Here is a 72,089-nt window from a genome sequence, read left to right on the forward strand (position 1 = left end):
TAATTACACTGAGCTGGTTATCCAGTGATGTTTTGTTCAGCTTGAAAAAAATCAATCAATTGTATTTATTGAGCGCTTACTTTGTGCAGAGCACTGCGCTAAGCGCTTTAGGAAATCTTTTGAATTTTTTTTATTTTTCTGAGCTTTTTTGATTTCCTGCATCTCTAGTGCATAACGATGTACTTTGGAAGTGAAATGACCCTATAGAATGAAAGAAAAAAAATGATTAGAAAGACCAGAATTCTTGCTTTTGTCAATTAGAAATTCTATGGAAGTTATCCTCAAGGTAACAAAGTAAATTAGTGACTTTGGTCAGGATTTATTCTGGGGTTAATGAATGAATATTTATTACTCTATTTATTTATTTTATTTTACTTGTACATATCTATTCTATTTTATTTTGTTAGTATGTTTGGTTTTGTTCTCTGTCTCCCCCTTTTAGACTGTGAGCCCACTGTTGGGTAGGGACTGTCTCTATATGTTGCCAACTTGTACTTCCCAAGCGCTTAGTACAGTGCTCTGCATACAGTAAGCGCTCAATAAATACGTTGATGATGATGATGATGAATTATCTTTGGATATATAGGAAATTCAGGGAGGTGTATTAAGTGAAACTAAATGTCCAAAGTTTAGTCATCAACAAATACCAGTCATCAACCTTTCTAAAAAGTAAAAATAAACCTGTTGTCAGGTTAGAGTTAGAGTCAGGATCAGGTTTAGTGTTAGGTCATGATATTAGGGTTAAAATAAGTTAAAATAAGTGTTAATGTTTGTTTTGTTCATAATTGTATTGTCTACATGTGATCATTAAGTGATTGATTTAGAGGCAAAATGCCTTTGGGAATTTAGTTATCAACAATCTGTTACATGGTCCTGACTGTGAATTTTATATCTGCATTTAAGTTTTAACAAGACCACTAGTAGAAGCATAAATGGCAACTGCACAGTAAATCTATTTGCCTAGAAAATAGCTGGTTGTGTCAGAATTGTGGGTGTCCAGTGTGATCTGTTCTCCGTCACTAATGGGGTGAAAGCAGAGCTATCGAATAGGCCCATCTTGCCAAAAAATGCAGCAAGGGACCCAGTTGCTTTCAGTAGGATACACTTTTGATGCTCCAGGAGGCTCTTCCAACTTGAAGGTGAGGAGCATAATCAAACTTAAGAATTGCCTACTCTATGCAGCTAATATATCCTTAAAGGTGGATACACCCGGCATGCACCCAGTAAGACATGCCCATAATTGCCAACTAGTTTGCAGTCATCCAGACACTATGGAGGGACAAGTCCAAAGATAACCCAGACATTGTGACCATCATCATCATCATCAATCGTATTTATTGAGCGCTTACTGTGTGCAGAGCACTGTACTAAGCGCTTGGGAAGTACAAGTTGGCAACATATAGAGACAGTCCCTACCCAACAGTGGGCTCACAGTCTAGAAGGGGGAGACAGAGAACAAAACCAAACATACTAATAAAATAAAATAGATAGAATAGATATGTACAAGTAAAATAAATAAATAAATAAATAGAGTAATAGATATGACCAATTTGCACCAGGGAAACCTTTCAGCCAACTCTCCTCCCCTTCCATCCAACACCATGGGGATGGAGTCCCCCTCCTGCAAAAGTCAAGGGTGGGTCCAAAATGAGACCCATATAACCTTGAGTCCCAATGAACCTGATAGCACCCAATCATCATCATCATCATCAATCGTATTTATTGAGCGCTTACTATGTGCAGAGCACTGTACTAAGCGCTTGGGAAGTACAAATTGGCAACATATAGAGACAGTCCCTACCCAACAGTGGGCTCACAGTCTAAAAGGGGGGACAGAGAACAAAACCAAACATACTAACAAATGTGGACTAGGCTACTGTTCCCTTGCTCTCTACTCCCCAAACCTGAACAGTCCTCCCGAACCTCAAGAACTCTGGGAAGACTGTGGCCATTCCTAATGTAATAATAATAATGTAATAATGGCATTTGTTAAGCGCTTACTATGTGCAAAGCACTGCTCTAAGCGCCGGGGGGGATACAAGGTGATCAGGTGGTCCCACGTGGGGCTCACAGTCTTAATCCCCATTTTTTACAGATGAGGGAACTGAGGCTCAGAGAAGTTAACTGACTTGCCCAAGGTCACACAGCAGACATGTGGCAGAGCTGGGATTCGAACCCATGACCTCTGACTCCCAAGCCCGGGCTCTTTCCACTGACCCACGCTGCTTCTCTAATTGGAGACTGTTTCCTAGAGTACTGAGTAGCCTCAAGGACATCCAACTCCGATTCCACCCACACCTGGGCAGCCTCACCAGACCTGCAGGACACCACAGGCTGGAATTCTGCCTTTTCGACCTCTTGACCACTGGGGAGGCCTCTGTGCTTTTTTCCCTTTTTAATGGCATTTTTGTTAAGTGCTTACTATGTGCAAAGCACTGTTCTAAGCGCTGGGGAGGTTACAAGGTGATCAGGTTGTCCCACGGGGGGCTCACAGTCTTAACCCCCATTTTACAGATGAGGTAACTGAGGCACAGAGAAGTTAAGTGACTTGCCCAAAGTCTCACAGCTGACAATTGGCGGAGCCGGGATTTGAACCCATGACCACTGACTCCAAAGCCGGGCTCTTTCCACTGAGCCAAGCTGCTTCTCTATAGCCTGTTTACTTGGAGCAGTGGGAAGCCTAAGAACTTCCCTTTACAAGAACTTGTCTTGCCATTTGTTTTCTTGGTTTGTTGACTCAGTTGCTTGTTGTGTACAATCCTTAGTTATTACTGTGTTTATCTCTCTATTTCCACCTAGACTGTGAGCCCTGTGCAGAACAGATGCTGTCTAATCTGTTATATTTGTATTGATCCCAGCACTGAGCACTGTGCTAAACGCACAGTAAGCAAACAATACGTGCCATAACTAAATACCTTTTTAGTGACTTATTTTCATGGTCTTTAGATGGCTTAATCTACTATCGTTGTGATCAATTATTAACATGCCTCAGAAAGTTGGAAGCATGACTTGTGGAAGCAGTTTAGCCTAGTGGAAAGAGCAAGGGCCTAGGAATCAGAGGACCTGGGTTGTAAGTCTACCTCTGCTCCTTACCTGCTGTGTGACCTTGAGCAAGTCATTTAACTTCCCTGTGCCTCAGTTTCTTCAACTATAAAATGGATTTGATTCTTAGACTGTGAGTCTCATGTGGGACAGGGACTATGTCCAACCTGATTACCTGTATTTCTCCAGTGCTTATAATAACAATAATAGCAATAACTGTTATATTTGTTAAGCACTTACTATGTAAGCTCACCTCCTCCAGGAGGCCTTCCCAGACTGAGCCCCCTCCTTCCTCTTCCCCTCCCCATCCCCCCCGCCCTACCTCCTTCCCCTTCCCACAGCACCTGTATATATGTTTGTACAGATTTATTACTCTATTTTACTTATACATATTTACTATTCTATTTATTTTATTTTGTTAATGATGTGCATCTAGCTTTACTTCTCTTTATTCTGATGACTTGACACCTGTTCACATGTTTTGTTTTGTTGTCTGTCTCCCCCTTCTAGACTGTGAGCCAGTTGTTGGGTGGGGACCATCTCTATATGTTGCCAACTTGTACTTCCCAAGCGCTTAGTACAGTGATCTGCACACAATAAACACTCAATGAATATGATTGAATGAATGAATGAATGAATGTGCCAGGCATTGTACTAAACACAGGGGCAGATACAAGATAATCTGGTCAGACACAGTCCCTGTCCCACTTATGGCTTGCAGTCTTAATCCCCATTTTACAGATGAGGTAGCTGAGGCACAGAGAAGTGAAGTGACTTGTTCAAGGTCACACAGCAGACAAGTAACAGAGGTGGGTTTAGAACTCAGGTCATGTGAGGGTCAAGCCTGTGCTTTCTCCACTAGGCCATGCTGCTTCTGCTGCTTACTTAGATCAGTGATTGGCACATAGTAAGCACTTAAGCACCATTAAAAAATGTTGGGTATTACCTGGGGAAATAGGATTTCAAGAGGGCTTTGAACATGGGGAGGGATGTCACATAAATAATTCGAAAAGAGAGGGAGTTCCTGGAAGGATATAGTGTAAGAGTTGCAAGGTGGAAGAGTAGAGAATGAGGTACAGCTAGAAAATGAGCTTGGGAAAAGCAAAGAGTATTAACTGGGAGGTAGTGAGTGAAGAGAGATTATATGTAATATGTAATTTATTACTAGGTAATTTATCGTTCATGATTTATTCTTATTGTTCTATATACCTCTATTCCCCCATTTAGATTATGAGCTCCTTGTAGGACTGGGATGGTGTCTTGCTTATATTATCATGATGCTTTTTTATGTTTTATGGTTCTTAGGTATAATAATGAAATGTATTAATATTAGTTATTTTTGTGATTATGGAAAGTTAAATGCTGCCATAGAATTCTACTACCGAGGCTGCATTGCAGCACACTGTCTTATGATGCAGTGCTAGACAAGGAAGTAGAAAATAGAATCAAGTATGATAGGCTATCCTTTTGGAGAATGTCAGGCAAAGTGTATTAGACCTCAGGCCAAACTGAAGGCCTACAGAACTCCTATTCAGTTCTGTGACATTCTCGCAGTTGCGAGAGCTGAACTCCCAAAGATGTGACACACGACTCTGCAAATTTCCATCAGTGTCGCTTATAAACCATCTGCGACGTAAATTGGAAGGAAAAGATCCTGAAAAACAAAATCTTGGAACAAAGTCAGTCCCCCAGCATTGGAACTGTGCTCATCTTGACCCAGCTTCACTCTATAGAATATATGAGGAGAACAGATGAGAAGAGTAACCACAAAGCTGCTACTTGGTGAGTTGGAAAGGGACAATCAAAAACTGATAATGATCATCAATCATCAATCGTATTTATTGAGTGCTTACTATGTGCAGAGCACTGTACTAAGCGCTTGGGAAGTACAAATTGGCAACATATAGAGACAGTCCCTACCCAACAGTGGGCTCACAGTCTAAAAGGGGGAGACAGAGAACAAAACCAAACATACTAACAAAATAAAATAAATAGAATAGATATGTACAAGTAAAATAAATAAATAAATAAATAGAGTAATAAATATGTACAAACATATATACATGTATATACAGGTGCTATGGGGAAGGGAAGGAGGTAAGATGGGGGGATGGAGAGGGGGACGAGGGGGAGAGGAAGGAAGGGGCTCATTGATGATAAGAGCAAACAAGAGTAATGATAAGAGTAATGATAAGAGTAAGATAAGATAATGATAAGATAATGATAATGATAAGTAATAATAAGATAAGAGTAATGATAAGAGCAAAGCTTCAGGTAATACGGCACTATGGCTGGAAACTGGGAGACAGCTGTGGCAAACAAATATTCCATAGCTCTTTAATACCATCATGAGTCATTTTAGTGTCCTGTTTGTGGGTACAGACAGGATGAGTAGAACTATCTGCAAATAACTTATTAGTAATTGCTTGAAATTTAATGAACTGGGATTATATTTTTTCAGTAGGTTGTACATTGTCTTGAGGGGATAACAGATATTTGATAGGGAACTTGAAGGGAATTTAATTTCCATTTTATGAGGAGTCCATTAGAAACCATGAATGGTGTTAGTAAGAGGAGCCAGCTTCACTCTGTTGAAGAGGGGAAGATCAGGCTCCATTAATCAATCATATTTATTGAGCACTTACTGTGTACAGAGCACTTTCCTAAATTCCTGGAAGCGTACAATATAACAGAGTTGAATGTAATGAAACACATTGGCAGGGTTCTGTGACACTGTATCAGTGGGCAGAATATATAAACTGAGAGCAGTGTGGTCTAGTGGAAAAAGCATGGGCCTTGGAATCAGAAGGACCTGGGGTCGCTTAACTTTTCTGTGCCTCAGTTGCCTCAACTGTAAATTGAGAATTAAATAGCTATTCCCCCTCTTACGTAGTCTGTGAGCCCTGTGTGGGACAGGAACTGTGTTCAATTTAATTAACTTGCACCTACTGCAGTGCTTAGAACAGTGCTTGATGCATAGAAATTTCTTAACAAATACAACGAAAAAACTGTGGGATTTGTTCAGCACTCATTATGTGCCAAACAATGTACTAAGCACTGGGTAGATATAAGAAAATTAGGTGAGACACAGTCCCAATTCCACAGGCTTAGGGTCAAGTAAGTGAGAAGCAGCGTGGCTCAGTGGAAAGAGCACGGGCTTTGGAGTCAGTGGTCATGGGTTCAAATCCTGGCTCCGCCACCTGTCAGCTGTGTGACTTTGGGCAAGTCACTTAACTTCTCTGGGCCTCAGTTACCTCATCTGCAAAATGGGGATTAAGATTGTGAGCCACACGTGGGACAACCTGATCACCTTGTATCCCTCCAGCGCTTAGAACAGTGCTTTTCACATAATAAGCGCTTTAATAAATGTCATTAAAAAAAGTAGGAAGGAGAACAGATATTTCATCCCCATTTTAACTATGAGGAAACTGAGGCAGAGAGAAGTTAAGTGACTTGCCCAAGGTCACACAGCAGGAAAGAGCACATTGCACTAGGCCATGCTGCTTCTCTTAGGGGTGCATGGTGTTGCCTTGTGTTCATTGTAATAATTATAGGTGGCCAAACTATTGGGCCATCTGATGGACAGAGGTCAAGCACTCCCTGGGGTCTGCCAGGGAATCAGTAGCTACTGCTTCCTCTCTCTAAAATCAATCAATGGTATTTATTGAGCTCTTAATTTGTTCAGAGCACTGTATTAAGTGCTTAGGAGAGTACAGTACAGTAGAGTCGGTGGACATATTCCCTGCCCACAAGGAACTTTTACAGTCTGGAAGGGGAGACAGACATTAAAATACACTGCAGATCGAGGAAATGGGAGTTGATAAGGATATGTACATAAACGTCGAGGGTCTGAGGGAGGGGTGAATATCAACTGCTTAAGGGTACATATACAAGTACTTAGGTGAGGCCAAAGTGGGTAGGTTGGATTGTTGTAGGAAATCAGAGAGGTGAGGTAGGAAGGAGGGAGCTGATTGAGTGCCTTAAGGTCCATGGTAAGGAATGCACTGTACAAAACATATTAACAAAATGAAATAAATAGAAGAAATATGTACAAATAAAATAAATAAATAGAATAATAAATGCGTACAAACATATATACATATATACAGTTTTGATGTGGAGGTGGATGGGCAACCATCTGAGGATTTTGAGGAATGAGGAGATACTGACTGAACAGTATCTCAGAAAATATCTCAGTTTTTCAGAAAAGTAATCCAGTCAGGTGAATGGACTGGAGAGGAGACTAACAGGAGGAGGGAGATCAGTAGTCAAGGTGCTTGACTCAGTGTTGTGGTTCATTCATTCATTCATTCATTCATTCATTCATTCAATCGTATTTACTGAGCACTTACTGTGTGCAGAGCACTGTACTAAGCGCTTGGGAAGTACAAGTTGGCAACATATGGAGACGGTTCCTACCCAACAGTGGGCTCACAGTCTAGAAGGGGGAGTCAGAGAACAAAACAAAACATATTAACAAAATAAAATAAATAGAATAAATATGTACAAATAAAATAAATAAATAGAGTAATAAATACGTACAAACATATGTACATATATACAGGTGCTGTGGGGAGGGGAAGGAGGTAAGGGGGAGATGGAGAGGAGGAGGAGGGGGAGAAGAAGGAGGGGGCTCAGTCAGGGAAGGCCTTCTGGAGGAGGTGAGCTGTTTGGATGGAGCGGGAGGAGTAGATTCTAAAGATGTAAAAATAGAACCCGCAGTCACTGAGAGAGAAGGATAAACAAGAATTTTGTTGTGGATGCCCAAAGAAATGCTCTTTCACCAGGTGGAAAGTATGTATTTGCCATTGTTATGGTGGTGGTTGGTCTCTGTGTTGCTAATTTATTGGGTGAATCTAGAGGAGATCAAATGCAGCTTAGTTAGCAGAAGATGGTCCTTTAGATTTTCTTAATGCCTTGGAAACCTGAAGTTAATGTTAAACAAGTTGAGGAACAGGAGTCATAAGAATGAGAATGATTTTCAGAAGTACATTTTCCCTAATTTCTGATAAATGTCAAAGCTGGTCTTTTCTACTTCTGGATTAACCAAGGGCTTTGATTCTAGGTGTCCCAAGTCATGCCAGAAGTAATCATTTCCTTCATAAGTAATTTCCTCTTGGTTTTCCAATTTTGGGAATTCACCAGGGATGGATGGAAACTCCTCTCCCTTCTGTTCCTATACCCCGATCCCAGCCCTGGGATAGCTGGGATCTAGCCCCAGTTCCCAGAAGTTAGCTTTCCCGACCCCTCCCCACATCCTAAATTTGTTTTCCTCTCTCCCCAGCCCTCACCCCAACTATTCCATATTACTATTCATGTCTGCTTTGTTTTAACAGCTCCATGTTTCTGAGTTCTGCTAAAATGTGATCTCATTGTGGGTGGGGAATGTGTCTGCTTATTGCTGTATCATACTCTCCCAGGCACTTAGTACAGTGCTCTGCACACAGTAAGTGCTCAATAAATTTGATTGAATGAATGAATGAATTCCCACAAGGACCTTGCTGATCCTCTGTCACCCTGGTCACTTATACGACTGGCATTGCCCACTTTCTGGGGTGGCAAGATGGGACTAGACCAGAGTTCAATGTGGAGAGTGCAGGAGGCAAAGGAAATGGAGGCAGAGGAGGAGAAGAGGTAGAGAAGTTGTTCAGAGCAGCCCCCATTTCTTTCCCCCATACCCTTTTCTGCTACTGTCCTTTGCTCTTCTCCCATCTCACTCTAGTTCATCCCTAACTTCCCAGCTCTGCAGATGCAGAAGGTGGGGTGTCACCAGGGATATAGGTGGGGAGAAAAATGGCAGGGGTAGCAAGGTCCCCAGTGAATTCCAGTGGTATTGAAGCTATTGTAAAAATTGTTAGAAAAATAAAAATAGAATGGAGAGGAGTGGGGAAGCAGCAAGACACGGAGTGAGTTTGGAGGGCAAGAAAGTAGTAGGAATGGGGAAAGGCGGGTTTGGATATGTTGCAGGGAGAGGAGCTAGCTTTATGCATCTTGGCAGGAAAGAATTTGTACGGGTAATTGAAGCTCTTCATCCACATAGAGAGCAACTGCAGCCTGAAGGAAGACAGAACTCATGCTGAAGTTGGCAATTTTACCTTAAAACAGAAAGTGCTTGTCCTCAAAATGATTTTTATTATTGCTGGACTAATTTCTCTCGAACCCTGGAATGGTAGACTTGCGATAATTTGCTTTGCTGGATTTGAATGTAAATGTGTACTGATTTTCAACTAATTACTTTCAAACTTGACAAAAAACATTTATAGTTATATATGTTGAGGAATTTATATAGTTTGTTTTTCTTCTTCCATTATGTCGTGCTCCTGAGATATTAGAAAACATCCCAGAGTTGCACCTGCAGAAAGTGATGCTAATGTGTTTCATGTGAAAAATGGAAACCAGTAGGAAGGATTTATTGAGGAGTTTGTTAGGAGTACAGCTGCTTTCCCAAGGGCTTTTTGGGAATGAATGTTCTTTGGAAGGGACTGGAATTACTGTTTGCCATTATTGGGAAATATGTCACCGCTCTATTCAGCTCAAAAATCCTTGGGTTGGAGACTGGAAGAGAAGGTTCCTGGACAATGTGGCCAAACAACCCAGTTGTCCTGTAACACAAGCATTGCATTCTGCAAAAGCTTACATAAGGAAAGTTCACATTTATAGGACTCCCCCTGAATGGGCTCAGCCAATTCTTCCAAAGTGACATAGCACAGTACCTAGACAGACATTAATTGCTGGGGGAACATACTCTAATTATCCAAAACATACAGTTAAAACATATGTTCTAGCAGGACTGAGTGCATTTTTATAATACCAGTGAGACCATTGAAGTTTCACAAGCATAAAAGTCTCCCCTGAAATCCACAGGACTCTATCTTTGGGTGGAGGAGAAAATAAAATATCATAATAATTGTGGTATTTGGTAAGGACTTACTATGTGCCAAGCACTGTACTAAGAACTGGGGTGGACATGAGATCATCAGGTCCCACATGGGGCTCACTGCCTAAGTAGGAGGGAGAGCAGGTACTGAATCCCCATTTTCCAGATGAGGGAACAGTAGCCCAGAGAAGCTAAGTGACTCAACCAAGATCATGCAGCAAGTATATGGCAGAGCTAGGATTAGAACCCAGGTCCTCTGCCTCCGAGGCCTGTGCTTTTTGCACTAGGCCACAGTGCTTCTAGGTATTGTGCTTCTTGCTCTCAGGGATAATAATAATAATAATAATAATAATAATAATAATAATAATAATGGCATTTATTAAGTGCTTACTATGTGCAAAGCACTGTTCTAAGTGCTGGGGGGATACAAGGTGATCAGATTGTCCCACGTGGGGCTCACAGTCTTAATCGCCATTTTACAGATGAGGTAACTGAGGCTCAGAGAAGTGAAGTGATTTACCCAAAGTCACACAGCTGACAACTGGCAGAGCTGGGATTTGAACCCATGACCTCTGACTCCAAAGCCCGTGCTCTTTCCCCTGAGCATCTCTTGAAAATAAAACTATATTTTTATATTTATACATTCACATATATATATATATATTACATATTTATATATTATATGAAAATAAAAACATATGTATATATTTTTACCAGGGGCAAATTAAGGCAAACTCCCTCCCTCTTCCTCCTCACACTGGTTAGATTATTTTCTAATCCCTTCTTGCCTACGAAAGACTATTCCCTTCTTCAGTCTTTGAAATAAGAAACAAAGGCTGCTTAGCCAGACCTGGAGGTGTGCACTCATCTTGGTGCCCTTAAACAACTTTGTCTAACAGTGTGCCTGCCCCAAACAGTACATGTCAACACACGAGTTACCTTCAGGCATATAGTTCAAGGTCTCAGACTAGGTGGGGGTGGCCCTCAATAATAAAAAAAATGGGAGGTGGGCTGCAGCTGCTGGCAATGAAAACAAGGTGGAAAACCAGTACGGTCTAAGGGATAGTGCACGGGCCTGGAAATCAGAAGGACCTCCTCATGCTTTGTTTTGTTGTCTGTCTCCCCCTTCTAGACTGTGAGCCTGTTGTTGAGTAGGGACCGTCTCTATATGTTGCCAACTTGTACTTCCCAAGCGCTTATACAGTGCTCTGCACACAGTAAGTGCTCAATAAATATGATTGAATGAATGAATGAATGAATGACCTGGGTCCTAATCCTGACTCCGTCATTTGTCTGCTGTGTGACCTTGGGCAAGTCACTTAACTTCTCTGTGCCTGCTCCCCCATCTGTAAAAATGAGGATTAAGACTTTGAGTCCCACGTCCAACCCGATTAGCTAGTATCTATCCCAACACTTAATGCAGTGTCTGTCACTTAACAAATATCACAAAACAAATGACCCGGGTAATGATCTGGGGATAGGGACAGGAACTGCAGCTTCTCCCCAGCCAGAACTCATCAATCAGTCGTTGTCATTTATTGAGCACTTATTGTGTTTAGAGCACCATACTGGGAAGAGTAATACAGTAAAATTGGTAGAGGAGCAACGTAGCTCAGTGGAGAGAGCTTGGGCTTGGGAGTCAGAGGTTGAGAGTTCTAATCCCGGCTCTGCCACTTGTCTGCTGCGTGACCTTGGGCAATTCACTTCACTTCTCTGGGCCTCCGTTCCCTCATCTGTAAAATGGGGATTAAGACTTGTGAGCCTCACGTGAGACAACCTGATTATCTTGTGTCTACCCTAGTGCTTGGCACATAGTAAGTGCTTAACAAATACCAACATTATTATTATTATTATTAGACACAATCCCTGCCCACAAGGAGCACAGCAACTAGAGGGAGGATCTTAGGCTACAACACTGGCATATGCCGCTGGAGCAGTAAGCATAGACCCCACCCAAACTCCAGAACATCCCGCTCAATCTCCTCACTACAGCCAGAGACAAGCCACTTCTCTGCAGGAGCAGATGGTGTTGTAGATGACTAGCCGGCTGTTGGTCAAACTGCAGGTGGGCCTTGTGCTGTAGCCTTAGATGAAGCCATTGCCACAACAGGAACGGTCTTCACCACCTTCAAAAACTAGCTATTTTTCAGGATCAGTGGAAATAGCTCGGGCTTGGGAGTCAGTGGTCATGGGTTCAAATCCCTGCTCCACCAATTGTCAGCTGTGTGACTGTGGGTAAGTCACTTCACTTCTCTGTGCCTCAGTTACCTCATCGGTAAAATGGGGATTAAGACTGTGAGCCCCATGTGGGACAACCTGATCACCTTGTAACCTCCCCAGCGCTTAATGTTTTGCACATAGTAAGTGCTTAATATATGCCACTATTATTATTATTATTATTATTATTATTATATATCTTACACTGCTATTTGTAATGCTATTTCACATTCTTTCTCCCCTATGATGGGCATCTGCCCATCTCATGGCTCTTCATTCAGAAATCTTCACTACCGACGGCATAGCTGCTGCAGCAGTCCTTCCCCTTCTTAGAGCTCTGGAACTCCTGATTCACAGAACTGTGCTTTATTTAGAGAAGCAGCGTGGCTCAGTGGAAAGAACTCGGGCTTGGGAGTCAGAGGTCATGGGTTCAAATCCCGGCTCCACCAATTGTCAGCTGTGTGACTTTGGGCAAGTCACTTCACTTCTCTGGGCCTCAGTTACCTCATCTGTAAAATGGGGATTAAGACTGTAAGCCACCCCATGGGACAACTTGATCACCTTGTAACCTCCCCAGTGCTTAGTACAGTGCTTTGCACATAGTAAATGCTTAATAAATGCCATTATTATTATTAATTATTATTATTATTATTATTATTATTATTATCTCCTGGGCTAGCAGGGGGGCTGTGAAGGACAGTGAAAGTGAATGACACATGCAGACACACACACTCACACACACATATGTATATATACATATATACACACACAAATATATGTATTTATATATATATTATATTCATTCACTCATTCATATATTTATATATACATAGAGAAGCAGTGTGGCTCAGTGAAAAGAGCCCGGGCTTTGGAGTCAGAGGTCATGGGTTCAAATTCCGGCTCTGCCAATTGTCAGCTGTGTGACTTTGGGTAAATCACTTCACTTCTCTGTGCCTCAGTTACCTCATCTGTAAAATGGGGATTAAGACTGTGAGCCCCATGTGGGACAACCTGATCACCTTGTAACCTCCCCAGCGCTTAATGTTTTGCACATAGTAAGTGCTTAATAAATGCCATTATTATTATTATTATTATTATTATTATCATATATCTTACACTGCTATTTGTAATGCTATTTCACATTCTTTCTCCCCTATGAGGTAAGCTCCTTGTTGGCGGGGGATGTGTCTGTTATATTGTTCACTTCCAAGCACTTTGTACAGTGCTCTGCACACAGTAAGAGCTCAATAAATATCACTGACTGACTAATGGGAACAAGATTGGCAGGAAAGAGAGGATGAAAGTGGCTTTGTGCAAACCACTAAGCACCATAATCAATTTTTTTCAGGCAGGGAGACTTCACCATCACCATCCCAAAGAGATGTAATTTGTTTAACTGTTTATTTTATATTCGGTATATTCAGTGACCCTTTTTCCAGTATTGGGATTATACCAATGAAATTTGAAACAGGCTCTTCCTTCCATTGCCATAAAAATGAAATTAACTAAGTTGTAGAAAAGATTTACAGCAACGAGTGCCCTTCGGATTAGTTCAGTGCCCAGGGACACATCCTCTGATGGTTCTTTTGAATTGATCATTCTTTTCTCTTTCAAAGATGTTCATGCATCAAAACCTTGCGTCAATGATGCCTACAGAATAAAACGGGATTTCCCAGGAGGAAAATGTGATGAATTATTTGATAAATTCTGATTTCTTACCCAAATTCCACTTGAAACGGGAACATTTCATCTATCTTCTAAACACTGCAGCTGTTGCTCTTATTCACACTATCAAAACATGTATAAGTGATTAGAATTAATGGCTAAGATCTAAAGCAACCTAATTTTCATAACAAACAAGAAATTCAGGGATGGATGCACTATCTTCAACGTTGAGAGCTCTCATTGTCTTGTTTGACATTTGTATTCTTCTAAGGCACATCTATATTGGTTTCCTCATTAGAGCCTGACCGATTTAATGTAATCAGCTTTCACTATTATCACTCAGCCCGATTTCAGCAGAAACGTGAAATGGTTGTAAGTCAAATCAAAGCCAACAGGGAGACAATTAAAAGGCAAAAGGCTCTGTGGTTGGGAATGGGACAGTTTCCATCCATCAAAGGGATTTTTCAACATTTTTATCAGCTCCGCTAGCAGATCTAGCACCCTCAGGTCAGAAGAGCAGGATTTGTTGGAAGGACTAGTTCCGGACTGGTTTTCTTGTAGCTACTCCAGCAATCAATCAATCAATCAATCATATTTATTGAGCACTTACTGTGTACGGAGCACTGTACTAAGCGCTTGTGAAGTATAAGTTGGCAACATATAGAGACAGTTCCTACCCAACAGTGGGTTCACAATCTAAAAGGGGGAGACGGAGAACAAAACCAAAGGAGTCAGGAGGCCATGAGTTCTACTCCCGGCTCCACCACTTGTCTGCTGGGTGGCCTTGGACAAGTCACTTCACTTCTCTGTGCCTCAATTACCTTATCTGTAAAATGAGGAATGAGACTTTGAGCCTAACGTGGGACAGGGTCTGTGTCCAACCCGATTTGCTTGTATCCACCCCAGTGCTTAGTACAGTGCCTGGTACATAGTAAGCACTTAACAAATACTATCATTATTATTACCTAGTAAGCACTTAGCCGATACCACAGTTGTTATTATTAGGAGTTAAACGTGGCAGACATTGGCTTAGCCTTTGGGGTTTCAGCCCAAGGAGAGAAGGACACCTCAGCCTTGGAATGGAGAAAGCTCTCTGGGCTCGCTATTGCAATCTCCCAGAGAGCTCTAAGTGCCTCAGAAGAGCATGTCTTTGACTTGGCTGGCTGGTTAAGCATGCCAACCCACGGGGATCCCACTAGACCCCCGGTCCTGGAATACCCTCCCTCTGCCCATCCTCCAAGCTAGCTCTCTTCCTCCCTTCAAGGCCCTACTGAGAGCTCACCTCCTCCAGGAGGCCTTCCCAAACTGAGCCCCCTCCTTCCTCTCGCCCTCCTCCCCCTCTCCATCACCCTGGCCTTACCTCCTTCCCTTCCCCGCAGCACCTGTATATATGTTTATATGTTTGTACATATTTATTACTCTTTATTTATTTATTTATTTTACTTGTACATATCTATTCTATTTATTTTATTTTGTTAGTAGGTTTGGTTTTGTTCTCTGTCTCCCCCTTTTAGACTGTGAACCCACTGTTGGGTAGGGACTGCCTCTATATGTTGCCAACTTGTACTTCCCAAGCGCTTAGTACAGTGCTCTGCACACAGTAAGCGCTCAATACATACGATTGATTGATTGATAGGATCTCCTCATCTGCAAGTGGAGTTCAGCCGTTTTTCCTCCCAGCATAAGGAGCAGCGGCAGTGTGGCCACTTCGAGAGATGGAATTCCTACAGAGAAGCAGCTTGGCTTAGTGTCCAGAGCACAGTCTAGGGAATCAGAGGACATGGGTTTAATCCCAGCCATGAGCAAACCACTTAACTTCTCTGTGCCTCAGTTACCTTATCTGTAAAATGGGGATTAAGACTGTGAGCCCCACGTGGGACAACCTGATTACCAAGCCACTTAACTTTTCTGCATCTCAGTTACTTCATCTGTAAAACAGGATTTAAGATGGTGAGCTGCACGTGGGTTAACCTGATTACCAGGCCACTTAACTTTTCAGCACCTCAGTTACTTCATCTGTAAAACGGGGATTAAGACACCTAGCCCCACGTGGGACAACCTGATTATCTTGTATCTACCCCAGCACTTAGAACAAGGGTTCATTCATCCAATCGTATTTACTGAGCACTTACTGTGTGCAGAACACTGTACTGACACATAGTAAATGCTTAACAAATACCACAATTATTATTATTCATTCAGTTGCAATTATTGAGGGCTTACTGTGTGCAGAGCACTGTACTAAGCGCTCAAAAAGTGCAACCCAACAATAAAAAGGGACAATCCCTGCCCACAAAGGGCTCACAGTCTAGCTATAGGATTACAAGTGAATGGTGGCATCAGCCCTAGGCAGACATGGGGACAACTCAGGGGTCGGGGAAGAGGTGGAGGCAAATCTCCCATGCTGGAGAAGCAGCGTGGTTTAGTGGAAGGAACACGGGCTTGGAAGTTGGAGGTCATGAGTTCTAATCCCAGCTCTGCCACTTGTCAGCTGCGTGACTTTGGGCAAGTTACTTCACTTCTCTGGGCCTCAGTTACCTCATCTATAAAAGGGGAATGAAGATCGTTAGCCCCACGTGGGACAACCTGATGTCCTTGTTTCTACTCCAGCGCGTAGAACAGTGCTTGGTACGTAGTGAGCGCTTAACAAATGCTATTATTAAAGCTATTATTAACCCTAGCGGCGGCCCCTCGCCCCTCTAGATGCCAGGGTTGTATCCTGGTGTTTCCCAGCATCGCGGACTAGCCACTCTTGTTGGAGGAGTCTATACTTCACTCTGCTTCCTGAATCATCTTTGTACAGAAATGCACTGGGCATGTCATTTCCCTCCTCAAAAATCTCCAGTGGTTGCCTGTCAACCTACTAATCAAGCAAAAACTCCTCACTCTCAGCTTCAAGGCTCTCCATCACCTCGCGCCCTCCTACCTCACCTCCCTTCTCTCCTCCTACAGCCCAGTCCAAACCCTCTGCTCCTCTGCTGCTAACCACCTCACTGTGCCTCGTTCTCACCTGTCCCGCCATCGACCCCTGGCCCATGTCATACCTCTGGCCTGGAATGCCCTCCCTCCACACATCCGCCAAACCAACTCTCTTCCTTCCTTCAAAGCCCTACTGCGAGCTCACCTCCTCTAGGAGCCCTTTCCAGACTGAGCCCCTCCACTTTTCCTCTCCTCCTCCCCTCCTCATTGCCCCCCTCCCTCTGCCCTACCCCCTTCCCCTCCCCACAGCACTGGTGTGTATTTGTACATATTTATTACTCTATTTATTTTATTAATGATGTGGTCCAGCGCTAAGAACAGTGCTTGGCACATACTGAGCCCTTAACAAATACCATTATTATTATTATTATTACATAGCTATAATTCTATTTATTCTGATGCTATTGACACCTGTCTACTTGTTCTGTTTCGTTGTCTGTCTCCCCCTTCTAGACTGTGAGCCCGTTGTTGGGTAGGGACCGTCTCTATCTGTTGCCGACTTGTACTTCCCAAGGGCTTAGTCCAGTGCTCAGCACACAGTCAGCGCTCAATAAATGGGTGAATGAAGGAACAAGGAGCTCTCCGGCTGCGCCCTAGTGAGTTGGCCAGCTCCTCCCCGCGGAGGCGGGTCGGGACCAACGCATATAGGGACGCCCCGAGAGCGGGAAGGAGAAGTGCCCCCCTCTACCCGGGCCGAGGGGCAGAGGCGGAGTTGGCAGCAGGTTGGACAGCTCCGAGACGCGCCCGCAGCAGACGCTGCTTTTCCCCGGAGCCTCGTCGGGATGATGATGATGAGAATGGGATTTGTGAAGCGCTTCCTGTGTGCCAAGCACTGTTCTAAGCGCTGGAGCCCTGATCTAAGCCTGGAGCACTCTTCCAAGCGCTGGCACGCTGCTCTAAGCGCTGGCGCACTGCTCTAAGCGCTGGAGCCCTGCTCTAAGCCTGGAGCACTCTTCTAAGTGCTGGCACACTGCTGTAAGCGCTGGAGCCCTGATCTAAGCCTGGAGCACTCTTCTAAGCGCTGGCGCACTGCTCTAAGCGCTGGAGCCCTGACCTAAGTAAGCCTGGAGCACTCTTCTAAGCCCTGGCGCACTGCTCTAAGCGCTGGAGCCCTGATCTAAGCCTGGAGCACTCTTCTAAGCGCTGACACACTGCTCTAAGCGCTGGAGCACTGTTCTAAGCGCTGGGGCAGTGTTCTAAGCCTGGAGCACTCTTCTAAGCGCTGGCACACTGCTCTAAGCGCTGAAGCCCTGCTTTAAGCCTGGAGCACTCTTCCAAGCGCTGGCACACTGCTCTAAGCGCTGGAGCCCTGATCTAAGCCTGGAGCACTCTTTTAAGCGCTGGCACACTGCTCTAAGCGCTGGCGCACTGCTCTAAGCGCTGGAGCCCTGACCTAAGCCTGGAGCACTCTTCTAAGCGCTGACACACTGCTCTAAGCGCTGGAGCCCTGATCTAAGCCTGGAGCACTCTTCCAAGCGCTGGCACACTGCTCTAAGCGCTGGAGCCCTGATCTAAGCCTGGAGCACTCTTCTAAGCGCTGGCACACTGCTCTAAGCGCTGGAGCCCTGATCTAAGCCCGGAGCACTCTTCCAAGCGCTGGCACACTGCTCTAAGCGCTGGAGCCCTGATCTAAACCTGGAGCACTCTTCCAAGCGCTGGCACACTGCTCTAAGCGCTGGAGCCCTGATCTAAGCCCGGAGCACTCTTCCAAGCGCTGGCACACTGCTCTAAGCGCTGGAGCCCTGCTCTAAGCCTGGAGCACTCTTCCAAGCGCTGGAGCCCTGATCTAAGCCTGGAGCACTCTTCTAAGCGCTGGCACACTGCTCTAAGCGCTGGAGCCCTGTTCTAACCGCTGGGAAAATCCTCTCCGAGCATCCTCTCCCGGGTGGGATAGCCCCATTCGCCACCCAGCCGTCCAGGACTGATTCCCAGGCGGGCAGGGCGCCCACTCTCCCAAGCCTTGCGCGAGGCGCTGCGTCCCCCCGCAGCGGGCCCGCAGGGGCAGGGGAGCGGGAAAAGGTGCCAGAGGGGCTCGGCCCTCCGTCCCCCGGAGCGGGAAAGGCTACCCCCGAGAAGGACCCCCATGGAGAAGCAGCGACCCTCCGTGCCACCCCCGCAGCTGGGCGGGCAGCAGAGCGGCTCCGCGCCCGGCCTGCCCGAGCCCGAACGGGGCACGGCGGTGCTGGTCATCCGCTGCGTGATCCCCTCCCTCTACCTGCTCATCATCACGGTGGGGCTGCTGGGCAACATCACCCTGGTGAAGATCTTCGTTAGCAACAGCGCCATGCGGAGCGTGCCCAACATCTTCATCTCCAGCCTGGCCGCCGGGGACCTGCTGCTGCTGGTCACCTGCGTGCCCGTGGACGCCTCTCGCTACTTTTTCGACGAGTGGATGTTCGGGAAAGTGGGCTGCAAGCTGATCCCGGCCATCCAGCTCACCTCCGTGGGAGTGTCGGTGTTCACCCTCACCGCCCTGAGCGCCGACAGGTGAGCCAGAGGCCTTGGAGGGAAGAGGACACCGGGGGATGCGAGAGGAGTGGACATAGATTGAGGCGGGTGGAGACGGAGATAAGAAAAAAAGAAAGTTAGGGGCTCGGGCGGAGAGAGGCAGAGACAGGGAAGGAGTGTCAGGCAGAGAGAAACAGAGGGAGAGACACGAACAGCCAGAGCTAGAGAAAAAGAGTGAGCCCCAGAGGAAAAGTAGAGACAGGGAAGGAGTGCCAGGCAGACAGACAGAGGGAGAGACATGAAGAGTCAGAGTTAGAGAAAAAGAGAGAGCCCCACAGGAAAAGTAGAGACAGGGAAGGAGTGCCAGGCAGAGAGAAACAGGGAGAAACAGGGAGAGAGCCAGAGCTAGAGAAAAAGAGAGAGCCACAGAAGAAAAGTAGAGACAGAGAGCCTCAGAGGAAGAGAAAAGTAGAGACAGAGAGAGCCTCAGAGGGAAAGAGAAGTAGACAGAGAGAGCCCCAGGGGAAGAGAAGTAGAGGCAGAGTCCCAGAGGAAGAGAAGTAGAAACAGAGCCCCAGAGGAAGAGAGAAGTAGAGACAGAGGGAGTCAAGAGTGAAGTTGAGACAGAGAGAGCCACAGAGGAAGAGAGAAGTAGAGACAGAGCCCCAGAGGAAGAGAAGTAGAGACAGAGCCCCAGAGGAAGAGAAGTAGAAGCAGAGTTCCAGAGGAAGAGAGAAGTAGAGACAGAAAGAGTCGAGAGAAGTAGAGACAGAGAGAGCCCCAGAGGAAGAGAGAAGTAGAGACAGAGCCCCAGAGGAAGAGAGTAGAGGCAGAGAGAGCCATAGAGGAAGAGAGAGGGAGAGAGAGAGAGAGAGAGAGAGAGAGAGAGAGAGAGAGAGAGAGAGAGATGGAGAAGAAAGAAAAGGGAAAGGTTTGCAAAGCTGGCAAAGAAAAATAATTTAGTAAAATGGGCCAGTAAAAGAGTTTTGTGATGGGTTTTCTTTAAGTCTCTAGATGGAGAGACATGCTCTAGATCTAGTTTACCTGGGTAACCCAGCCAATATTGGCTGGGTCATCCAGGTCCCCATATCCTGCTGTTTCCCACAGAATAACAGTTTTTTCCCCATCAAAATCATCTGAATAATACCCTAGTTTCTCACTTCAGTAGTACTGGGTGAGGTGGTTGGGGACTAGGAAGGGACAGGGATATAGGGAGGCAATCTTCGAGGCCAAACTGTCCTTTTCCCTGCCTCTGATATTTCAATACACCCCCTAACATATTTATTATTAGTGGTACTAGTTATGGTGTGTATTGGGCATTAAGTGAGTACCTTGAGCCTTATTAAGCACGTGGAGGATAAAAACAGAAGCAAAAGACTTGTTTCCAGCCCCCCAGGGAGTTTATGTACTAATAGGAGAGACAGATCTAGAAATATTAAATGTGTGTCTACATACACAAGTACTGATGGTATTTGTAGATGAAAATATAATTGCAGGAGGTGGCCAAAGGGATTGATAGCAATTGGGTACTGATAAGTAGGCTTGTAGGAAAAGATGGGAGTATAAGGGGCCTTTGAAGGTAGAGAGAATTGAGGTTTGGAAGATATGGGAGGGAAGGGACCAGTAAGATGTCAGAAGTGGGTAAGATGAGCATGGTACAGACAGCAAGGTGGTTGGAAGGAGTGAAGTGTATGGGCAAGGGAATAGGGAATAAGGGGAACTGACAATAAAAGTGTAGAAAGCAACCAATCAATCAATTAATCAAACATATTTATTGAGTGCTTGCTGTGTTCAGAGAACTGTGCTAAGTGCATGGGAGAGTACAGCATAACAGAATTGATAGACTCATTCCCTGCCCACAACAAGCTTACAGTTTAGAAGGGGAGGCAGATATTAATATAAGTAAATAAATTATGGATATGCACATACATGCCGCAGTGCTGAGGAAGGGGTAAATGAAGTGTGTAACTCTAAGTACAAGGGCAATAAAGAAGAGAGTGGGAGAAGAGGAAATGAGGTCTTAGTCAAGGAAGGCCTCCGGAGGAGAAGTGTTTTTAATAAGGTTTTGAAGGTGGGGAGAGGGATCGTTTTTTGGATATGAAGAGGAAGGGCTTTCCAGGCAATAGATAGGATGTGATCAATAGGTTGGTGGTGAAATAGCTGAGATTGAGCTACAGTGAGTAGGTCAGCACTAGAGGAGTGAAGAGTGGGCAGGGTTGTCACCGAAAATTAGGGAGGTAAGGTAGGAGGGAGCAAGGTGATGGAAGGCTTGAAAGTCAATGGTAAGGAATTCTTGTCTCTTCTTGCTTCAGTCTATACCTCACTCTGCTGCCCGGATTATCTTTCTGCAGAAAGGCTGGGCAAGTCACCCTGCTCCTCAAAAATCTCCAGTGGTTGCCTATCAACCTTTGCATGAAGCGAAAACTCCTCACTATCAGCTTCAAAGCTCTCCATCACCTTGCCCCCTCCTACCTCACCTCCCTTCTCTCTTTCTACAGCCCAGCCCACACACTCCACTCCTCTGCCCCTAATATCCTCACTGTGCCTCGTCCTCACCTGTCACTCCGTTGACCCCTGGCCCATGTCCTACCTCTGGCCTGGAATGCTCTCCCTCCTCACATCCGTCAAACTAGCTCTCTTCCCCCTTCAAACCCTACTGAGAGCTCACCTCCTTCAGGAGGCCTTCTCAGAGTGAATCCCCCTTTTCCTCTGCTCCTCCTCCCTTTCCCATTGCCCCTAAACCCTCCCTCTACTCTACTTCCTCCCCCACCCCATAGCACTTGTGTATATTTGTACATATTTATTATTCTATTTATTTTATTAATGATGTGTATATATCTATAATTCTATTTATCTATTTTGATACTATTGATGTTGTCTACTCATTTCATTTTATTGCCTGTCTCCCCCTTCTAGGCAGTGAGCCCGTTGTTGGGTAGGGATTATCTCTATCTGTTGCCAAATTGTACTTTCCAAGGGCTTAGTTCAGTACTCTGCACATAGTAAGCACTCAATGTATATGAATGAATGAATGAATGAATAAGAATGTGGGTGAGCAACTACTGTGGGTTTTTGTAGAGTGGGGAAAAATTAACTGAAAAGTTTTGTAGAAAAATGATCCATGCAGCAGAGTGAAGTGTGAACTAGAGTATGGAGAGACAGGAATCTGGAAAGTCAGCAAGGATGCTGATACAGTAATCAAGGTGGGATAGGATAAGTGCTTGGATTAACATGGTAGCTGTTTAGACAGAGAGGAAAGGGTGGATTTTAACGATGTTGTGAAGGTTGAACTGACAGGATTTGGGGATAGATTGATTTTTTTGTTGAATGAGAGAGATGAGTTGAGGATACCACCAAGGTTATGGGCTTGTGAGACAGGAAGGATGGTGGTGCTGTCTACGGGGATGGGAAAGTCACAGGGAGGACAGGGTTGCAATGGGAAGGTACGTTGTTCTGTTTTGCACATGTTAAGTTTGAGAATTACAAGTAGAGGTGTCCTGAAGTTAAATAGGAATGTGAGACTTCACAGAGAGAGCAGGGCTGGAGATCTAGATTTGGGAATCATCTGCATAGAGATGGTAGTTGAAGCCTTGGGAACAAATGAGTTCTTCACGGGAGTGGATTAAGATGGATAATAGCCAGGGACCCCGAACTGAAGCTTGAGGGACTCCCACAGTTAGGAGGTGGGAGACCAAGAAGGAGCTGGTGAAAGAGACTGAGACTGACTGGCCAGAGAGATAGGTGGAAAACCCGGAGAGAACAACCTCACTGAAACCAATGTTGAAGGCAAGAGAAGGCAGTGGAAAGCCAATGGTGGAATGTCCCTGGTTGATGCAGAGACGGATGGAAAACCATCGACGGGTATTTGAAGAAAGGCAGCTCTGTATTGAGCAACGTTTCAGAAAAGTGATCTGGGCAGGATTGTGGAGTATGGACTTAGGGAGGAAGGGACTGAATAATAATAATAATGATGGCATTTTATTAAGCGCTTACCATGTGCAAAGCACTGTTCTAAGTGCTGGGGGAGGTACAAGGTGATCGGGTTGTCCCACGGGGGGCTCACAGTTTTAATCCCCATTTTACAGATGAGGGAACTGAGGGACAGAGAAGTTAAGTGACTTGCCCAAAGTCACATAGCTGACAATTGGCAGAGCCAGGATTTGAACCCATGACCTCTGACTCCAAAGCCCGTGCTCTTTCCACTGCACCACACTGCTTCTGTGAAGCAGGGAGATCAGAGGCTGATATAATAGCCCTATCATGATCTGACAGGTGCTTCAACAAGGATAGTGGCTGTATGGGTGGAGAGGGAGGGATAGATCTGAAAAATGCTTCTGAGCAAAAATCGGTAGATTTTACCAAAAAATTGAATGTGAGAGGAGAAGGATAGTGAAAGGTGAAGGTGAGACTGAGGTTGTCCACTTCATTCACGGGTGGGGGGTGGATAATGATGTTTTCAACAGAGATGGGGAAGTTGAGAAGGGTGAGTTTTAGAGGGAAGGTGCGTTCACTTTTAGATGAGTTCAGTTGAGTTTGAGATTGCTGGTTGGTCCAGGTGGAGATGTCCTGGAGGCAAGAGAAAAGGTGGAATTGGGTAGTGGCTAGCAGATCACACCTGACGAGTTTCCAGTACTCTTCCAGTCACGACTACAGGAGGGAGAGTCAAGCAGAGGCATACCCATTCCATTCCTAGCTTGGGCAGTGGCTAGTGAGTGGAAGACACATCAAAACTCACTTGTGCTGGGCAGCAGCAGCATGGAGAGTGTCGAGGTCAGAGAATCATTTACTGTGTGAAAGGAGGCAATGGTAAACCACTTCCGTATTTTTTACCAAGAAAGCTCTATGGATATGCTACCAGAATGATTGCAGATGGAAGTGGGGCATTCTAGGAGAGATGTGTCTGTGGTAGCGCTATGGGTCGGACACAACTCGACAGCCTAAGAGAACCACAACAAGCAGATCGGGGTAGAGACATAGATTTATTAGTCACCCACATAGAGTTGGTATCTGAAAATGTGGAAATGAATGCAATCCCCCAGGAGAGTGGGTGTAGAGATGAGCAAGAAATCTGATACAAAGCCTTGTGGGGATATTCAGTGAGGAGATAAATGGTGGAAGAGGAGGCAGGAAAGAAAGCAGCAGAGGTGGTTAAAGAAGGAAGAGGAGAACCAGAGAAGTACAAATTGGCAAAACAAGATCAGATAGCATTCTACTGAGAATGCTGATGTCAGATGAGAGGCCCAGAAGGGTTAGGGGAGAGGGTAGAGCCAATTAACTTAGGAAAGCCACTGGTGACTTTGGAGACTGTGTGCTTGATGGAGTGAAGTGAAAAGTCGGACTTTTATCTTAATCTGCCTTAAATTGAAGGCCAAACAATGCCATCTTGTGACAGAAATTAAGCTCCTCAATTTACTCGAGACATTTTTCATTCATTCTGTGACTTACAAAAATGAACATTTAGTAGAAAGTCCTTAGTTCTGCTCTGCTCATGAATGGTTCATCCCATTTAGGGAAGTGATCCATATGAAAAGTTTTCAAAGCTTTGTTTTTTCTTCTTTATCACGTTTGAGACTACTGAGAAGGTGAAGAGGAGAGATGAATCATCATCCAATGAATTTGCTCAGTGTATGTGATCGATATGGATCACTGTAACCCACATGCCTTTTTTGTTCAGTATAAGGTTGGGCTTGGGATCTGCATTTTCAGAATATGTGCCTCCATTTTGGACTTCACCTTGCCAGTAAGGGCACAGCCTAAACATAGATCAGGTGGTCTAAACCATTTAGGAAGTGGTACGTTTGTCTATAATAGGCAGTTAACTTTTTGGAATAAACAATTGATATTGGAAGGCACTCCAAATAACATTTACTTGAACTATGAAAGATCCACGTCTTTCAAAATGTCAATTTTCTTAATTTTCTGATACATGATATTTCATTCATATCTTTAGATTTGATCACTAAAAATGCCAGAAGGGGTCATCCTATTCACTCTTCTGGAGCCAAACACAGCATGAACCAAGGCCAGCTGGCTGCCAGGAAGAGGAAAAGCACCCAAGTGGCATGAAATATTTTCCCTTTGCACTAGAGAACTGCCCTCAGTGAATGGCTTTTGGCATCCCCCAGGCCACTTACTTCTTTGGATTACACAACTAGGATTCTTGGGATAAAACACAACTGGCCCTTGCATGTATAATCTGAAGATGCAGAAGGGAATTGCATTTTCTTCCTTCCCTTTTCTTGTCCTCTCTCCATCCACATAAGGGCATATTAGGATTAATCATATGAGTGGCTATTATTTTAATTCTTTTTTTTCCCTTTCACCAGCAGCATTCAGTTGAAAAAGCTTAGTTTTAGAGGGTTAATTGCCTATTGGGTAATTTGCCTAGTTGGGTATTTGATAAAATAAGTAATTTAATTTGGTCTATTTCACCCAAATATGTATTTTCAGAAATTTGATCAACGTAATTTTTCTTCCATTACTGCTATGGAATTAATTTGAAACATATTAAGAGCGATCGACAGAGAACTACTATTTCTTTTAATCTTGGCAAAGGAAGTGCCAAACAATCCTCTTGGAGTTTGATATGCTTGCAAAAGCAAACAGAACAAAACCCCACCAGCAATAAAAAAAGAGTGCTTTATGTATTTTAACTAAAGGTTTTTATATTTAGAACCTGTCCCTGAGATAATTTTATCATGCAAGATTCAACGATGAAACAAAAATGAAAGTTAATTCATTTAGTGAAGCTTTTACCTAATCCTTTTAGGCCCACAATTCTGGTTAAACAACTAGGGGCCTTAATACCAAATTCTGCCTGTCTCAGACTCCGCAGTCATTATTATTTAATGGATTTCTTAAGCACTTATTTTGTGCAAAGCACTGAAAGCTTTTACACAAATTTATTTCATTTGATCATTACAACACCCCTTTGAGGTAAGCATTATTTCCCCTATTTTACAGGTGAAGGAACTGGAACACAGAGGGGTTGAGTGACTCGGCTAAGGTCACACAGTGAATCAGTGATGGAACTGACATTACAGCCTAGAATTCCTGATTCCTACATCTGAACTCTCTCTGATAGACCTCCTCTAACTCCACAGTTGATGTCAATTTCAATTTCTGAGGCTTTATAAAGGCTCCCTGGATTTTCATTTGGGCATGTGATTGGCTCCCAGTTTCTGAAGGAGTCCCCTTTGTCATGCAGTGGACTCTATTTTTTATATTAGTTTCCTGTTTTGGCTTGCTCTAATGTTGTGTTAAGTTGTTGGTGTTTTTAATCCATTATTTTTATTTATTTTCACCAACTCAAAAGGCTGGAAGAAATCTCATAAAAACAGCTAATCTATTTCCTCATTCAGGCTAAAGGGAACTAAACCATCTCAAAAGGTTAGTTGTACAATTTTGTTAAAAATCTCTAGATTTCCTAATATCCTCTTTTAATCTACCAGTCATCGAGTGCCTATTGAATCTGAGGGAAATATGTTTTCTGCCCTGAGGGAGCATAAAATCTAGTCCAAAAGTAAAATCCAAATCTAGTCAGAAAGTAAAAGCCAAATGAAGAACAAACATCAAGTAAGAAGCAGTACAAATGCATCAGGATAAAGCATCTGAATAAATAATTAATATATGAATATATGAAAAAAATATATATATATACAACAAATGCCAAGGGGCATCTGGGCCTAGGATTGGAGTGTTATGAATTAATCAGGAAGATCTCCTGGAAGAGGTGGGATTTTAGGAGGACTTTAGAGAAAGAGGCAGCTATAGTCTGTGAGGAGAAGCAGAGAAGCAGCATGGCTCAATGGAAAGAGCACAGGCTTTGGAGTCAGAGGTAATGGGTTCAAATCTCCATTCTGCCAATTGTCAGCTGTGTGACTTTGGGCAAGTCACTTAACTTCTCTGTGCTTCAGTTACCTCATCTGTAAAATGGGGATTAAGACTGTGAGCCCCCCCGTGGGACAACCTGAGCACTTCTAACCTCCCCAGTGCTTAGAACAGTACTTTGCACATAGTAAGCTCTTAATAAATGCCATCATTATTATTATTAGGAGGGAGTTCTAGGGTTGGGAGAACATCATGGACTAAGGTTTGGAGGTGGATAAATTGAGGTATGGTTAGAAACAGAGTTTAGAAGCAGCAAAGGTTAAGAGTTGGAGAGTAGGAGCTGATTTTTCCTTTTTTTTGGTGGGGGGAATTTGTTAGGGACTTACTATGTGCTGGACACTGTACTAAACTTGGAGTACATATAAGCTAATCAGGTTGAACACAATCCATGGCCCATGAGACTCACAGTCTTAATCCCCATTTTACACATGAGGCAAAACTGAGGCACAGAGAAGTTAAATGACTTCCCCAAGGTCATACACATATAAGTGGCAGAGCTGGGATTAGAACCCAGGACCTCTGACTCCCCAGGTTCTTGCCCTATCAACAGTGCTTCTAAAGTTGGAGTTGGTGGAGAGTGTTGAGGAGTCAATGATGGAGCTTTCCGTTAATGTGGAGGGAGATGGGAAATCATTGAGGTTTTTGAGGAATGGGGAGATGTGTGCCCCGTGATGCCATAAGATGATTCAGACAGAAGCATGAAGTGGGAATTGAATGACGTGGGGAAGGGCTAGAGTCAGAAAGACCAGGGAAGAGGCTGATGTAATAGTCTAGCCTGCTTCAATGTCCTGTAGCCCTGAAAATCAAAAAGTTATTTCCAATGACTCATCTGACCATGACATTTTCAGTCCAAAGAGGGATGTGCGTAATATAGAGGTACATCTCCAACAGCTAGGCTCAGACAACATAGACTGAGAAGGGAGAGGAAAGTGGAATGAGAAGACAGATGTAGTTGGATTTAGGATTGCAAAAAGATGATGGAAAGAAGTCTCTCACTATAAAAAGTGGTGGAGAAGGAGCAAGGCTTAGTGGAAAGAGCGGCAGCTGTGAGTCAGGGGATCTGTGTTCTAATCCCAGCTCTGCCACTTGTCTGCTGTGTGACTGTGGGAAAATCACTTAACTTCTCTGTGGGAAAGTTACTGTACCTCAGTTACCTCATCTGTAAAATGGGGATTAAGACTGTGGGCCCACATAGGTCATGGACTGTGTCCAACCCAATTATCTTGTATCTACTTGGAAGTTTAGTATAGTACCTGGCACATAGTAAGCACTTAATGGATGCCTTTACAAAAAATAAAATCAACACTAAAATATCATATACACAATCAATTTTCCACTTCATTCCACAGAAGCACTTCTAGATAATCATTTTATGACATTCCTCTTGTTTCTTTATCATTTTTGTAGTCCCATTGTGAATGTGCTTCCCTGGGAAATGACCATATCACTCAGGGATGCACAGAATTATCCCAAATCAATCAATCAGTAGTATTTATTGAGTACTTACTGTGTTCACTAATCCAGGATTTATAGTCACCCATGTCTAAATATTTTCCTTGTAGTTTACACCCATTCTTCTTTGCCCTGCATTCAGTGAAAACAGAGAAGAGCTATTCTCCATCATCAGTAAAATATTTCTTTATGAACTTGAAAATTGGTATTCATTCCTCATTTCAGCTTTTTTTCTCCAGGGTTGGGTAGGTTCTATTTTGCAATTCTTAAATCATTTTCATTGGCTTCTTCTGGACTCTCTCCACATTCTTATTTGATGAGTTCTTTCTGCTTCCTTATTTGTTTATTATACCTTTGGGCATCTCTGATAATTTGAACCACGGCTTTTTCTGTCTGCTGCTTTAGCAAAGGACTTTGCTGAAAGGCGAAAAAGAAATGAAAAAATCAACACTAACCATTTAGTTTTTTATCCTTTTCTTTTAAATTTTCTTTCTTTTCCTTAAGCTTAAGAAAAGTCATATAAAAATTTGTGACCTATAATAATAACAATAATAATAATTATGGTGTTTTTTAAATGCTTACTATGTGCCCCACACTGTTCTAAGCACTGGGGTAAATACAAGATAATCAGGTTGTCCCACGTGGGGCTCACAATCTTAATCTCCATTTTACAGATGAGGTAACTGAGGCACAGAGAAGTTAAGTGGCTTGCCCAAGGTCACACAGCAGAGAAGTGGCAGAGGCGGCATTAGAACCCACATCCTCTGACTCCCAAGCCTGTGCTCTCTCCACTAAGCCACACTGCTTCTCTAAAACCTTGACTCTTGTTTTTTATATTTTTAACATAATTACAAAACATTATAGACACCGTAACAAATAATCAGTTCTTCCCTTACATAAAATTGAAACTAACATCTGAAATTCCATCTAAGGCATGTTGTCCAATTTAAATAAAGTAGAAGCAGTGTGACTTAGGCCAGGCTGGGGTAAGAGAAACCTCCAGGGCTAAGCCTGGGACCTGCTAGAGGGGAAAGTTTTAAAATTGGAGTCATCATAAATGAGCTCCATTGATAACTATTTCCAGTGTCCCCCACCTGGCTCTAAGGGGCAAAGAGCGCTAGTTAAGGCTGTCCAGCCTACCCCTAAGGAAGGCATGGAGTTAAAGCTGCTGGACCCTGTCCCCTAATCCAAATTTAGGAGAGGAAATAATAATAATAATGATATTAATGTTGGTATTTGTTAAGCACTTACTATGTGTCAAGCACTGTTCTAAGCACTGGGCGGATACAAGGTAATCAAGGTTGTCCCACATGGGACTCACAGTCTTAATCCCCATTCTACAGATGAGGGAACTGAGGCCCAGAGAAGTGAAGTGACTTGCCCAAAGTCACACAGCTGACAAGTGGCAGAGCCGGGATTAGAACCCATTGCCTCTGACTCCCAAGTCCATGCTCTTTCCACTGAGCCACGCTGCTTCTCTAATGGCCCTTTCCTGCCATCCCTTCCCTTGAATCAGCAACTATTCTTAAATGAATATCCCATTGATCAATAGTTCACCTTTTCAATACCCAAAGCTGCCCAGTTTCGATTTCTGACCTTCATAAATGAATGCAAACAATTTCAGTAGTCAAAACTAATGAGTCTGAAATTCACTCTCCGTCACCTCTTTTAGAATTCATATTTCCATAAATGCCTTCCAAGAACAAATATACTCTTAGGTACATTTCATCTCTCGCAGTTCTACTTGAATGTCAATTCTATTTGCTACAACACATGAAAATAGTCTTTGATAGAATGTTCTTTGGTTAAATTCATTCTGCAACCAATATGTGAAATTTGTGAAGATCAGGTGGCTTCTTCTCTTTCTTGTATTTGAACACTGCTACAATTGGTTGGAATTTCCCAATTTAATACACGTCACTATTAATCCGAATCAAATCTGTTTGGATCCCCATTCCTGGAGGCTATTAATCACCAGGGCTCTTTGGTGAAAGCTTGAAGGCCTGGCTGACTAAAGGTGGAAGACAAATTGTTTTCATTGTACCTGTCAGATTGATGTCAAACAATTTGTGTGTGATACAGCTGGTCCCCAGAACACAAAATTAAAATAGATGGGATTCAACAAATGATTCCAGGAGCGGTGACTATCCATGGCATGCAATTGCTCTTGTTGCAATTCGTTTGTTCAGAAATTACATGGTATAGAATTGCAGAAATGAGGGTGCATGCTAGGGTAGGATACTTAAATAGAAATAATGAAGAACTAACTCATAACTACATCTCAAATGGATAAGGTTATCTTCAAGTTTTACCCTATATCCTTTTGGCCACTGGCAACACACTGGATTGCTGAGAAAACTGGAACCATTCATTCATTCATTCATTCAATCGTATTTATTGAGCACTTACTGTGTGCAGAGCACTGTACTAAGGAACCAAATTCCATGTTTTTACATGTTAGAAAAAACAAAGAGGATTTTGACTCTTCATTTACCATTTCTTTAACATTTTTGGAAATACAGTTTTGGAAGTGAAGCCCGTACTTCACCATCATAATTAAAAGCATTCAGCATCTACACTGGGGGCAAAGCTATACTCAGCCCCTTGAGAATAGATTGAGAAAAGTTGAATAAAAGCTTTCCCTACCCACAAGGAGTTCACCATACAGAGAAGCAGCATATCCTAAAGGAAAAATCATGGGCTTGGGAATCAGAGGATCTGGGTTCTAGAATTGTCTGCTGGGTGACCTTAGGTAAGTGAGTTAACTTCTCTGTGCCTCAGTTTCCTCATTGGCAAAATAGGGATTAAATGCCTGCTTTTTCCACCTCTTAGATTGTGAGCCCCTTTATGAGAGGGACTGTGTCCAACCTTGTATCTAGGTATCTACCCCAGTGCTTAGTCTAGTGCTTAGTACATAGAACAGAAAAAATGAACAATTTAGCATTTAAAAATTTTAACAAATGAGAAAGGCTTGTTGTGGGCAGGGAACGTGTGTTCCAACTCTGTTAAATTGCACTCCCCCAAGCGCTTAGTGCTCTGCACACAATAAGTGCTCAGTAAATACAACTGACTGAAAAATCAAGCAAATGAAGTAAAATGGTGGAAAGCTGCATGGTGGTTTCTCTCATCTTCCTCTTTCCTGTTTCAGGAAAGAGAAAAAAATTATGAGGTCCATTTGCTCCTTCACTCACTTTCTGCTCTTGTAAGTGTAGGGTCTTGGGAACTGAAATGGTCAGCAGCACATTTGTGGCAGTCCCTTAGACTCTGTAGTCCCTGAACAGCCTGGCCCAGTGGCCAGAGACCTGATCTTCCCTCCCTCCATAACCCATCCCTTGAGGATCATGGACCAACCTTGTTTGTTAAGCACTTACTATGTGCCAAGCACTGTTCTAAGCACTGGGATAGAGACAAGGTTATCAGGTTGTCCCACGTGGGGCTCACAGTCTTAATCCCCATTTTACAGATGAGGGAACTGAAGCACAAGTTAACTGACTTGCCCAAAGTCACACAGCTGACAAGTGGCGGTGCTGGGATTAGAACCCATGACCTCTGATTCCCAAACTCACGCTCTTGCCACTAAGCCACGCTGCCCAGGGGCTAGCCAGAGTAGATGACACTCTCCCCCTAATCTGTTATCTAAACTAGTCTCTCCTGAGGATAACCCAGGAGTATTTAATGCATCCCCTCAATAGTCAATTCAAAAGATAACCCTCTCCTCTTAAATCTCCTCTCCTCTTAACAGGACAGGGACTGTTTCTGACCTGATTAATTTGTATCTGCTCCAGTGCTTAGTACAATGCTTGGCACGAAGTAAGCACTAAAATACCATAATTATTAATGACATTAATGAATTCCTTCATTCATTCCAACAATGTGTTAAATAGAAGTAAAGGCATTGTTAAATAGAAGTAACAGTTAAATTGAAGTAAAGTGATTGCCCTTTTCAATGTTCAGACAACAATAATAAATAAATAAATAAATAATAATAATGATGGCATGTGTTAAGTGCTTACTATGTGCCAAGCACTGTTCTAAGTGCTGGGGTAGATACAAGGTAATCAGTTTGTCCCATGTGGGGCTCACAATCTTCATCCCCATTGTACAGATGAGGTAACTGAGGTCCAGGGAAGTTAAGTGACCTGCCCAACGTTACATAGCTGACAAGTGGCAGGGTCAGAATTAGAACCCAAGACCTCTGACTCCTAAGCCCGGGCGCATTCCACTAAGCCACATAATGAACAGAGATTCCTATAAAAGAGCACCCTGAAAAAAGGGAAAGAAACTGCTCATACACTGGTTTAGGGACCAGTGAATTCTGACCTGCAGAGCAGAGACCACTGTCCTCTGGACCCCTGTTATACTCTTCCAACACTCCTTATCCCTCCCCAGTTCTGTCCTTTAGGTGGGCATCCATGCCTCTGATGTCAGTCTGGGTGGGCAGGGCATTCCTGAGGTGGGTCTGCATTCATTCATTCATTCATTCAATCGTATTTATTGAGCTCTTACTGTGTGCATAGCACTACACTAAGCGCTTGGGAAGTACAAGTTGGCAACATATAGAGATGGTCCCTACCCAACAGTGGGCTCACAGTCTAGAAGGGGGACACAGAGAACAAAACAAAACATATTAACAAAATAAAATATATAGAACAAATATGCACAAATAAAATAAATAAATAGAGTGATAAATTCGTACAAACATATATACATATATACAGGTGCTGTGGGGAGGGGAAGGAGGTAAGGCAGGGGGATTGGGAGGGGGAGGAGGAGGAGAGGAAGGAGGAGGCTCAGTCTGGGAAGGCCTCCTGGAGGAGGTGGGCTCTCAGTAGGGCCTTGCCAAGCTGGCTCTCTTCCTCCCTTAAAGGCCCTACTGAGAGCTCACCTCCTCCAGGAGGCCTTCCCAGACTGAGCACCCTCCTTCCTCATCCCCTCCTCCCCCCCTTCATCCCCCCCGCCTTACCTCCTTCCCCTCCCCACAGCACCTGTATATATGTATCTATGTTTATACGTATTTATTACCCTATTTATTTATTTATTTTACTTGTACATATTTATTCTACTTATTTTATTTTGTTAATATATTTTGTTTTGTTCTCTGTCTCCCCCTTCTAGACTGTGAGCCCACTGTTAGGTAGGGACTGTCTCTATATTTTGCCAACTTGTACTTCCCAAGCGCTTAGTACAGTGCTCTGCACACAGTAAGTGCTCAATAAATTCGATTGAATGAATTAATGAATGAATGAGGTCACCAAGGGAGTGAGTGTAAATCGAGAACAGAAGGGGACCAAGAACTGAACCTTGAGGAACCCCCACAGTAAGGGGATGGGAGGGGGAGGAGGAGCCTGTAAAAGAGACTGAGAATGAACGAACGGAGAGATAAGAGGAGAACCAGGAGAGGACGGAGTCTGTGAAGCCAAGGTTGGATAGCGTGTTGAGGAGAAGGGGGTGGTCCACAGTGTCGAAGGCAGCTGAGAGGTCGAGGAGGAATAGGACAGAGTATGAGGCATTGGATTTGGCAAGCAGGAGGTCATTGGTGACCTTTGAGAGGGCAGTTTCCGTGGAATGTAGGGGACAGAAGCCAGATTGGAGGGGGTCAAGGAAAGAGTTGGCGTTGAGGAATTTGAGGCAGTGTGTGTAGACAACTCATTCAAGGAGTTTGGAAAGGAATGGTAAGAGGGAGCTGGGGCGATAACTAGAAGGTGAGGTGGGGTCAAGAGAGGTTTTTTTTAGCATGGGAGGGACGTGGGCATGCTTGAAGGCAGAGGGGAAGGAACCAGTGGCGAGTGAGTGGTTGGAGATGGAAGTTAAGGAAGGGAGAAGGGGCAGAGCGAGAGATTTCAGAAGATGAGAGGGAATAGGGTCAGAAGCACAGGTGGCCAGAGTAGCACTTGAGAGGAGGGAGGAGAGCTCATCTGAGGATACTGCTGGGAAGGATGGGAGAGTAGCAGAGAGCGTTGAGAGCCGGGGGGGTTGGAGAAAGTGGGGGAGTGACTTTGGGGAGCTCAGACCTGATGGATTTAATTTTATTAATGATGTAGGAGGCCAGATCGTTGGGGGTGAGGAAAGGAGGAGGTGGGGGGGAACCGGGGGCCTGAGAAGGGAGTTGAATGTACAGAAGAGCTGACGGGGATGATGGGCATGGGTGTCAATAAGGGACGAGAAATAGTTTTGTCTGGCAGAGGAGAGGGCTGAGTTAAGGCAGGAAAGGATAAACTAGAAGTGAAAGAGGTTGGCATGGTATTTAGACTTTTGATAGCAGCATTCAGCAGCTCGAGCATAAGAGCGAAGGAGGTGGACAGTGGCAGTGATCCAGGGCTGTGGGTTAGTGGTATGAGACCGGCAAAGGGAAAGGGGAACAAGTGAGTCTAGCTGAGTAGAAAGAGTAGAGTTGAGAGCAGTAATCTGATCATCAAGATTGGGTAGAGAGAAGAGGGAGGTAAGGTGGGGTTTGAGGCGCTCAGAAAGATGGCTGGGGTCAAGAGAACGGAGATCTCTGTGAGGGAGTAATATGGATTTGCAGGGCAAAGGAGTGTGAGTGAGGAGGCAGGTGAGAAGATTATGATCAGAGAGGGATTTCGGAGTTGGTGAAGGTGGAGACAGTGCAGCGGTAGAAGATGATGAGATCGAGGGTGTGACAAAGTTGGTGAGTGGGCAAGGTGGGGTGGAGCAAGAGGTTGGCAGCGTCAAGGAGAGTTAGAAGGCGGGCGGCAGAGGAGTCACCAGGGATATCTATGTGGATGTTGAAGTCTCCGAGGATCAGAGTGGGCATGGAGAAGGAGAGAAGGAAGGTGAGGAAGGGGTCAACAGGGTGTCTCTGGTTGGGAATCTGTGCAGTACTTGCAGAAGGGTCATGGTCAAGTCGGTTATTATGACCTTCTTGGGCTGACTGTCTGGGGAATGTTTCCCTGCCCCTTCACTATTGACAATCTCAATTACTTTCCTGGTGACTACAGGAGAATCTATTCTTTGTTGTAGCTCTATTGAACTTTCTCCATTGTTCTGATAATTGCCCTGATTCCATCATCCTTCTGAGTTCTATATACTGTTTTGTAGTCCCTGACACATACGTCTGTTGTTACTGCCAGGAACTACTTGCTTCATCATTCTCCTGCTCCTTCCAGTGTTTCTCAGGCATACAGTTTGAGTACTCCAACATGAGCCGCAAGACTCCTCAACTTCAATGCCTAGTTTCTGTAACATAGCGAATGGGTAAAAGAGAGTTGGAAGGAGGGGTGTAAGGAGGGATACCAATCTGCTTAATTCAGACCCGGCTCCAGATGGTAAATGAAAGAGGCAGTCAATCAGTGGCATTGATTGTGTGCTTGCTGCATGTAAAACACTGTCCTAAGTGCTTGGAAGAGGACAATAAAATGCAGCTGCTAGACACAGTTTCCCAACAAGGGGTTGGCTGCAGGTTGATGGCTTTGAAAGTGCACAGCTTCTTTCTAAGTCAAATGTGATCCCTGGACAAATAGGGATCTGGAAGTAAAATGCAATGGATCTAGTGGATCTAGTGGAAATATTAGGTAGTCAATATTCTCCCTGGAGAAATTCTTTTGGTTTGAAGGTTTGGGCAGTCTTCCATATGGTGGATATTATTTCTTTGCAAAGAGTGTGGCCAAATGTCTGAAGGCAGCCCTGGCTTCATTCCCAAAGAGTTTTGGTATTCTTTCCTTCCTCCCCTCCCTCCAATTTGCGGTCCTGAAGCACAACCTCTCAAAGAAGCAGTGAGGTGTTGGGGCAGGATAAGCGTCTTCTGGCCAATAGTTGTCTCACAGGTATCCTCTGAAGTTCACTTCTACTACTTTCTTGCATCTTAGAGACAGAAGGATGATAGCTGACTCCCAGGGGCAACCCAGATGTTCATACTCTTATCCTAACAAAAACACGAGTAAAGGAGCAAATCTGGGCAAACCTAGGAAATATAACAAATCTGTTAAATCTGAGAGGTGTCTTTTCTCCTCTCTGCTCATTGGGAACTTCCCTTAATGTGAAAGAAATAACAACTTTATTTTCAGTAAAGTTCTCTGTGCCTCAGTTACCTTATCTGTAAAATGGGGATTAAGACTGTGAGCCCCATGTGGGACAACCTGATTACCTTGTATCCACCTCAGCACTTAGAACAGTGCTTGGCACATAGTGCTTAACAAATACCATCATTATGAGAAGCAGTGTGGATTAGTGGCAAGAGCAAGGGCTTGGGAGTCCAACCATGGGTTCTAATCCTGCCTCTGCCACTTTTCAGCTGTGTGACTTTGAACAAGTCACTTCACTTCTCTGGGCTTCAGTTCCCTCCTCTGTAAAATGGGGTTTAAGACTGCAAGCCCCACGTGGGACAACCTGATAACCTTGTATCTCCCTCAGTGCTTAGAACAGCGCTTTGCACATAGTAAGCACTTAATGCCATTGTTATTATTATTGTTGTTGTTATTATTATTAATGGAAAATATAAAAACAAATTCCAAGTAGCTATTTAATTTCCAGAGGCAAACAGTTTCATTAAATTGTTCCAACTGGTTGCCTCAGGGGAAAGAGTAGTGAAGAGGTGTGGCAGATAAGCTCCAGAGGCTCCTGAGGTCCCCAAAAATGGCACCAAGAATTGGTGATGGCATTATGTTCACTCTGACAAACTTTATACCAAGTCGCCTCACCATAAACAAGCTGTCATGTTTAGGGGTGGTAAAAACAATTAAACTAGAAGATTAATTCTTCTAGATATTATTCTGCAAAAATCCTTTACTTTGATATCCTAATGTCATGGAAAAGTACAAATCCCTAGGTTGGTGTTTACCTGTGATCTTGTTCATATTTTCTCAAATTATTTTAAAGTTATTATAAGAAAGTGCAAGCATGAGGAGCAGTGTGGTTTATGGAATAAGCATGGGGCTGGGAGTCAGAGGATCTGGGTTTTAATCCCAGCTCCATCACGTATTTGCTGTGTGACTTTGGGCAAGTCACTTCTCTGTGCCTCAGTGACCTCATCTGTAAAATGGGGATTCAATATTTGTTCTCCCTTCTTCTTAGACTGTGAGCCCTGTGTGGGAAAGGGAATGTGTCTGAATTTATCATTCTCTATCTTTCTTAGTGTTTAGAACAGTGCTTGACACATAGTAAGTGCTTAACAAATATAATTATTATTTTTAAGGGAAGAAATTAGAGAAGACTTTTAAAGAACAAGGTAGTAAGGTAATAAGGCTTTGAATCTTGAGTACAGGGTTGGAAGATGACAAAATCTTCATCATTATGAATTTTCTATGAATCAATAATATTTTTTGATTACCTACTATTTGCAGAGCATTGCCCCCAGTGCTTGGGAGAGGACAATAGAGGTAGAAGTAGTTTCAAATCCAGTAAAAGTTAATGAGGCTTTTTGTTTGTTTTCTGCAGGAAGTAATAGTTGTGCTCCAAAGATCTAATAGGCAAGATTCAGCAAAGAGTTTAATGATGAGGTTCTTCAATTTGTTAGATTTTCAAATAGACAAATAGCATGTAATTGCTTTTTAAATCAATAATATTGCTTTTCTTCTCTAATTCTAATTGTTCCTACTTCTCATATTTTAATTTTAATCCTGGGGGGAAGAAAGTTCCCTTCAATACATGCTATATCAAATTGAGCTTTTGCCTACATTTGAACTATCTCTACATGAGAAAACCTCATCATCCAACATTTTTCCCCACAGAGTTTGAATGAAGCACCTTTCATGTTTTTGGGTCAGAGTTTCTAATGAGAATTGCATGTCCTTTTTGGTCACCATTTTTGAAAATATGCTTGGAGAGATGTCAGAGAAGCACAAAGGGTGCTTCAAATGATAGAAAATAGGTTATTTGAAGGAATATTGAAAGAAACAAATGATTTTAACCCAGACAAGACAAGATGTAGAACTAGCAAAATGAGTTCTTTATGCATAACAAGTATTCTTTATGAGATCACTCCAACTAGTATTTTTCCACACCACCAGAGGAAGAGGAAAGAGAAAAGGGGCTCAAATTATAAGCAGGATAATATTTGGCTGGATATACGGAAGAATGTTTTGCAATCAGAGTGGAAAAACACTGGAACGGACTTCTGAAGGAGACTGTCGGGCTCCAACCCTGAGGATACAATATTTTACAAAAGAACTAACATCCATCTCTTTTGGAGAGACTAGTCATCATTAGCCTACAGGCAGAATATTGGACCAAATGACCTCTTTCAGATCTATAAATCCATGACATTTTTCAGTTCCGTTACCATCAACCTTCAGTTTAGCCTTTCATAAATACAAACACTATTACATCTAAGGCATCATAAGCAGATTATTCCCTCAAGGTTGTAAATTTCATTTCTATGTTTAAATTGAAACTGGGACTCTGCATGTTTGTTCTTACTTCACCTATGCTTTTAAAATTTCTGTTGCCAAATAGTAGATGATGTCATTTGTAAAGTTTTGCAACATATATTCTTTAGACAATGCATTTCTTGGGAGAAATGCATTTTGTTAATTCCTGATCTTCTGTGGTTATGGGAGAGAAAATGAACTTGTGTAAATGAGGTCCATAATTATCCCAAATCTTATTTTCAACTTTGGGTCCCACTAAACCTTTGATCAGAGCTGCTGACAAAGAAAAAAAAATGAATGGATTTGAGTTATATTTTAGTTAAGGTATGTATTAAGTGCTTCTATGTGTCAAACACTGTCCTAAGTACTGGCGTAGATAAAAAGTAGTCACATAGTCCCTCTCCAACCCTGGTGTCAAAATATAAAAGGTAAGGAGAACACCGAGGTATGGAAATGTTAAGTGACTTGTTTAAGGTCACATTTGTGTAAGGCCAGGTTGGGATTAAGACCCCAAATCTCCTGATTCCCAAATCCCTAGTCCCAAACCCTTTTCATTAAGTCAAACTTCCTTCGCCTTTTGGTCTTTTCCTTGGCTGCTGTCAGTGGAGAAGCTAGGTCTTAATGACCATCAGATTAGAAGAAGGAACAAAGAATCTAAATAACCCACCCCCAAATAATTGAGCATAGGCTCTTTTTGCAGATGCAGAAAGTAATTTGAAAACTAATGTTTTCAAACATTTCCTCTCTTTAGGTTCAAGGCAATTGTGAATCCCATGGATATCCAGACATCGAGTGCAGTTTTGTGGACATGCATTAAAGCCATTGGAATTTGGTTGATCTCTGGGGTACTAGCAGTACCCGAAGCCGTTTTCTCTGAATTGGCACACATCAATGACACGAATGCCAGCTTCACTGCTTGTATACCCTACCCCCAGACTGATGATTTACATCCAAAGATACATTCTGTGCTAATTTTTTTGGTGTATTTTCTTATTCCACTCACCATCATTAGTGTTTATTATTACCATATTGCAAAGACATTGATTAAAAGTGCCCACAATATCCCGGGAGAATACAGTGAACATTCCAAAAAGCAGGTAAGAGATTAGTGGCAGCAGGTACAGTAGCAATTGGTCTTTCTACATAAAGTGTATATTTGTCTACTGTTGCTTTTTGAATTTAAAGCTAAAGCTGTTAACACTGTTACTATCCTACTTGGTGAGTGTAGTTGAAGTGTCTAATATATGAACAACAGTTCTTTTCACAGGGAGTACATTCTTGTCCCTTTGTTTCCCTCAACTGAGGGCAAAAATGTAGGTAATTCTGGAACACTTCAAAATATTTCAAGACATATTACAACATTCCTGCCCTTGCCACAAATTGCTATGTTGATGTAGTAACCTCTCTTTGAAAATGAAGCTGATGAAACAACATAGAAGGAATCAAAGAGCAATAAAACATTTTCTTAAACAGTGATCTTCACAACATCCCTCAATTGAGGGCACAAATGTTTTTAGAAGACAGGAAGGCACAGGGCCTGAGATGTAGATGGATCAGGTAGATATTGAAGCAGGCAGGAGAGAAGTTTGAGGAGGATAAGAGAGGCAATTTGGCAGTGCTTCTTATTCCTTCAGCTCACTGCTAGATACAGAAAAGTTATGACTGAAACTGAGCAGGTTCAACATAATAGCAGATTAAAATTTAATTGATCTGTTGAGAACTTGCCAGCAAGCAGTGACTATTTTAGAGCTCATCCCTGATGATTTTGATTTTGTCAGCAGTGTTTTTGGCAAGGTCATCATGAACTAGGTGGAGCCCTTGGGGCTTTACGTGGGAGTTAGAGGTCCTAAATAAATTGTTGGGAGCAGTGAACATGGGAGTCAATGAAGTGGTGTTGCTGAGCAATAGAGAGGGTAGAGTTCTTGGAGGCGAAGATGAATCTGAAATGACCAAAGTTGGCTTGATGCTTAGATTTCTGCTACCCGAGCTCCATGGCATGAGTTCAGGACTGGAAGAAATGTACTCAGGCAGTGGTGTAGAGCTGGGGGATAATAGTGTAGGATCAAAGAAGGGAGGGAGGAGCAAGGGAGTTGAGCAAAGGAGTTTATTATTATTAATAAATAATAATAAATAGGATGAAGTTGGGTGAGTGGATTTATGTGTTAAGGGAAGGGATTTTGAGTAAGGAGTACAAATGAGGTAAATTTGACTTGGACTCATTGGAGAGGATTTCCTAGCATCCATTTGGAGTCAGAGGCTGACAATTTAGCCCTCACTGGCCTACACAGGCACGCATCCTGGCCTGCGTCAGTGCTGGCCTGCCTTTACCATTGCTTAACACATACTCTCAAATGGTGCTTCTTTTTCTTCTCCACATGTCCCTACTCCTACAGAAGAGGAAAAAGACTGTTTTGCCAGGTTGGAATGAGAAAAGGCCAGAATGTATAAATAATATTTTCTTCCAATCAGGTGCTGAATCCTCTGCTGCTTTCTTCCTTCCACTCACTGGTAGATGCAATCAATCAATCAATCAGCCAATCATATTTATGGAGTGCATACTGTGTGCAGAGCCCTGTACTAAGCAGAAGGAAGAAGGTTGTAACTGAACCTGAGCAGATCCAACATCATATCAGACAGAAATTAAGTTGATCTGTATGAGAATTAGCTAGGGCAAGGAATGACTATTGTTTTATCTGAGCTCTTATTTTAAGAGAACACTTAATAAGCAGATTATACAACAGCAGGAAACTGTGGTCCAGTGAAACTACAGGAGTTACCCAAGGTCACCACTCAGTGACAAAGGCAGGAATACAATCTGGCAGTAGGCTAGGGTGATCTCAGAAAAGTCTCTCCAGTTGGTTGCTACATTTCATCTTTTAAAGTGTAATTACAGCTTTCAGTCATATTTTCACCGTAACCATGAGATGAGCAAATTTGGGTCAACCAACCTTAAACTGACAAATTTTAATTAAATGGACTCCAAGAAACAATATTGTAAGCAATTAGGAACACATAAAGGGCTAATATTTGTGTGACTGAAAATAATATCCAGGTACTTCATACTATAGCTTAGAAAATTGAGATCATCATATATGAAAACATTACATGGAAGTTATACCATATACTCCACTTATATCTTGAAGATATCAGGATTTTTCAGTCAGTGGTATTTACTGAAGGCTTACTGTGTGCACAGCACTGTGCTAAGCACATGGGAGGGTACATACAGGAAACTAGAGTTGATTAGGTACATTCCCTGCTCTCAAGTAGCTTACAGTTTTGTCATATGCCGTTGAGTCATCTCCAAACCATAGCAACAGCATGGACACATCTCTCCCAGAACACCATACCTCCATCTGCAATCATTCTGGTAGTGTATCCGTAGGGTTTTCCTGGTGAAAATTCGGAAATGACATACCGATGCCTTCTTCCGTGTAGTAAATTTGAGTCTCCACCTTCGACTCTCTCCCATGCTGCTGCTGCATAGCACAGGTGAGCTTTGATTTGTAGCAGATTGCCTTTTACTCGCTAACCACTGCCCAAGCTAGGAATGGAATGGGTATTCCTCTGTTTGACATTCCCTCCTGTAGCTGAGACTGGCAGAGTACTGGAAACTCTCCAGGTGCAACCCTGAGAGGGGGCTTATAGTCTAGATGTGAATTAATCAAATAGTTTGGTTCCCAATGAAGCCTGTCTGTTAACCCTGTTCAGTGGTAGTAGTGATGATTATTGGTCTCCAACAAGGCTTTTACTCAAAAGATTGAAATTGGGAGTGTTTTCCTACATACCACTGAACTAGAGCTAAGATTATCAACCTCCCTGTGTTCTCTCTATGCTTGTTATGCAACTGTAATATGGTTATATTGCACTCTTCAAAGTGTTTAGCATACTGCTCTGCACACAGTAAGTACTCAATAAATATGACTGACTGACTGTCTATGTCACCCAAATCAGATATGGGATTAAAAAATCTCAACAGGATCCACTTGAGGGTTTTGTGTGAGCAGCGGTGACCATGGCTGAACCAGACTGAAATGATATTATTCCAAATCAGGATTTACTCAAGAAACAAAAGTAAATAAAGATCACATAGAAAATATTAAAGATGAAAGGTTTGCAAGGTGATATTTACAGCCTCTGATGTTCAAGACTTGTCGGGAACAAGCTGAAGATTAGATTAACAGAAGTATAAAGCCATGAGTTAGGCCAAGTTAAGCATGGGGAAAAACTTACATATGCTAGTGGTAGCTTTCGGGTTGATGTGGGAACATTTCTACCAATGCTGTTATGTCATACTCTCCCAAGTGCTTAGTACAGTGGTTTGCACACAGTATGTACTCCATAAGTACAATTAATTGATTGATTGATTAATATGACAGGATATTGGGAATTTCTCATGGAAGGCTTGTTGGAGAATGCAGATTTTAGGAAGGCTGTTAACATGAGGAGAACAGTGGATTTGAAGAGCCAGATTTTCCAGTTTACTTCTCAGATTTTTTAAATGATCATGCTTGTTTGAACAGAGTGTAAGATCCCTGAGGGAAAAGATAATGTCTACTAATTCTATTAAACTGTAATTTCCTAAACCCTTAAAATAGTGAGCAACACACACTAAGTGCTGAATAAGTACCACTGGTTGATTGATTATTTTTCCTAGTTAGTAGACCTTCATGCCCGAAAAATACTTAATTTCAGGAAGTTTAATACCTCATTTATTGGCTGGAATAGTCAGAGATGATTTGGGTTAATAATTAAGAGCAACAGACCAAAGGAGAAACAAAATCACGACTCTTAGGAAGTTTGATGTTCCTGTAAAGTCACAGCTCTTTTCCTCATGGGTTTTTTTTTTTTTTCTCTGAGCTTGCATTACCTGTTCAATGTAACTAAGAATGGGATTTCAAAAATTGCAGCAGCAGAACTGCTTTCTTTAGTATTTTAGCCAGCTGGGTGGCATTTGAAGGGTTTGGAACTACAGGGCCAGCTTGTCTCATTGGAATGAATTTTAACAGATTCTAATTTACATTTCTCCTCTCGGCTGTTTTTCTCATCTTTTTAGATGGAAACTCGGAAGCGCCTGGCCAAAATCGTCCTGGTCTTCGTCGGCTGTTTCGCTCTCTGTTGGTTTCCCAACCACGTGCTCTACATGTATCGGTCCTTTAACTACAGCGAGATCGACCCATCCCTGGGCCACATGATCATCACATTAGTGGCCCGGGTCTTGAGTTTCTGCAATTCTTGCGTCAACCCTTTTGCACTCTACTTACTCAGTGAGAGCTTTAGGAGACACTTCAATAACCAGCTCTGTTGCAGGAAGAAGTCTTACCAGGAGAGATCTGCCAGCTATCTGCTTAGCTCTTCTGCCGTGAGAATGACTTCTCTGAAAAGCAATGCTAAGAACACAATGACCAATCCTGCCTTATTAAACGGGCACAGTGGGAAGCAGGAAATGTCTCTGTGACTTTAGTCATAAAACCCAATGCTTTAAAAGAACCTACAGGCTGAGCAATTTTTTCCTTCTTACTACAGTTGTTCATTGGATTCAGTAAAAGGCTGACTTGGCAAGGTCAGCTCAGTTAAGGCAGGGCAGTTAATCCCTATTTTGTTCATTGATCAGGATCTATATTTGTGCTTACTATGTAGAGAATCACTGGGAAATTAGTAGAAAATAACTCTGTTGAAAATAGCACCGCTACAGGGTTCAGGCAAGCACTGAAGGTGACCACAGAATCTTTTTTTGGAAGTTTTCTTCCAACACTATTCCATAAGTAGGTGTTTGTTTTCAGGATTTATCTAACCTAAAACCTTGGGTACAGGTAAAATCTCAAATATGAGAGAGGCCTGAATGTTCTGTTGGAAAGTGAAAACATACAACAAACCCACATTTGAAGTTTACCTGCATCTCAAGTTTAGGATATATAAATCCTGAAAACATTTAACCACTTATGGAACAGTGTTGGAAGACACCTTCTGGGAAAAATATTCTGCTGTCAATGAAACATAAAACATCCCCACTAAATGCAAAATAATGCCATACACTCAGGGAACATTAGTGTGTGGTGTAATGGGAAGCAGCATAGCTTAGTGGATAGAGCATGGGCCTAAGAGTCAGAACGTCATGGGTTCTAATTCTGACTCCACCACTTGTCTGCTGTGTGATCTTGGGCAAGTCATTTCACTTCTTTGGGCCTCAGTTACTTCATCTATAAAATAGGGATAGAGATGGTGAGCCCCATGTGGGACAGGGACTGTGTCCAACCTGATTTGCTTGTATCTACCGCAGAGTTTAGTACAGTGCTTGGCACATAGTAAGTGCTAAACAACTACCACAATTATCATCATTATTAGTGCATATTTTGTACTTCCCAAGCACTTAGTACAGTGCTCTGCACACAGTAAGCACTCAATAAATACGATTGATTGATTAATTGATTAATATTTAAAAATGACCTTCCAGTGCTTATGAAGGACAGCTTATTAGGCTGTTGAAAGACAAAAACTAATGTACACATGGTGTTGGCATTGTTTGGTGTTTAGGTGGTAGACTGTGAGCCCATTGTTGGGTAGGGACCATCTCTATATGTTGCCAAATTGTACTTCCCAAGCGCTTAGTACAGTGCTCTGCACACAGTAAGCGCTCAATAAATACGATTGAATGAATGAATGAAATGGTAGATTTTCACGTTTATTGACAGTCCACAATTTCCTAAGTGCTGTACAAACCTAGTGTCCTTCTCTAGGAATTGGCACACAAATACCATTGTTGTTATTATTATTATTATTATTACCCTCACTTCTCCCCAAATGTCATGACTAATGGTTTCAAAATTAAGGTTTGGCAACTTTGGGCAGTAGTAATAACATTTACTGAGGAGTTAATAATAATAATTAAGGTATTTAAGCATCTACTATGTGCCAGTCACTGTACAAAGCGCTGGGGTGGATACAAGGAAATCAGGTTGCACATAGTTCATGTCTCTCATGGGGCTTACAGCCTTAATCCTCATTTTACAGATGAGGTAACTGAGGCACAGGGAAGTTAAGTGACTTGCTCAAGGCCACACAGCAGACAAGAGGCAGAGTAGGGATTAGAACCTATGACCATCTGAATCCCAGGCCCATGCTCTATCCACTATGCCATACTGCTTCCAATGGGTTAATGAAGCAGCGTGCTTAGTGGATAAAAGCACAGGCCTCGGAGTCAGAAAGATCTGGGTTCTAATCCCGACTCTACCACATATATGCTGTGTGACCTTGCGCAAGTCACTTCAGTTCCTTTGGCCTCAGTTACTTCATCTGTAAAATGGGGGTAAGAGTGTGAGCTCTATGTGGGACAGGGGCTGTGTCTGGCCCGATCAACTTGTATTTATCTTAGTGCTTAGACCAGTGCTTAATAAGTACTTAACAAGTACCATTATTATTATAATTGTCATTATTATTGTCGCTACCACATGCAATGCACTGTACTAAGTGTTTGGGGTGTGCAACAGAAGCAGGACGGTTCAAATACTTAGTCTTTAGGGATGTGACAGCCTCTGCACCCAGCTAGATAAAATTATGTCCTAGGCCTTGTCAACACAAATAGTATTTGAGATTTCATATTCACTTTCCTTTGAATTAGGTTCTTGGTTTTCTACATTAAAGAAATGACATTTTGATGAATATGCACGATCTTTTTATGTATGACTGACAGGTGGCTAAGCCCTAAATCAGTGAAATTTTAAAACATTACTGAAACCCTTGCTGTACAAAAGAAGCGAAGTGTACTTCGGGAGCTACAACATAGTTTGCAACCTAATCGTAGTGCGTGTCCGAACATGCTAAAATGATTTTTCTCCCTGGAAAGTGAAATCAAAAAAGGGATATATTTTAGGCATATACTAGTTTCTTCGATTGAGAAGGAATGTTAAAGCAGTATTCAGATTTCCAAAAATCAAGTGTCCAAAATGGGGACACAGCCACTCTCCAGAGCGAGCACCGGGTGTTATCTTATATTGACATTCAATTCAGCTTTTCCTGGATATCTTCAGGATGGCTGTCTGTCTGTGTGGTGCTGCTACCTCCCAGTCTCTGCAGCAGGACAGAAAGATGTCCTAAAGCTGTCGAGGGAAATCTAGTCCAAACATCATCATCAATCGTATTTATTGAGCGCTTACTGTGTGCAGAGCACTGTACTAAGTGCTTGGGAAGTACAAATTGGCAACATATAGAGAAAGCCCCTACCTAACAGTGGGCTCACAGTCTAAAACATGAATCAAAGCAACTCAGGTGCTGCAAACACTGAAAATCAAAAGGCTCTACAACTACTCCTGGCTGTAAAAAACTGTGCTCCAGCCCGCACATATAATGTTTCAACACACATATCTCTATAATTTCCAATTTTTATTTTTGCATGCTTCCAGGAATGTTTTTCAATATACAAAAACACCCCCCTACCAACCATGATTTCAGGATTGCACACTCCTGGTAGTTTTGACTTGATTAAGATTCCTCAGTGATTTTGTTCCCCAAGAATGAAGCTGGGAGCTCTGAACAGCTGTTTGGTGTATTCATACTGAACAATGAAAAGGTCTTAATAATAATAATAATAATGATGGCATTTGTTAAGCGCTTACTATTCTATTTATTTTATTTTGTTAGTATGTTTGGTTTTGTTCTCTGTCTCCCCCTTCTAGACTGTGAGCCCGTTGTTGGGTAGGGACTGTCTTTATGTGTTGCCGACTTGTACTTCCCAAGCGCTTAGTACAGTGCTCTGCACACAGTAAGCGCTCAATAAATATCATCATCATCAATCGTATTTATTGATTTTTGTAAATTTATTGATTTTTGTAAATATGATTGATTGATTGATTGTAAAGCACTGTTCTAAGCGCTGGGGAGGTTACAAGGTGATCAACTTGTCCCACGTGTTGCTCACAGTCTTAATCCCCATTTTACAGATGAGGTAACAGGCTCAGAGAAGTTAAGTGACTTGCCCAAAGTCACACAGCTGTCAAATGGCGGAGCAGGGATTTGAACCCATGACCTCTGACTCCCAAGCCCATGCTCTTTCCACTTAGTCACGCTGCTAGGAAAAAAATATTCTGAAGGGAGAAATCCTAAACCTGAAATTGCTTGAGTTTATGAGATCAGGGTGACCAGGGGAGCCTGGAATTGAATTTCCTTCACTATCACAGTCTGAAATGGAAATGTTTGCATGCAAACACTAAAGAGGGCTCATGATAAACTGTGAGCTGGAATTCTGGTATTACTTCATGTTTGTGGTCAGATCTACATCAGGAAAATTATGTGGGACTTGAAAAAAAAATGAAAAGAATCTAAGCAGAGACCATACACCTATTAATGGTTATTGCGGTCTAATTTTTAATCCAATCAGGTAGCGGTTCATTCATTCATTCATTCAATCATATTTATTGAGCGCTTAATGTGTGCAGAGCACTGTACTAAGCGCTTGGGAAGTACAAGTTGGCAACATATAGAGACGGTCCCTACCCAACAACGGGATAGTCCTGTACCCTTTGCCCTAGTTTAGCATGCTCCTTCTAGTAGTGGCCGGTTAAATACGATTGATTGATTGATTGATTGATTGATTGGAACCAAGGAAAGTAATGTGTGGTTTATGCTTCTTCACTTGTGCCTTATGACTTGGGAGCGGCATGCTTATTTATTAGCTTGACATCTAGGGATGCTGATGCTCTGCTCTTCTCCTGGTCCCCTCAACTTCACAAATCATTCTGGTCTACTTAAACTCAGGGGTCTGCCCTGAGAACATCCAGGTTTAGCAGTGAGACAGCAGGATTAGGAGGTGGGAACTCAAATACTTATTATAAACAGGGTGGCGTGATTCTACTGGGGTTTGGAGATAGACTGGAGTTGAACGAGGTGATTCATTCAATCGTATTTATTGAGCACTTACTGTGCGCAGAGCACTGTACTAAGTGCTTGGGAAGTACAGGTTGTGATGACCCCATATTCACTGTGGCTAAAGATGAACTATCTACTGGAGAATTCACTTGAGATTAATTTTAATGTTTGGTGTACACAAAACCTGTGTGCTATACTTACATTTTGTTGCTACAATTTTTGAATGCTTTTATTTTAATTTTTAAAGGCACTGGGAAAGCTCAGAAGGTCTGAATTCATTTATCCGAGATAACATAATGGAGGCATAAACTCAAAAATTTACAAAAAAAAGATCTTTAAAAATGTAACTACTTGACAATATCTGTGGATGAGTGCACGCTGCATGAACTAAGGGGAGATATAATTAAATTAGTTAATTTAGAGCATATGCCTATGTCTTCCATGGTTACATTAGGGGATATTTGCTGCCTTCAAGCCATTAACGTCAATTTAGAACTGACAAAGGAAAGCAATGGATGATGTAAGATGGCCAGCTTCTGATGTACAATTCAGGCCGAAAAATCTACTTGTACTTTAGATTTTCTAAACTGGTTGTTCACGTAGATCAAACTAATTGGAACATTGTCTACTGTCCTCCTCATTTTCTTCTTTCACAAATGTTTCCAAATCACAGGCAGAGTGACTCAGTGGAAAGAGCATGGGCTTGGGAGTCAGAGGTCATGGGTTTGAATCCCGGCTCTGCCACTTGTCAGCTGTGTGACCTCGGGCAAGTCACTTCACTTCTCTGGGCCTCAGTTCCCTCATCTGTAAAATGGGGACTAAGACTGTGAGCCCCACGTGGGACAAGCTTGATCACCTTGTATCTCCCCCAGCGCTTAGAATAGTGCTTGGCACAAAGTAAGCGCTTAGCAAATACCGCCATTATTATTATTATTATAAATTGTGGCATAATTGTGTGTGTGTGTGTGTGTGTGTGTGTGTGTGTGTATTCTATTTATCTTATTGTGTTAGTATGTTTGGTTTTGTTCTCTGTCTCCCCCTTTTAGACTGTGAGCCCACTGTTGGGTAGAGACTGTCTCTATATGTTGCCAACTTGTACTTCCCAAGTGCTTAGTACAGTGCTCTGCACACAGTAAGCGCTCAATAAATACGATTGATTGATGGATTGATTGTGTGTGTGCACATGTGTGCTTGTGTGTGCCTTTTCAGTTCCCATACAGCAACCGCTTGGGTACCTGCAGTTAGCTATTGTCCTCACATGTCCCACATAGTAGTGGAGCTTTGTTCTCTGATCACTTAATGCTGATGAGCTGACTTAATTGTTGGTCATCTTATCATCCAGTTTAATTTTAAATATGGTCTGTAGACATCACTTATGAAGCTGCTTCAGCTGTGTCTTCTTTAGTAATTCCAAGTTTCACAGAAATGCAGAAGATTGGAGTCTACTGCTGTCTTTTAGACCTTCAGCTTGGCAGAGCTAAAAACAGATAGATCTGAAGTAGGCCAAATCCACTGACACAACAAGGAATCGGTCAATCAGTGGTATTTACTGAGCAATTATTATGAGCAAAGCATAACACAAAGGGACTATCCATATCTGAAAATAATGTGAGAGAGTGAATTGATTCCTCTTGGTTCTCTTCAGGTGAATATGCATGTATAGCCTAGAGAAAAGTGCATGTTCCTGGGAATCAAAGGACCTGAGTTCTATTCCTGGCTCTGCCAATTGCTTGCCGTGTGACCTTGGGTAAATTACTTAACTTCTCTGTGCCTCAGTTTCCTCAACTCTAAAATGGGGCTTAAATACCTGTTCCCCCTCCTTCCTAGACTGTGAGTGCCATATGGTATAGCGGCTGTATCCAACGTGATTATCTTGAATCTACCCCCAGGTTTAGAACAACGCCTGACACATGGTAAGCACTTAAAATATAATAATAATTAATAATAAGGAGAAGAATGCGTGGAGCGGATCTCAGTATTAGTAGTGTCACCTTCAATGCTACAGACAGTTGCCAATTTGTACTTTCCAAGCGCTTTGTACAGTGCTCTGCACACAGTAAGTGCTCAATAAATATGATTAAATGAATGAATGAATTAATTAATTAATATATAGAGAGAGAGATTGTGACAATTTTTTATTGTGTTGAACAAATGTAAATCTTCCACTCACTCTGTTTTAACAATGAATTTCAGAATGCAGGAGACACTCCCACTGATGATTTAACTAGCTTGTTAGTCTGAAATCTCCCACTTGTTTTGAGCCAAAAAAAGAATTTTTCTTAAAACAATGCCTGAACCTTAAGTATCTCTGCCAAGTGCTTAATGTGGTGCTCTGTATGTATGTAGGGGCTCAAATAATGTTATGGATTTATTTACTGATTTAAATAACTAAACACATGTACCAATTTGCCTTAGACAGCCATAAAAGTCAACTTTGATATGTCATAAATTGTTAATTCTGGCCCATAAAATATTTTTGGGAAGTTAGGAGAGAGTTTTGACTTCTCTGGAATAATAATGAAAGTCTGCCTGTAACTTTATCCAGAAAGCTTTCTTTTGAGAGTTCTATACCTTTTCATCCACTAAAGAATATAATAGTAATGACAATAATGATAACAATAATATTTAAAGATTAACTATGTACCAATCACTGTACTAAACTCTGAGATAGATACAAGATTATGGTCTCTGTCTCACATGGGGTTTGGAGATTAAGTAAGAGGGAGAACTGGTATTGAATCCCCATTTTACAGTTGAGGAAACTGAAGCCCGGATAAATTAAGTGACTTGCCCAAGGTCACAAAGCAGGCAACTAAGAACATAACAAATAACAATTATTGGTTCATTCTAATGTTCTATCCAGCCCAGTATTCTGCCACTGAAAGTGACAATGGGATGTTTAGGGAGATGGTATGCTGGTTGCAGTTCTTGACAAATCATAATATTTAGGGATGTACTATATTCTACACCTAAACATGCCCCTCTTAACCCCATCATCTCATTAGCCCTCTGTGGGTAGATTGTCCTTGAATTTATTCAAACCTCTCATGAATTTACTAATACTTTCCAAGTAAATTCCAAGTTATTTCAAACATTCTTATTCTTTCACATGTCAAGGATTAACAAAATCTCGAATAGTAAAGTTTTTGCATGGAAGTTGATTCTTAGTGGGGCTAATTTGCTTCTGAAGTGGTTTTTAGCCACATTCACCCAAGATGCCTTAGAAATGATTTTTATTCCTGGAAACTATCTGTTTAAGGACTTACTATGTGCTACAAACACTGAACTAACTGCTACGGTAAAGTATAGGCAGATCAGCATGGCTTAGTGGCAAGAGCCTGGGCTTGGGAGTCAGAAGTTGTGGGTTCTAATCCCACTCCACCACTTGCCTGCTGTGTGACCTTGGGCAAATCACTTCACTTCTCTGGGCCTCAGTGACCTCATCTGTAAAATGGGAATTGAGAGGGTGAGCCCCACGAGGGACAATCTGATTTACCTTGTATCTACTCCAGCAATTAGAGCAGTGCTTGGCACATAGTAAGCACTGAAGAAATACCATCATTATTATTATCAGACCCAATCCCTGTCCTACAAGGGGCCCACAGTCCAAGTAGGAGGCAGAACAGGTATGTAATCCCCATTTTACAGATGAGGAAAATGAGAAGCATTGAGAAAATAGACGTATGCTGAAGGTCATTGAGCAAGTAAGTTGCCCATGCTCTTTCCATGAGGTCCCTCCACTACCCTGGCATTATGAAAATTTGTTCTTCCTGTTTCAGAGAAGCAGCGTGGCTCATTGGAAAGAGCCTGGGCTTTGGAGTCGGAGTTCATGGGTTCAAATCCCGGCTCTGCCAATTGTCAGCTGTGTGACTTTGGGCAAGTCACTTAACTTCTCTGTGCCTCAGTTACCTCATCTGTAAAATGGGGGTTAAGACTGTGAGCCCCACGCGGGTCAACCTGATCACCTTGTAACCTCCCCAGCGCTTAGAATAGTGCTTTGCACATAGTAAGCGCTTAATAAATGCCATTATTATTATTATAATGCTCTTGGTAGAGAATGACAGAAATTTATGCATGGTTATTAGGACATAAACGGCTCTGGGGCACCAAAGTACCTACCTGGCAGATTCTTTTATATAATAGAGCCCAATTAATGAAGTGGAGACCTAGAAAGGGTGATAATAAGTATTTTTTCTGAACAGCACATCTGCCGTTTAAACCATCAGAGAGAGGACTGGGATGTCTGAGACAAGGAGAGGATCGTGATCATTCTCCCAAGTGCCTACTCTAATCCCTGTTCACAGGAAGTGTAGGTCACTGGGTCAATTTTAGTCTCTCCCTCACCCACTTCCCTCTGTCTAGTCTTTCCCCTTCTTGACTGTAAGGTTGTTATGGGCAGGAAACATGCCTGATAATTCTGCTGTATTGTACTCTTCCAAGAGCTGAGTACACTGCTCTGCACATAGTAAGAGTTCATTAAATACGACTGATCGACTGATGGGGCAGTAGGGCTGGAGAGCAGAGTTGTTTTCTCTTTTGGTATGGAGCTCTCCTTCTGCTGTCATCAAGGCCCATGGCACCTGGCAATGCCCTCCCCCACTCCCCCTTCTGTGCACCACCCACTTCCCACCAGCCAATAAGAAGGCTGGAGCAGCAGAGGGATGGTACTATCTTTTCTCCCATTAAATAATAATAATAATGGTATTTGTTAAGCGCTTACTATGTTCCAGGCACTGTTCTAAGCACGGGGGTAGATACAAAGTAATCAGGTTGGACACAGTCCCTGCCCCACATGGGGCTCATAGTTTTGATACCCATCGTACAGATTAAGTAACTGAGGCACCAAGAAGTTAAGTGACTTGCCCCAGGTCACACAACAGACATGTGGCAGAGCCAGGATTAGAGCCCATGTCCTCTGACTCCCAAGCCCTTTCTCTTTCCACTAGTCCACATTGCTTCTCACTAAGCCACCCATTTTTTACCCTAAAGGAGCCCCTACTCTTCCCATGCCAAGCTCACTGTAAAAGCAGATGACTGTACTGGCACCGCCCTTGCCCAGCCTCACAGCTGCCACTCGAAAATTAACAGTGGAGGACTGCCTCTTGGTCAAATGGATTCCTGCCCCTGCATGCCCACCTCCTTCGGAGATTTTGCATTCCCCTTCGGGCACAGTGAAGTCTGGCACAGCTGCTGAACTCAGCAGAGGGAAGTTCAGCACTGCTCAGTAACTCAGGCCTTAGCGCTATTCTGGCATTTATTGTTTTCCCCAGATCTGTGTGACTGATTCTTTTGTTTTTTAATGGTATTTGTTAAATGCTTACTTTGTGCCAGACATTGTACTAAGTGCTGGGATAGGCATAAACTAAACAAGTTGGACCCAGTCTCGGTCCTGCATGGGGCTCACAATCCTAATCCCCATTTTGCAGATGAGATAACAGAAGCACAGAGAAGTGGGATGACTTGCCCAAGGTCATACAGAAAACACATGGTGGAGCTGGGATTAATAATAACAATAATGATGGCATTTGTTAAGCACTTACTAAGGTGATCAGGTTGTCCCATGTGGGGCTTACAGTCTTAATCCCCATTTTACAGATGAGGTAACTGAGGCACAGAGAAGCTAAGTCACTTGCCCAAGGTCACACAGCTGACAATTGGTGGAGCCGGGATTAGAACCCAGGTCCTCTGATTCCTAGGTCCGTGCTCTTTCCAGTAGACCACGCTGACTCATAATGGCTTACTTCGCCTCTGAAAGCTAGAAAATGAATGGATGCAATGTTCAAATCAAAGCTAGATAATGTAAGGTTAAAACAACCACCACTCATTTTGGGATCAGTTTGCAAAAGTAAAGAATTCTACTAGAGAGCTCAACACTTCTTCAAGATCTGCTCCTGTACAAGAAAAAATGGAGGTGAGGGAGGAAAAGGGAAATATAATTCACAGCATGTCTAACAAAGAGCAGTTTAGATTACATTTACTTTTGGATAGATCTAGTGTTGAAATTAGCCAAATGTGAACCAAATTATACCCCTCTCAGGGTCGCACCTGGAAAGTTTCCAGTACTCTACCAGTCTCGACTATGGGAGGGAGAGTCAAGCAGAGGCATATCCATTCCTTTCTTAGCTTGGGTAGTGGCTAGTGAGTGAAAGACAGTCTGCTACTAGTCAAAACTCACCTGTTGAGCCCCTTCCTTCCTCTCCCCCTCGTCCCCCTCTCCATCCACCCCATCTTACCTCCTTCCCTTCCCCACAGCACCTGTATATATGTATATATGTTTGTACATATTTATTACTCTATTTATTTATTTATTTATCTTGTACATATCTATTCTATTTATTTTATTTTGTTAGTATGTTTGGTTTTGTTCTCTGTCTCCCCCTTCTAGACTGTGAGCCCGCTGTTGGATAGGGACTGTCTCTATGTGTTGCCGACTTGTACTTCCCAAGTACTTAGTACAGTGCTCTGCACACAGTAAGCGCTCAATAAATACAATTGATTGATTGATTGATTGATTGTGCTGGGCAGCAGCGGCATGGGAGAGATTTGAGGGTGGAGACTCAAGTTTACTGCTCAGAAGGAGGCAATGGTAAACCACTTCCATATTTTTACCAAGAAAACTCCATGGATACAATAATAGAACAATCGAAAATGGAGGTGGGGACATTCTGGGAGTGATGTGTCCATGGTGTTGCTATGGGTCGGAGGCGATTCTATGGCATAAGACAAGAACCAAATTATAGTAAATTGGAAGCAGTGTGGCCTAATGGAAAGATCATGGATATAGGAATCAGACGGACCTGGGATCTAATCCCTGCTTTGCCTGATATATAACCTTACTCAAGTCACTTAATCTATGCCTGAGTTTCCTCACCTGTAAAATAGGGATAATCTACTTGTTCTCCCCCTATTAAACTGTAAACCCCATGTCGGATGGGGACTGTGTTAAACCTTATTATCTTATATTTCCCATAGTGTATTTTTTATGGTATTTGTTAAGCGCTTACTATGTGCCAAGTACTGTACTAAGTGCTGTGGTAAATACAAACTAATGTGGTCACACAGCACAGAAGTGGCGGAGCCATAATTAGAACCCAACTCCTCCTGGCCCACACTCTATCCACTAGGCCACGCTGAGGATATTCATTCATTCAGTTGTATTTATTAAGCACTTACTGTGTGCAGAGCATTGTACTAAGTGCTTGATTAGGTACAATACAACAATAAATAGTGACATTCCTCACCCACGATAAGCTCACAGTCTAGAGGATAGTAAGTGCTTAACAAACATGAAAATTATTATCATTTCTTCTTGAGGTGTGGTATGCTCCCCACAAGAGCCTAGCAAATATCAACCTATATCAGAACTCCAATCTGGGACCTTCTTTCCCCACTACGTAATTCTAAGTCAACATTTCCCCCTTGTTTAAACCTCAACTGGTGATTCCAAGTTCTCTGAAATTTCCCCTATCCCCATTTATCATGACCCCAGACATGATACTCCCTTGTCTGTTTGGATTCTGACTCCAACTTGTGTCCTTCAACTCCAGACTGAGGTGGCTGCCATTTTTAGATTTATCAAGCTGAACAGATTTCTTTTATATTTCAAGGAATGAATAAAAAGCCATGTAATGAACCATTCTAAAAACGAAAAAAATATATATTGTAGGTATTTTACGAGTTGAAGCATCATCCCATATGCTTATTGAAGCTACATCTCATATGTTTATTCAAATTTTAGCCCTGAAATTAAGTGGAAAGTTTTCAGTGGAAATTTCCTGGGTTTTAACCATGGGCTGCCAGTGAGTGTCAAGGGAGTAGTGCTACTTGATCTGTTTGAATCAGTTGGAAATTTAATCTGTAGCTCTAATGGTTATTTTAAAATTAAAACTCATTTAACTCTCTAAACAGTTTGTCAAGAAGCATATTTAGGGAACATGATAGTGCTTTAAATAATGTGAATTAAACTCTTCCCACTCTCAGGGCAGTAGAAAATATTTTCTCTCCGTTTGCAGAATTCATTTTTAATGAAAGAGCTAAAGACATTTGAAACTAAACAAAAACATAATTGTAATGCTCTAATTTTGTCCTCCTCTTTCCACTCAATTTTTCATGTTAGCATCTCAATGATGAATTTTCTGTTGATTAAAATGAGGGGGAAGGAGGAAGGGGAATAACATCATTAAAAAAACAAAAACAACTACTAAATTGGAAATGTTCCTAAAGGTACAACACACAAAAACAAAAATGGCAATGATGTTCCAGGCAATCATGTTTAAATGATTTCATAGTATAATATCTATTTTCTCTCCAAACAGTTCATATACTGATTCAATTCTTCCTGCAGGCAACCTCTTAATAAAATAGTGAACTAGAATTTTGGACAGAAATCATAGTCTTGCTTGACAGTTGCTATAGCAGTATCACTTATTTTTCTATTTAAAACAATTAGTTCTCTAGAAAAAAAAATCAGAATTCCACATCACCTTCACTAACATACAATAATAATAAATAATAATGTTGACATTTGTTAAGCGCTTACTATGTGCCAAGCTCGGTTTTTTTAAATGGCATTTGTTAAACCCTTACTATGTGCCAAGCACTGTTCTAAGCGCTGGGGAGGGTACAAGGTGATCAGCTTGTCCCACATGGGGCTCACAGTCTTCATCCCCATTTTACAGATGAGGTAACTGAGGCTCAGAGAAGTGAAGTGACTTGCCCAAGGTCATACAGCTGCCCTTGTCCATTGACATGTTCTCGTATGTTCTCATCTATTTAATCTTTAAGTGTAATATAAACTCAACTTTATTCTCTTCAGAATAACTTGTGTCTTGCATCTATCCCAGCACTTAGACAGTTCTTGACACATAATAAGAGCTTAACAAATACCATTATTCAGAGTGCAGGATGTTGAATTCCCAACATCTAAAGCAATGAATATGTTTCTTATGACTTAAGAATCTGATGTGACCCAAGGGAGTAGTGCTCCTTGATCTCTATGAATCACTTGGAAATTTAATCTGTAGCTCTAACAGATTATTTTAAAATTAAAACTCATTTAAATCTCTAGACAGTTTGTAAAGAAGCATATTTAGGGAACATGATGTGGGGTCATGTCAGATTCAACAGTCATTTAAATTTAGGAAATTGTAACAGTGCTCTATACAAATTTGGAATCTTTTTGGTAATCATCATCATCATAATAATAATGGCATTGTTAAGCACTTACTATGTGCCAAGCACTGTTCTAAGCACTGGGGTAGATACAAGGTCATCAGATTGTCCCACATGGGGCTCACAGGCTTCATCCCCATTTTACAGATGTGTAACTGAGGCTCAGAGAAGTTAAGTGACTTACCCAAAGTCACACAGCTGACAAGTGGTAGAGCCGAGATTTGAACCCGTGACCTATGACTCTGAAGCCCTGGCTCTTGTCACTGTGCCACGCTGCTTCTCATGAAAGATTTGTTTGCATTTTTGTTAAACTAGGGTTTGACAAAACTAAACTAGAGATTTTAGCATTTTTATAGATGTTCAGATCACTAGAATTAAGGTATGGGTTTTTGGTTTTAGTTTCCTAAATTCAATTTAATTGATCTCATCTCAAAACCTGTGCAGCACCTTGAATTTGTTATGTGGATATATGAGTACTCATATTATATTTCGTATCCATGACAAAGACTGCACTGATTATTTTGTTTGTCATTAAGGCTTGTGGAAATTGTTTTGTGTGTTCTTTGTGTGTTCCTTGATTCAGTGTGATTTTTAAATGGCTTAAGGTTTGGCATGAACAGTATGAACATTAATTTCCACAGTAAAATGAATCTGTATATCTCTACAATTCCACAATATGAAACCAGTGTTTGCAAGAGAACAAAGAGCACATGCGTATATGTTTTTAAGATAAAATATTTTGAGTAAGAGTGCTTTAATCTGTTCTTTTCATTTTCTTTGGCAAGAAAACAGATCCTGAATGAATTCTACATAACACTTCCACTGTTTTGAACATATTCTGTTCTAATTGTTTTTAATTGTTACTTAAAATGTTTCTTTTTATAAATGTATAACTACTTGGTCTTGTGAATGCTAAACATTTGATAAGTTTGTGTCACTGGATGTTATAGTAATTAAAGTAATAAAAGAGAATGTAGTATGTGGAATACCTTCTGCAGAGCAGGGCTAAAAGCCAAACAAAAAAGAGTAACTCACTTTGGAATCCTGAATTCCTACCAATAGGTTAAATGGAAACGAGTTGGGGTTTGCAAGAAGTTATGCTTTTACTTAAAAAGCTTATATTTTCTGGAAGGAGCCCAAGGAGTCAAGGGAGATAATCAATTGTATTTATTGAGTGCTTGCTATGTGCAGAACACTGTGCTAAGCACTTGGGAGAATACTTTACAACATAATTAGCAAACATGTTCCCTGCCCATAATGAGTTTACAGTCTAGAGGGGGAGACAGAAATTAATATAAATAAATAATTTATAATATATAACAAAGATATGCACATAATTGCTGTGGGGTTGGGGGAGGGGCAAATACCTAAAGGTCATAGATCCAAGGACATAGACAATGCAGAAGGGAGCGTGAGCCAGGGCAAAGAGGGTGTAATCAAGGAAGGTCTCTTGGAGGAGATGGGGCCTTAATAATGCCTTTTTAGACTGTGAGCCCACTGTTGGGTAGGGACTGTCTCTATATGTTGCCAACTTGTACTTCCCAAGCGCTTAGTAGAGTGCTCTGCACACAGTAAGTGCTCAATAAATATGATTGATTGATTGATTGAAGATGGGGAGAGTGGTGGTCTGCCATATGCGGAAGGGAGGGAGTTCCAGGCTACGGGGAGGTTGTGGGAAAGGGGTTGGTGGTGGGATAGATGAGATAGGGGTACTGTGAGAAAGTCGGTGCTTGAGGAGCAGAGTATGTGGGCTGGGCTGTAGTAGGAGATCAGTGAGGTGACATCATCATCATCATCATCATAATAATAATAATAATAATAATTATGGCATTTATTAAGCGCTTACTATGTGCAAAGCACTGTTCTAAGCGCTGATAGAATGGAGATAGAATGGGGCAAGTTGACGGAGTGCTTTAAAGTCATTGTAAGGAGTTTAATTGGATGTGGAGGTGGTTAGACAGCCACTGGAGTTTCTTGAGGAGTGGGACAGACATGGACTGAACATTTTTGTTGAAAAGTGATCTGTGCGACAGAGTGCAATATGGACTGGAGTGGGAGCGACAAGAGATTGAGAAGTCAGCAAGGAGGAAGATTCAGTAGTAAAGACCTAATACCCTGTAAGAACTCTTTAGTGTCCATTTTGTTAATACTGCTCAGAAACTCTTTCATTCCACATTGTCAACTAAAGTAGCTGGAAATATACTCCATCTTTTAGCTGCTGGTATCTATTTGAAAAATAACATATACTTTTCCTAAATCCCCATCTAAACAAGGGAGATTCTTGTGCAAAATCACTCATGTCCTATTTTGAAAAGGCAGAATCTGATGTATTGCTAATCTTTAGTCATATGAAATTCAACAAATGGTAATATAGCACAATCAAAATAGGAAACAGCTGTAAATTTTCAATAGAATGTTTTTCCTCTCCCCACATTTAATACCAGATGTTCTTTCAGCAAATGGTAAATCATTTTTAAACCTGGATCCACTGGTAGGAATTAATTTCCATAATTAGGATAAGTTGTTTAGCAGTTTAAAAGCCTCCACTTTTGACGCTTCAAAAAAGTTCAAAAAGCATCCTCTGCAAAGTCATTAATTGGGTCATAACACTTCCACTGCTTGTACATAGACTACTCCATGGGATATCATTTTCTGGCTCTATTTAAAATGGAGAAATGCGTTAGCTTCAAAGTTATCTATCTGAGGTTTGCTCAGGGTGGATTCCTTATAGATCTGTGGGGGTTTATTTAAGAAAGTGAATATGATTTGGTCTGCTTGTTATCAAGAAGTGCAATTGTGCAAACTATATTCACGACATCTTGAACTGAGTAAAATGGTGAAAGTAACTCTAATAGATAATCCATTACATTTCATAAGCTCAATATGCTCAGCTTGAATTTTTAATTAAAGGTTTTTGTGGCTATTAATTAAGTTGCCAGCAGGGAAGGGAAAAGCATTTAGATTAAATAAGAATAGATCCTAACCCTGGGCTATATTTCCGAATGAATGAAAGCCTGGCAGGTTTCAACAACAATTTAGCAGCAGTAGCATTTTCAGTTGCTTGAATAATTACTGAAGTTGTTTCAGTGATAAAGTAACAATGCTGCTTTGCATTTTGGAGGAGCCGGAAGGAAAAATTCAGAATCCATGTCTATTAAACCTTAATCTTACTCAGAAATGGAGATTCTGAATCTCCAAATTGAAGGGATACTGGCTCAACCTGCAATAATAATAATAATAATAATACTGATGGCATTTGTTAAGCACTTACTATATGCCAAGCACTGTTCTAAGCACTGGGGAGGATACAAGGTATCAAGGTTGTCCACATGGGGCTCACAGTCTTAACCCCCATTTTACAGATGAGGAAACTGAGGCACAGAGAAGTTAAGTGACTTGCCCACAGTCACACAGCTGACTAGTGGCAGAGCTGGGATTTGAACTCATGATCTCTGGCTCCCAAGCCCGGGCTCTTTCCACTTAGCCATGCTGCTTCTCAATACTATTACTGGTGACCATGGCTATACTCACTCTACCGTAAGTGCAAAAGAGATTAGGAGATGCCTCAGCCAAAATGATCAAATTTGTCCTTTAAATCCTTAACCAGCCTCTTTAATGTTATACCTTAGGTTCAGACTACTGATGGCCAGTAGTCAAAACAGAGTAGTAATATTACAAAAACAGGCAGCTTTTCCTCCATAGTGATTAATCAACATTTAATCAATGTGGTAGGTTTCCTGACTTACTAACAATATTCTGAAATTGTTAAACCTTCTTTCCAAATCTCCAAATTCAGAATTAGGGCAAAAGAACACTATCTACCACTTGAGTGGCCAATAAAGTCCAAGTCCTTGGGTACATTTGAACTGAACTGAACTTCTAGTAGATTTCAAAAGTAAGTTAGCAACAATTGAGTTTATGGTTGCTTTAACGATTCCTGAAGCTCTACTTCAGTTCAGATTTACTTCCGTGAGGCTCTCACCAACTGACTACTGCACAATAAAAGGGTCCAATGAAGTCATTTATTGCTTAAAGCTTCTGGTCTCCGTCCATCTTATTCACTTCTATAAATTCACTTCTTTAATGGGAACTGTGTCTCAGCCAATATCACAACAGGAACCTCATGCATTTTATTCCACTGGATGGAATTGCAGAACCATTCTTATTTTTTGAACTTAGGGTTTCACTAAGAGGAAGACATGTGAAGTAGCCATTTTGATTTGAGTAAGTCAAGTGTACGTAAGGGAAAATCTTGTTGAGCTGGGAATACTGCTGTGAAATCTTTTTCAAATGAAATGCTGCTGGCCAGATATGGATCACCAACCTGAACTCTCAAAGACAAGATGTTCACCCTGTTTCATTATACAATGTGCTGGGAGCATTTAGATATTCAATATAGTTTTAGAGGTGAAAGAATCTAAACCTACAATGCCATTGCCTTCCTTCACTTTTGTATATTGGATGTGGAAATTTTTACTCTATATCCACTGGTAGGCATGCAAGCAAACAAGAGAAAATATGTGAGCAAAATAAAAATACTCACACTAGATACCCAAAATTCTCTGTGGAATCAGGGTCAGCACATTTGCTTTAGCCTTTAATTCTGCAATCCCCTTTCTTTCTGGTCTAATCGAGACAAACATTTTTTATGGCATTTGTTAAGCTTTTATTATGTGCCAGGCACGGCACGTTAGTCAGGATGAACACATTCCCTCTCCCACATAGGGCTCACATCTTAATCCCCATTTTACAGAAGAGGTTATTGGGACCCAGAGAAGTAAAGTGGCTTACGCATTGCTTTATAGCAGACAAGTGGCAAAGCTGGGATATGAACCCAGGTCTTCTGATTCCCAGGCCCTTGCTCTATCCACTAAGTCACACCACTTCTTTTTGGATTAGACTATTTTTTGTATGGGGAACATACAAAATACATCAAAGATGTGATCTAATGAGGGATATAAGTGGTCATAATGGGGGATATAATTGTCAAATATGGTGTAGGCAACAGAGTGAGAGAACTGATACAAATTTTAAACAATAATAAACAAATAAAATAAACCGAGACACAGTACTTGCAGCACACAATAAGTACTCAATAAATACCATTGATTGATTGATTGATACGTCAGTGCTAAGCAAGGGCATGGTCAGGGAGTATATCTACCAACTCTGTTTTATTGTTATATTGTACCCTCCCAAGTTCTTAATACAGTACTCTGCACACAGTAAGTTCTCAATAAATATAATTGATTGATTTATTGATCAAATGACCAGGAAGATAAATGATTACTCAGGAAATACTTCTTCCAGGAGGCAACATTTAAATAGGGTTTGAAGTTGGGAAGGACATAGTTTGGGGTACTGACAGAGACAACATTCCAGGTAGGGAAAAAGTTATCAGTAGTGGGTAATGGTAGTTGCTAGAAAGATATAGTTATGAGGTTTATTTTTGGCGGTGTAAAAGAGTAAGAGATTGTCTGTAATGGTTGAATAGAGCAGACAGATAAGAACCAGACAATCAATCAATCAATCAATCGTATTTATTGAGCACTTACTGTGTGCAGAGCACTGTACTAAGCACTTGGGAAGTACAAGTTGGCAACATATAGAGACAGTCCCTACAGAGGAGGAGCCCACAAAGGAGATTGTGAATGAATGGCCAGAGAGATAAGAGAACCAGGAGGGGACAGAGTCAGTGAAGCCAAGGTTGGATAACATTTCCAGGAGAAGGGGGTGGTCCACAGAGGCGGAGGCAGTGAGTGAGCAGATTTTGCAGATGAAGTGAGGCACAGAAGTGGTCACCTAGCACATATGTGGCAAAACTGGGATTAGAACTCAGGTCCTCTCTCTCAGGCCCATTCTCTTTCACTAGCCCACTCAATTTCCCTCACACTGCTACATCTACCACAGCACTTGGTATAGTGCTTGGCACAAAGCGAGCTCTGAACAAGTACTACTGTTATTAGTTACACTACTATATTTTCAGAAGTCATATGCAAGATATTCTCAGTTTGACATTCACATCCATGGATAAAAATTCATTCATTCATTCAATCGTATTTATTGAGCGCTTACCGCATGCAGAGCACTGTACTAAGCGCTATAAATCCCAAACTACCGCTTTACTGTGAAATGCACCCAATCACTCACAACCATTGGAGAGTCTTGAAATCAATGATTCCTTGTTTTCATTTTAGGGGACAAGAAAGGGCCAGCCATTGAAAGGTTATGGGAAGGAAGTGATGTGTTCTCAAATTATCTGGGGAGATTGGTTTACCAAATGTACAGTGTATATTGCATCACAGTGTCTCAGTGACATATAGGGAATTAATTTGTCGAGTATACATCCTCCCATACTTCATTCTTCATTCTGTTGCTCTTCATCTCTTGGGTCAGGGGGTGGTGGTCACAGATTGATGTTAATCATAGGCACCCCTGCAGGAGAGCATTGAAGATATTGCCATTTGTAGTTGAATTTTAGGTTTAATGGATCAATTTGCTTTTAAAAGAATGAACACATATCCAGAGAGAATTAGAGTTAAGTGGAATGGCATGCATTATGAGATATGGTTTATACATATGTATTAAAATTAATTAGTTTTAAAACACCTCGTTAGGTTCATTAAACTGATTCAAAGGTTTTGGTGAATTGATGAGCAGAAGGGAAAGTTTTCAAGCACACCTACTGGAATCATCAAACAGCTTGTCATTTCCCATTTAATTGCATGCTATTTTACATCAAGTAAGTGCTAGGCATTTTAGAAATCCTGACAAACAGCCCACTCCCATCTTTCAAAAGAAACCTATTTCCTTCCAAATAGAGTCAGATAAGCTTAGATTGTGATGATGGCCCAGAAGATCACAGATCCAGCTCTAAAAATAATGGGAAGGAAAAAAAAAAAGCCCTAGGGTGAGGACAAGAAATGTATATATTGCTCTTTTTTGCATCATTTGTGAGTAAAAAAAAACAATATGAGCTGTAGGGCTTCAAATTAGACATATCTTTGGAAGGAAAAATTCCATAACTTGTCATTCATTCATTCAATCATATTTATTGAGTGCTTACTGTGTGCAGAGCACTGTACTAAGCACTTCAATAGTATTTATCAACCACCTACTGTGGCTAAAGTCCTGTACTAAGCACTTAGAATGCAATAGAAGATGACCTCATCCCTGATCAAATGATAATGATTTTGATGATGATGATGACGATGATGATCATTATATTTGTCAAGCATAGTTCTAAATGCTGAGGTAGAGAAAGGTTAATCAGGCCAGACATAGTCCCAGTCCACATAGGGCTCACAGTCTAAGTAGGAGGAAGAACAGATGTTAAATCTCCATTTTACCGATGAGGAAACTGAGGCCCAGAGAAGTTAAGTGAGTTGCCCAAGGTCACACAGCAGGCATGGCTCAGTGGAAAGAGCCTGGGCTTGGGAGTCAGAGGTCATGGGTTCTAATCCCAGCTCCGCCACTTGTCAGCTGTGTGACTTTGGGCAAGTCACTTAACTTCTCTGTGCCTCAGTTACCTCATCTGTAAAATGGGAATTAAGACTGTGAGCCCCATGTGGGACAACCTGATCACCTTGTATCACCCCCAGCACTTAGAACAGTGCTTTGCACATAGTAAGCGCTTAACAAATGCCATCACTATTCACTATTATTATTATTAATGCATCACAAATTTAAAGAATGTACATCTCTTCAAAAGACTGACACAGAATTCTTTCCTCGGAGCTGTTGTCAAATCCTTTAACCCTTCCACTTCTGAATGTGTTTGTCTTTATAGGGATTTTTTGTAATAATTAAGGGACAATTGATAAAATCTCTTCCAGAATACCCTTACAAGGGAGCATCTCTTGTTGTAATTTCCTACATTGTCCTGTACAGTTCTCTGCTAATTGATTTATGCCTGATTTAAACTTTCATTAATATTAGTATTAAGAAAGAACAACTGAAAACTGGGTCATAACTGAAGGAAATGGACTAGTTGGGTAAGCTGCAATAGCTAAAGGAGTTGCTCTTTAGGAAAAGAAGCAATGAAAGAACTATAAGGCTAAGGAATAAGCAGAAAAAAGCCCAAAAAACAAAGAAAAACCCAAAACCTTCAGGTTCCATGAACAGAAACCACATCAGGGCAGCAAGGGACAGTCTTTGTGTGTGCCAAGAGTGTAGTGAATCAGTCTCATATTAATTTACTTTGACACACTAACACATGTGATATAATTCATCCTCAATAATGTCATCTTTAACAATGAAAGAAAATGAAGTACTCACTAGAGAATATAATTACCCATCATAGATAAATATAAGATCTCAAGAAAATGTCCACATACTTTCCGGTTACTTTCTAATAAAAAAAAGGACTGACATGGATAGTTAATGTGTCTTTGCATGCTTGATGATCCAAAAGGTGAATATGTTTTTACTCACATTAATTTATGATTACTTCAGGCTATAACGTTATTCAGACAATTTTAACTTTACATTAGTTTTCATTCGTACCTTTATCCAACACTTAATTCTACAGATACAGGCCCTTTTCTGAAATGTCAACCTAGGATAATGTTTAAAGGAGAGAATATTTCCTAAATAATATAATGTTCATGCCTGCTGTTTAATTTAAAAAATACATATTCATTGAATTATTATTATATGCAAAACCTTATGCTAAGGGTTGGGAAAAAATACAGGAGGAGATTAGTCAGAAACCCTGACTTCCAAGAGGCTCACAATCTAAAAGTAAGGAATGGAGGTTGGTTTTTAAAGGATATTAATCAATCAGTCAATCAATCACATTTATTGAGCACTTTCTGTGTGTAGAGTGCTGTGCAATATGTACAGTATAACAGAGTAGGTAGGCTTCCCTGCCCACAACAAGCTTACAGTCTAAAGGAGGAGACAGACATTAATATAAATAAACAAATTATGTATATGTACTTAAGCATTTTGGGGCTGAGGGAAAGGATGAATTAAAGGAGCAAATCAGGATAACACAGAAGGGAGTGGGAGAATAAGAAATGAGGGCTTAGGGAAGGCCTGATGGAGGAGATGTGCCTTCAACGAGACTGTGAAGGTGGGGAGAGTAATTTTTGATATGAAGACAGAGTGCGTTCCAGTCCAGTGGGAGGATTTGGGCAAGAGGTCAGGGGTGAGATAGATAAAATCAAGGTACAGTGAGTAGACTGGCATTAGAGGATCGAACTGTGCGGGCTGAGTTATAATAAGAAATCAGGGAAGTAAGGTAGGAAGAGGTGAACTGACTGAGTGCTTTTTAAAACAAGTTTCTGTTTGATGTGGAGGTGAAAGAGAAACCCCTGGAGATTCTTGAGGAGTGGGAAAACACGGGCTGAACATTTTTGTAGAACAATGATCCAGGCAGTAGAGTGAAATATGGACTGGAGTGGGGAGACACAGGAGACCGGGAGGTCAGCAAGGAGGCTGATACAGTAATCAAGATGGGCTAGGATAAATGCTTGGACTAACATGGTAACAGTCTGGCTGGAGAGGAAAGGACAGATTTTAGCAATGTTGTGAAGATAGAACTGGAAGGATTTAGTGATAGATTGAATATGTGAATTGAATGAGAAATATGAGTCAAGGATAACACCAAGGTTATGGGCTTGTGAGACAGGAAGGCTGGCGGTGATGTCTCTATTGCTGAGAAAATCAGGGTGAGAACAGGGTTGGGGTGGAAATATAAGGAATTCTGTTTTGGACACGTTAAGTTTGAGTCATTGGTGGGATGTTCAAGAAGAGGTGTCTTAAAGGTAAGGGGAAATGCAAGCCTGCAGACAGGGAGGGAGATCAGGTCTGGAGATTTAGATTTGGGAATCATCCTCATAGAGGTTGTAGTTGAAGCCATAGGAGGAAATGCATTCTCCAAGAAAGTAGGTGTAGATGGAGAACAGAATAGGACCCAGAACTGAATCTTGAGGGGCTCCAACAGTTACTTGGTGGGAGGCAGAGGAGGAGCTCACAAAAGGGTCTGAGAATGAGCAGCCGGAGAGGAGGAGGATCAGGAGAGGACAGTGTCAGTGAAGCCGAGGTTGGATAATGTTTTCAGGAGTAGGAGTGGTCAAGGAAAGCTGAGGTTGAGGAGGACTAAGATGGAGAAGAAGCCCTTGGATTTGACAAGAAGGAGACCATTTGTGACCTTTGAGAGGGTGGTTTCTGTGGAGTGTTGCATTGTACTCTTCCATGCACTTAGTACAGTGCACAATTGAATTAATAAATGAATGAAGGGGATAAAAACTAGATTAGAGAAGTCAGGGAGAGAATTAGAGGAGAGGAACGTGAGACAGTGGGTGTAGACAACTCTTTCAAGGAGTTTGGAGAGGAATGGTAGAAGAGAGATGGGTTGGCAAGCTGAGGGAGCCTTGAGATCAAGGGATGGTTTTTTTTTAGGATAAGGGAGACATGAGCATGTTTGAAAGTAATCAATCAATTGTATTTATTGAGCAGTTACTCTGTGTAGAGCACTGTACTAAGTGCTTGGAAGAGTATAATATAGAGGGGTACATAAGGATACATAGGAATGACTGAGGTGTTAAATACAGAAAAAAAAACCCAACAACATAAAAAGGCAAGGGCAGCAACCAGTACAGCAAGAATTGCAGACTAAAGAGTGGACTTTCAAGCTATTCACTGCTCAGAGTTCATGGTTTCAGAGAAGATGCTACTGATAGAGAAATTCTATCTCAGCAAGGGGTTGTTTTTGAACAGATTTCTGCATTTGAAAAGATCCTTGTTTCTGAAAAGACCTTGTTATTCTGCTTTTGGTGCATGTGCAGATTGTTTGCTACTGGGTCGATGAATTTGCCCCTTTACAGGGTGTCTCTCGCTTTTTCAGACTGCCTTTGGTATCCCAAGTTTTCTTAGATGCTAGTGAGAGTTGAATGACTTAATGCCTATCTCTAAAACATCAACTTGTCTTATTTTCATGAACAACAAGTCCCCTCTCACTTTCTGGATCATGCCTTTGCAGTTGCCATCTGAGCACTTATTGATTCATCTTTTTGCTTACCAACACTAACAATCCTTTGTCTCCCCAACCATGAGTCATTGATTGATAGCTACTGTTTTCTCCTTAGATTGTAAACCCTTTAAGACTAGGGTTTAAGATCAGTGACATCCCACAGCTTTTCTGGTTGCAGCATTGTTTTAAACTCAAATAGCTGCTATGTATAGACATAAGTAATAAGTGATAAGTAATGGCTGTGATCATCATTTCACATGCAGTGTTAGTGACCCAATGAGATCGAAAGGATCAGGACTTTTTACTCTTACGCTTCACCTGATGACTTACCTGTTCCCATTTAGCATGGTGAAGTTGAAATTATTGCCAGTTTTACTCCTCTTCCATTGCTTTGTCTCATTCAATTGTATTTATTGAGTGCTATGTGCAGAGCATTGTACTAAGTGCTTGGGAGAGTACAATATAATAGTAAACAGATACAGTCCCCATTTTTTTCTTGTTCTATTGTCCCACAGAGAATTAAACATTCTAAAATGATCTGCTTAGCACATTGAACTCTGAAGAAAATGAATCAAATAAACAGACAGAATTCTGCTCTGAGAACTATCTCCTTACCTACCTGTAAGATTGACCTCCATACTGGCTGGCTGGAATAACTAGCTAATTTATTGAGATAAATTTCAAGAGAGAAAGGGGCTCTGCCTTGCCAAGGGACGGATAGGAGTAAGAGCATTTTGACTCATATGTGTACCTCAAGGCCAGAAATCCTCCAAGGGCACATTGAAACACAATTCAAAGAAATGAAACATCACCATCTAAAGCCAGGAAATGTCAGCAACTGGCAGATTGCACTGGCTGGAAGCAATCAGAAATGGGGTGCTTCAATTGAAGCAAAAATGTAGTATTGCTCCACAGGCAAAGAAAAAGGACAGTGGCAATTTTCCAAAAGATAGGCTAAGCATAAAAGCAGACTCATGGATATACTTTGGTTCTTCTGACCAGAGTCACATATGGGGGAAAAAATAGCAGGAGCATGATATTGAAATGGGGAAAGCAGTGGTTTGCCTGCAAGATGGGGTCAAGATAGTTGCTTTGTTAGAACCAACAGATGTGGCTTATACATCCATTACCATCGTCGTGGGAGTCTTCCAGATTGTCTCAGATTTCTGGCTCCTCCTTTTAGTTTCCAGTCCTGAGGTTGGCAGGCACTGTACCTACTTTCTTTAGTATGTAGGTCTATAGTACTTCAGAGGGATACAGCTCTAGCAATATTGGAATCTTTTCTTTTTTTCTAAATGCTGGCTTCTTAGCTACACTAGAATGATAAATTCTGAAGAAAAAATAGTTTCTCCAGTTCATCGAGTGTAAGCTTAATACGCTTTATAAAATTCGGAGTTCAGTTCTCCGTCATCCTCAAGTAAAGCTAAAATGGGTTGAAATGCATCCAAATTCTAATTAGGTTATCCCTTTTTCCTCTATATTCTGTGATTTGGCTGCTGCCTTAACATTTGGGGTATGCTATTTGTCTCCACCAATATTCAGCATTTAATTTAAATGGGTTTATCAACCATGCATATATTTTAATCAGATTTCGTTCCCAGCCGGGGTATTGTCTAACTATTAAATTATTCACATTGCCATTAAGTCCACCACTCAATAGCTTTGCCTATTAAAGAAGCAATTTTGGAGAAAATCCAGGCTTCTGGATATTCACTGCTGACTCTGAGTCATCTCCCCAGGATGGTTTTGTGAATCTATATCATAAATTATTTGGACAGTTTTTACAGTAACACTCTTACTCGGTAAGACATCATAACTCACTTCTGTCAGATGGAATGTGTGGGAGGAATTTGCAGTATCCCATATGCTCTCTTCCATCATTCTCTTTCTTAGGGTAGGGAAACAGTGGCAGCAAGCAGAGTAAAAGCTTCTCTTCTTTAAAAACTGAATATGACCTATAGTCTACAAGGAAAGTATTTTGAATCAAATGTGATTCAACAGAAGTCTCCAAATAAACTAAAGGGAATTCAACTGTTCCCGGTGTTTGAAGACTTGCCTCCAAGTTTGTGAAGGTCATAATCTTCAATGTTTGACCATCTTTTCTGGGTTTCAATGTCCAGAATCATTTGGAACCTAATAATAGATTTTACTTTAACCTTCCAAGACAGTGTAATGCATTGCTCTGTGGTATTGATTGTCACTAATGTGGTGGTAGGGTATGGAGTTGGTAATATTTAGGATGGAATTAATTATGATGCAATTATCTGTTATTCAAGACAAATGCCAGAAGATGGCAGTCATATTTGTTCAAGATTTTATAAATTTTGCAAGGCCCGTGAGCCCTCTTTTGCTTTCCGCATGATCATAACTCATTCAGAAACTTGGAAATTAGTTTGTGTTACCATAGAAACTAAATTCAATGGCTGAAAAAGCATTTTTTCTTTTAAAAAAATTCAGAGCGATATAGCAAAGATGGAGAGTAAAAAAAAAGAATCATAAAACCCACCAAAACTGTATTACTTCTTTTGCTTAAGGCAGTGTTTTGAGAGCTTGTGAAATCTTGAACAATCTCTCAATACACATTCTTTCAGAAAAAAAAAAACTATTAAAATGACCTAAACTTATTTTTTTGTGTGGAAAATAATCATTGTTTGGAATTTATTATGGTAGTATGAAAGATTTCAAACATTATGTGGATGGCTAGGTAAATTCATTAATTCAAACAGTACTTTAGAGTTAAGCAATTTTATTACTTAACAATGTAATAGCTACACTCTGCTATGGAGAGTCCATATATCAAACTCTTTTGGAAGTAACCGGCAATAGGAATCAGTTTTGCAATCTTTTTTGTTAGCCATAATTTTCATTGGACAGATATGTTTTTTGAAGGAATTTTCCTATAGGAAATTCCATTCTTGCCTCAATCATCAATCAATTCTATTTACTGATCCTCTATGGAGTGTGAAGTACTATAGCAAATGCTTGAGAAAGTATAACAGAAGATAGTACACAGCAAAAATCTGACTGTATTGCACTTAACATTAGCTGCCAGATTAACACTGGATGGCTCAATCCCCCTGGGGCAAGATGAACACTGTGGGATACTTGAACTTTACTCATATTTTCCTATAGCTAGCAATGAGTTTACCTGCATGTCAGCAAGTTACACTGAACTTTAGACATTTGA

At 41.6% G+C, this 72,089-nt stretch overlaps 1 protein-coding gene and 2 non-coding genes across 3 annotated transcripts; 2 read left to right on the forward strand and 1 right to left on the reverse strand.

Annotated features, from left to right (window-relative positions):
• Nucleotides 1–18,863: 18,863 nt before the first annotated feature.
• On the forward strand, nt 18,864–44,350 carry NMBR (neuromedin B receptor). Its single transcript, XM_038741712.1, has 3 exons — nt 18,864–19,267; nt 39,644–39,989; nt 43,949–44,350. The coding sequence occupies exons 1-3, from the start codon at nt 18,864–18,866 to the stop codon at nt 44,348–44,350; spliced, it is 1,152 nt and encodes a 383-aa protein (XP_038597640.1).
• On the reverse strand, nt 42,395–42,532 carry LOC119923797. Its single transcript, XR_005448973.1, has one exon. It is a non-coding gene; the product is annotated as a small nucleolar RNA SNORA7 (small nucleolar RNA).
• A 10,430-nt stretch (nt 44,351–54,780) lies between the features above and the next one.
• On the forward strand, nt 54,781–54,918 carry LOC119924489. The gene has a single exon (XR_005449200.1). It is a non-coding gene; the product is annotated as a small nucleolar RNA SNORA7 (small nucleolar RNA).
• The last annotated feature ends 17,171 nt before the right edge of the window (nt 54,919–72,089 follow it).

The sequence above is a fragment of the Tachyglossus aculeatus genome, chromosome 2, assembly GCF_015852505.1.
Source record: "Tachyglossus aculeatus isolate mTacAcu1 chromosome 2, mTacAcu1.pri, whole genome shotgun sequence".
Taxonomy (NCBI): Eukaryota; Metazoa; Chordata; class Mammalia; order Monotremata; family Tachyglossidae; genus Tachyglossus; species Tachyglossus aculeatus.

Excerpts from the sequence above, each read along its gene's own strand:
- NMBR (XM_038741712.1), top strand. The coding sequence starts at position 18,864 with ATGGAGAAGCAGCGACCCTCCGTGCCACCCCCGCAGCTGGGCGGGCAG. Across the intron at positions 19,268-39,643 it reads ACCGCCCTGAGCGCCGACAG|GTTCAAGGCAATTGTGAATC; the intron begins GTGAGCCAGAGG and ends TCCTCTCTTTAG. Across the intron at positions 39,990-43,948 it reads GTGAACATTCCAAAAAGCAG|ATGGAAACTCGGAAGCGCCT; the intron begins GTAAGAGATTAG and ends TCATCTTTTTAG.